Here is a 72089-nt window from a genome sequence, read left to right on the forward strand (position 1 = left end):
CTATGAACATGATCTTGATTATGAATCTTTTGCTTTTGCATCTTCTATATGGATCTGCTTCACCTATGGTACCTCAGAGATATTTTTCTCATAGAAAACCATTTCTCATCCACATGAACCACGTTGTACATGTTGTTGAATTTTGATTGTTTGGATAGTTTTTGGTATGATGGAATTCAAACACCACAACACCCTAACAACCTTATATATGTGTTGGGGTCAGATGAGGTTTTATGGCATTAGTGTGTTTCTTAATGGCACCCCTTTTCACCAACCTGTGCAAGGTAGACTTGTGCATTCCTGATGCTGTTGTTGTTGATCTTATACTTGTCCTCTTCCTTAGTGGAATTGACATTAGTTGTTGAGGATCCAATTGAATTCTTTTTCTTCCAACTTTGTCTGTTCTTTTATGACTCACCTCTATGTTTGTTTACTTTGGAGTTGTTGTGATACATTCTTCCATATTCTATCAACTGTCCACCTTGAAGTCTTCAAATCAATTGAAATTTTTTCAGAGCTCCATGAGGTATTTAGTACTCCCTATAATCATTTCTTTGTACCACCTACTGTAGCTTGTTTGCAACATTAGCTCTACCGTGATTACCCAATACATAGCTCCTCCTCGTTGAATATTAACGCTTCTTGTGGTTGTTGTTGGTCATCATCTGTTTCACTATCTGTCCAGTCATATTATGTTACTTGGACATCTGAGTCATCATCTAACCATTCAACAACTAACTCATCATCTGCATTTACTTATTCTATTTCAGTGAACAATTCATCTTGTTCTTCTGGAGATGCATCTATTGGTAGTCTGTTCAAATCAAAGACCTCTGGTTGTAGTTGTGATTATGGTTTCGCAACTGGTTCTGACAGTGGATCATTGAGATCAAATATTGGCTGATTTGTGGTATGGATTGAGCTGATGTGGATGGTGTTGAGGTTTTATCAGTAGAACTATCTAGGCGGGCCATAGCTAAGTTATGGATGCTAGACATGTTCAAGATGAGAATGCTTCAACACTTTCCTCAAGTGAAGCTACAAAAAAAATGGCACTAAAAATCAATAAATTATGATTTTCATTAGAGTGAATCTACCCCACCCCCACCCCCACCCCCACCCCCACCCCCACCCCCCAAAAAAAAATAAAAATTATTGTTGGTTGGTTGATGTGTTTGATGATCTTGGTGGTGAAATGCTCAAAGTTGAACTGCTCTCAAAGTTGAAATTACACTCCTTGGAATTTTTTTGGGGGAAAATGACTGCCTTTGTATATATAGTCTCCTTTCAGTTGACAAATTTTGTGGATTTTTATGGAGGGAAATATGAATTCCCCTTTGAATTTGAATTTTAGGTGCTTCAATTTTTTGGGTTAATTTTAACCCCTGTTGTGTATAGAGCGCTCTGAAATTTTGGAGGGAAAAAAAATTCGTCCTTTGGTTATATATTTAGTTCGTGTTGTAACTGAAATTGAAAAAAATATGTTCTGAAATTTTGGAGGGAAAAAAACTTCCATATCCCCCAAAAATTTTCGCCAGATTTCAATGTGTGGGTCAACTCTCCTTTTTAATGCCTTTTAATCCAACTTTTGTCCAAGTAATTAGTTCCCTGATTTTCCCCTTATTATTGGCTCTGCATGGGCCGCCACCCTTGGTCTTTGTCAAAAAGCAAATGTAGCAAAATTTGTGGGACAAAGGGAGTACATCATATTTGGTTCGTTTTTTTAGTAAAGGAAAAGAAAGGAAAAGAAAGAAATGGAAGAGAAACGAAAGGAAAAAAATCTTAATTTTCCCATATTTGGTTTAAGTTTTTTCTCTCCTTTCCAAATTCCTCCAATTTTGAGAGCTAAGGAAAATGAAAATTTTGTAAAGAGGCTTTCCTTCCACTTCCTCATTTCTTATCACTTATACAACTTGTTTGGTTCATTTTTAGTAAAAAAAAAAAAGAAGGGAAGAGAAAGGAATGGAAGAGAGAAGAAAGGAAGAGAACACATTATAATTTTCCATGTTTGGTTTAAGTTTTCTCTTTCCTTCAAAATTCCTCCAATTTTGGGAGGAAAGAAAAATGAAAATTTTGTAAAGAGACTTTCCTTTCATTTCCGATCACTTATATTGTTATTTTCCAACCAATCATTCAAAATTAAAATGATTTCTTCTAATTCCTTTCTTTTCCTTCCCAATTTCATCGATCAAACAAACTGATAATGTTTATTTATTTTTTTAAAACAAACATTAAAAATTAAAATATTTCCTTTCAATTTCTTTTTTTTTTTTCTTCCAAATTCTTTCTACCGAACAAACCGTTAAATTTCATCGATAAATATGTGAAAAGTGTCGAATGTCAAAAATAGAACAACTAATAACCACCCACGAGCCATACATAAAATAGCTGTATTAGTTTTTCCAAAACCAGAGCAAGGGAGCCGCGGAGTTGAAAATAGGGAGAGCACCGACTCCCAAACCAATTTCTATGTGCCGCGCTTTCTCTATTTCTTTCCTTCCGCCATCCACCAAATCCCATCTCATCTCTGCTACTTCACTCTCACTTTCTCTCTCCTCTGCTTTTAATCTCTCTCCAAAACTCTGCCATGAGATTAGGAAGAAACAATCACAAACATTCATCTTCTTCGTTAAAATTCGTGATCATAGTATCATTGCTTGCTTTGGCAGGTGCAGCTTTGATTTGCGATCTTTTATGGGCTTCTTCTTCATCTTCTACTTTTTCCGCTCTTCGTTACGTCGCTGATAATTGGCCTCTTCAACAATCTACTCTTAATCTCCCCAATCTTAACCATACTTCTCATCTCAAGGTCTGTTGCTAATCTCGCCCTAATTTCTGACAAATGTTAACATTGTTTGTCTTTTGTTGATTTCTATTGTAAATTTTTGATTTCTTGCTTAACTTGGTGCGCGTAATTGAATTAAGCTGGAAAATGGGTATATTTATTAAGCTAGTATTAGGCTATCTTTCTTTTTTTTTTTTTTTTTTTTTTTTGTAATTGATGAACTTTACTTGAGTTTGGTGGTGTAGGGAGTAAGTTTGATTGTAATGCTTGTTAATTTTGATTGTTTGTTGCGGTTGTTTGGCAATTATCTGAATGTTTGCATCTTGCACCATGGATCAGTGTTACCTAATTCGCTAAACCCTCGCAAATTGTGATTTGAGACAGAAAAAGGGGTTACATTTGGCTAAGTTAATAAAAGTAGGTAGTGGATTATGTTCCCTTACCCGTTTTTGTACCACAAATTAAGTAACTTTGATCTGGTATGTTTATGTAGTATGCTTTGGGTGTGGAATGCTTGAATACATAAGCCATTTATTGTTGGTTATAGTGCTACTAGGACAAGAGTACGATGCGAAAACATTGTTAATTAACTCAACGTTTGCTGTTTAAGTTTAGCTGATCAAGTTTTGAATGACCAATTTTCTTACTTTAGGAGAAGGGTAAAGATGAGAAAAAGAAAGGCACTCCTGGAAGATTTCTATCAGCTACCTTTGCGGACTTGCCAGGACCTGAGCTACAATGGGAGCAGATGCCAACAGCTCCTGTGCCACGTCTAGACGGGGCTGCAATACAAATTAAGAATCTTTTGTACGTCTTTGCTGGATATGCCAATATTAATGCTGTGAGTATCATGTATCAGATCAACAGTAATATTCTACACTCTTGATTGCTATGCTTGCTCATCTAATTGTCCAACTCTTCAACATGATTTGGGTTAGACTTTTCAGTGCTTTTAGCATCTTCTTCTTGTCATAGATGCTATTCTGTTGAGCTTGTCATTATGTTTTCTTTTGGGTCATGAATTCTGATAAGCAAACATGTATCAACAAAATCATGGCTATTGACTGTTCAATACATAGTTATATCTACTGTCTTTTGGCTTGATATCTTCGCTATCATGCCATATGTTTTAGCTCTTATGTTGTAGGAACACTGCTATACTTCTCATTTGATGGTTGCTATGTAGCACAGTTACTTCAATTGATACTCGTCCCCCATGCGGTGGCACTCGTCCTCCATGCGGTGGTACTCGTCCCCTTAACAGAAACAACAGTGTTGCTTCACTTAGTAGTGCGTCGTACCCTTTGTGTTATAATTTATAGACGAGAACGTTATAGCAACATGCCTTGCTGATTGGCATTCTTTTGGATTTGGAACAAGGAATCTCATAATAGTGAGATTAAATGACATTTCAAGCTGTCTTGTAATGGGCTATGCTAACTAGATCAACTTCTTAAGCATGTTAATCAAAAAGTGTTTTTTATTTGTATTTTTGTCTGATTAAGTGGCTTGCGTGGAAACAAAAATACTTCAATTGCATGTTATATATTCTTATCAAATAACATAATGCTTCTTCTATAATATTGTTCTCCATCTAAATCACGGGTGATGAACCTACTCATCTTGCTTTGCATATGTAATCATGGTTTGCAGGTGCATTCCCATGTTGACATCTACAATTTTACGGACAATACTTGGGGAGAAAGTTTTCCTATGCCTAAGGAGATGGCCCATTCTCATTTAGGAATGGTAACAGATGGGAGATATATATATGTAGTCACTGGACAATATGGTCCGCAATGCAGAGGGCCAACAGCTCGTAATTTTGTGTTGGATACTAAAACGAAGCAATGGGAAGACCTCGTTTCTTTGCCCGTTCCTAGGTATGTTTCATATTGATTTTCAGTATTGCTAGTTTTGCAATAGTTGTCTAGTCCCATATATAATATGTTCTCTTGTCCTCAAAGTATGGTTTCTCTCGCCATTTATATAATCCCCCCCCCCTTTCCAAAAATAGGTTAGTAATAAGAATTGAGAAATTCCCCTGGTTTAGGTTAAGGGCAGATTTAGATATGGAAACAATACTGTATCATGAACTGATTCACATTTGATGATCGAGACACAACTTGTTTACTGAGAATAGTTGAGGTTTGAGGATTAAGCCTTTGTCGTCACTTTGCAGTTTAGGTGATACTATTTGCGGATTGTGCGTGATGACTGTTTTTTTAACAGTTGGCAAAACTTATAAGTAATTATCACTATTTTGTTCAGGTACGCACCAGCTACTCAACTTTGGAGAGGAAGGCTGCATGTCATGGGAGGCAGTGGGTTAAACCGGCACACACCTGAATTAGACCACTGGAGTCTGGCAGTGAAGGATGGGAAAGCATTAGAGAAGGAGTGGCGATCTGAAGTACCTATTCCTCGTGGTGGACCTCACAGGTTATTAGACTCATCTTTGTCAAAATTGCTCTTTTGACATAAGCAAGAAAAGAGTGATATCAACTAGTTTCGTTGGTGAAGTCATGATCTAGAATCAAATCCCATCTACGTTATCATTATCTTTATGGATCTGTATGACCCAGATAGAAAATATTATGCCTTGTATTGAAACAGTAGCACTGATATTTGCTGTCAGTCAGCTGTTGGAACTTGGAAATATAGGTCTTATATACGTCATCTAATATAATGGTGTCCATAGATGTCTTCCCTTCATTCGATCCAGTGAACTGTGCACTACAGTTTCAATCCCTATGTATATCTGATTTATTCTCTCTTTTCTCTCAGGGCCTGTGTTGTGGTTGATGACAAATTAATGGTTATTGGCGGTCAAGAGGGTGATTTCATGGCCAAACCTGGGTCACCCATTTTTAAGTGCTCTCGTAGGCATGAGGTAATATGATAAATCTTTTCTGGAACAGTGGATTTTTTGGTTGTGCTTAGTAGCTTTGAATCCTATGTGATATGAGATCATGAATTTTTAAGCCAGCCGCAAGACTTATCACATTGAATCATATTTTTGCCTGTTGCACTGTTCATTTTTCCTAATTTTAGCATTCTCTAACTAGATTTCAATCCCGTGAAATGCACATGATATTAGTCATGTCAAGAAGATGGGAAAAGTAGAGATGAATATAATGGAAATAGTAAAAAAAAGAAAAAGAACTTCTGGATATAAATAAGGTTTAGATATAAATTTACACATTCATTTAAATAATAATATGGGTTAGAAAGATTTTTCCTTTCATGCGTGTAATTAAAATGAAATCGGGATATCGGGAGGGCCGTAATTTTAGCTTGGGAAATTGGATAATTATACATTTTAATCAGTTCTGATAGAATTTAGAAAGGAATCCACTTCAACCATAGGGGGAAGATATATGGTGGAGGCCGGAGGGGAGGAAGACTGCAAGAGAAAGGGGAAGGAATATAATTGAAAGATCGTCTTCTTTTACATTTAGATTGAAAAAGAGAGAAGCATATGCTAATCGTCTTCATAGGACAGTATTGATTTAGTATTGAGAAGCATAAATAATATTCAATACTTGTATATTTTTGTTGACAAATAATACCAAGTTTGGTTGTGGCTCAATGGTTGTTTCATGGAAAAATGAGCTAGAGGTTAGAGATCTGACGCGTGTGGGATTTTCCCCTTTGTGATATGCCATGTGATAATGCCGAGTTATCTTTAAGTATGATGGGCATTGTATCATTGTTAGAGAGAGGGTGTCACTTAGCAGAGTCTCAGAGATAGTATTGATGTAGTAATGGCGACTTCAACTTGTTAAATTGGGTTTATGTTCTTAGTATATCTGAAAACAAAAAAGGTTTTGTCACTTGTGCTGTGACTTCCCAATTTAGAGAGTTGATACATGGCAGCAATATTCTAAGTTGACATTACAATTTCAGTTAACCATAGTTTCTGTCGACAAGATTACTTATCTTATTGTTCAACTTACAATTGAATAGTTCATGTATTTGGACTGCTGTTGCTTGAAAATCATCCAATCCAATAATCTATTGATCAAATTAGAACTCTGCAATACCCAAATTATCACTCTTAATGTATTTAGTTGGATACTCATAGGGGTGGGAATATTTTTACCTATGTTTTCTGGCACATAACTACATAAGCAGATCTTGATGCTGGGCTTCATTCTTGGCCACCCGGCTGAGATATGTTGGACAGACAGGGGCATGCACCAATAAGGAACTGTTTATCCACTTTCCTTTTTGGGTTGTCATTTTTTAGTTTACCCACTTCTATTTCTGTTTTTTGAATGGTTCTACTAATTTTATATTATTATAATTACCTTCTAACTCTACTTCTCTTGGCCCACAACTTTAACTTCAAAACAATATGCAATAAATTAATACTTTATCTTCCCTTTTATGACCCACATACCTATTTTTCCTAAAACTCTGTGCTCAAAGAAGTGGGTAAACTAATAAAAACAAGAGGGAGTGTTAACAAGTTAGATCTTTGAGCTTCAAGTTCCGTTGTTGGAGTTAGGACTTATGAGTTATGACCACTGAGTATCTATGTAAATTTGGAAAACAGCTCAAAGCCTTCATTAGTTACATAAACTCATAAACCTTGGTTAACGGTTAACCTAGTGAGTCAAGTTGTGTATGGTAATCTATGTGAAGTTGTCATCTACTTAAGAGTTGCTGGAACATCACATTGCGGGACGTAGCTGCCTTAACTTGGATTGATATGCATGATGTCCTCAGTAGTAGAGTACCATGCATCTTACTAAACCTTGTTCTGTTGCTCTGTTGTAGTAGTTTGTGATTTGACTAGTCAGAGAAAATGGAAGTGTGTGTTCACAGCACATATTTTAATGTTGTAGGTGGTATATGCTGATGTTCTTATGCTGGATGATGAGATGAAGTGGAAGCATTTGCCTCCCATGCCAAAGCCAGATTCTCACATAGAGTTTGCCTGGACTATAGTTAATCATTCAATTGTCATTGCGGGAGGCACAACTGACAAACATCCTATCACAAAAAAGATGATCCTGAATGGAGAGGTTTTCCGATTTGATCTAGACACAATGGTAATGGTCCTTTTTTTACTGCTTGAGTTGTTGAATTTAGATTTCTTACTGCTCTACACCATTATCGCACTGAAATTTATATTCTATATCTTCTAATATTCTGCGGGCTTGTGTTTGTCCACATTCTTACTCGTTTCATCTTATGGTCTGTTGCAGAAATGGTCAGTGATAGGGAAACTTCCCTACCGTGTCAAAACAACTCTAGTTGGATTTTGGGATGGTTGGTTCTATTTTACTTCTGGTCAGCGAGATAAAGGACCTGATGATCCAGCCCCCAGAAAGGTCATTGGGGAAGTATGGAGAACTAAGTTAAGCTTCTAGTCAAAATTTTGAATGTTAAAATTTAGGTAGGTCATATTCTTCTTGTATTAATCACTGTTAGATGTTCTGTACACGGAGGCTGTGGAGCATTATTGGGCCATTTCTGCAATACAATGTGAAGATGGAGAGGCGGGAAGATGTATACAAAGATGAAAAATCAATTTGTTCAATTGGTTTATGTAAATTGTAAACATATAGGAAACAATGAAAGATGCCTAGCCCTTATTGTTCAAGGGTTCATGTTCTGATAAAACTCTGGAAGTTTGCTGTATACCTTATTATCTTAATTCTGAAGCTGATTTAAGGTATGTTAAACTTGCAGGAAACAAGCTTTAGAACAATTTCATCCAAAATTTCCAGAATTTGTAGATTAGTACTCCGGATAAATCTAAAACCGCTATTTAGAAACAAAGATATGAGGTCTTGTGAACTCATCCAATGAAAGGATGCTGCGCACATAATACGGTATCTATTCATAGAGTTATGAAATCAATAGAGGATACAAGATAGAGCCTAGTAAACATGACATGAGTTGCACAAAGTCATAGTTAAGGCAATTCCAGCTTCAGATACTTGAACACAAACAGATAAGAATAGCACAATCTTATTCTTTGATAAGGTCACCCAACTGAACTTGAAACTTCACAAAATCCTTAGTCTAAAATAGCGGGTCAAGCCCTTAGAGTGGCACGGAAGACGAAAGGGATCCCACCCCAAGAATTTGGAGATGGTAAAATACCCACCTTGTGACTTAAAGGTCCAAGGTGAAAATCATACAAACCTCATCTATGATCTATTTTACAAGCAAAACTGAAACACCTATAGAAACTACGCTCTACAACTGGAAACCCACTTATGAGTTATCCTGTACCAAAGTCTACTCTACTAGCTTGCTACATCTAATCGCATATTGCATTTTTTTTATGTACATAACTCACCAAAGAACATGCCATGTGAGGAGAGACTAATTTTACTTGTTAAAGATTAGCTAAGGATCAAGGAGAAGTTCCACAGCAAAGACGTCAGCGTCAAATTGAAGACCAGATGATTCTGCTGGTTGAAGTGATTCATCCGCCATTCCACCAAATGTATACACTAGACGGCCTGAATGGTCTGAGCATGCTGCATGAAAGGAACGACCTTTGGGTTTATAGCCACATGATTTTAGCCGTCTCCACATCCTTGTAGAAAAAGGGTGCTTTTTTATGGAGTTCACATCAAACAACCAAAAGTCATTTTTTCTTTGCCTTTGGGAGTTTTCACCCCCATATATAAGAACTTTCCCTCCCAGAATCAGGGTAGCTGAATGACCAACTCTTGGAAGATTGTTTCCCCAAGGAGTGCTTGATAAGTCAACTTGAACCCGTACCCACTGGGAATGACCCTCTGTGGCATCAAAAACCCAGACATCATCAAGGACATCATAACCCAATCCCCTTCCACCAAAAAGCAGTGTTCTTGTACCGTCTATACAAGTCAAAGTATGGCCAGAACGCGGCGGTGGTGCTGGGTGGGTAACAATTTCATACCAAGTTCCATGACAAAAGTTCTCCGATATTTCCAAGATCCACAAGTCTCCTAATCTAACACCATCTGGGCCAATCCCTCCATGAATAAGCATTCTTCTGTTCTCCATAGAGCATCCAGCATGGGCCCCGCGTGGTGGTGGTGCCACTGAGCCCACATCAAGTAGCCTCCAAAACAATGTGATACCAAATGTCTCACTGTGCACAATTCTTCCAATCCAGGTATCATTTTGACGGATGCCATGATCATTGATTCCTCCAAATAGTATGAGAAAATCACCCGTTACAACACAAGTATGCACAAAACGTCCACTAGGAAGCCCTGATGTCACTTTTTGCCATTTTAATATGGTTTTGAAATCATAACCAAGGAGCGCAACCCATGTATCATCGAGATGACGCCCTGAATTGAGAAGTTTTGAAGCAGAGCAATGAGAAAAGTTCTTCAGCAAACCAATTTTATCATACCATATGTGATGACTATTACAAGATGTCACACATGAACATTATAAATCCAAAAATAACAAGCTTTTTATATAAATTGCTATAATGAACAATGTCCACACCTTAAACATATTACAACAAGCATCATATTGTTTGAAGAAGTCAGGACTAAACTAGCAGAAAATCCACACTCAACTATGACCATAATCTGAGATATGGATAGATGGGCACAATGAAAAGGTTATTATTCTATGTATAAGAAGATTATGTATGTTTGCTCTTAGACTCGTGAAGATTGAGATAGGCCTCGGGTACTTGCGTCACATTTTTTATGTCAGGATAAGGTAATCACAGGAAGGGGACAGAATAAAGTGGAGTTATATTGCATATTGGTCACACCTGGATATTTTACCAAATCCTGCATGTTTTCAGCCTAACATTAAGAGAACAAGTTTCACTCATATTCATTGTCATTGTCTAAACAGCGTAAATCAGTGGGCAGCAGTCCCATATAGCATACACACATGAATCACTAATTTATTAGTCCTCAGATGACCTAAAATGATCGAAAAGATAAAGGCACTTTCATAATCCATTACTAAAAGTCTGGATTTTAATCAGTAATCAGAAGCTCTTCATAGCGAGAACTTATATAAATACATTCTGACTAGTTATATAAAGAATGTGAGAAAGTGATCCTTTGGACGTCCATAAGATAAGTTATTGCTCAATCTCAAGCCATAAACTAAAGTACAATGAGCAGATAAAAATTTGATAAATTGTAGTGGCATAGCTATAGCCTATAGGCTATGTTACTCAGACCCAAGTACCAAACGTGAGTACATATTTAAATGTTAGACACATCAAGACGCAAAATTCCGAACAGAAGGACACTGTACTGAATTCAGACACAAGTGGAAGGACATGAAATTCATGAAACATCTTAATTTTCGAAGACTTTTCACGTAAAGGTAGGTGAACACACATTTTAGGTTTGCCTTATTTGCTAGTTCTTTATTTATTCTGATATCAAGCCCATATTTGAGTGTGTATTGCATTAGTATGTCTTCTCTTTCCCTCTCTTCTGCATATTTTTGCTCCACCAATATGCAATTCCAGACCATTGCAGTGTTCGGAATAAATACTAAGCGACGAGTAAGGATTCCATACCCCTATCGAAACATCGAGTGTCCAACATGGGTACATGCAGCAAACTGATAATTCAAAACAACACAGCTTAGATGATAAGCCTTTAATTGCTTCAAAGCATACCAACAAGTTCAGCCTCAGCATCCTCATTTAAGTCCACATAACAACATTCTGAGCTAAATATTTTTATAAAAACAGATCCTACAAATAATCAAAACATTACACTAATGCCAATATGCCATTAACATCCAAAACTATAACTAAGACATATCAAGTATAACTAAGTAAATCCAAAAAGACATAAAACTAACAACATAACACATAACAGAACTTAGGTTTAGAATTCATCAAAAAACATGACCAGTGACTCTCAATCATATAAATAGCAATAATGAAATAAAATAACAATCTAAAATATAAAAAATATGAAAATATTTAGAAAAAGATGAGATGGGTATCTGAGAAACTGACCTCCTTCGCATCCTCCACCAAATAAAACCAAGCAATTTGAGACAAAATTGAGAGAGTGAGAAGCTCTAGGGCAAGGAAGCATATTATGAGAAAGTGGGTCAATCAATTTAAGGCATGAAACAGAGCCCAACTGAGTTACCTGATGGTATAACTTCATCCATGGCATATAATTTCCACCATTAAAGTATGAAGATTTAAGGGCATCAACACAAGTGGGTCCCCATTCTCTTCTACAAATAGACTCCCATAAAGTGTCAGATGAAGCTAAAGAATTGAATTTCTTGCAAGTAAGAGCAAAAGAAAGGATTGAATTTATGGGTAAAAGGAGGAGGATTGAGAAGAGATGGTCTTGGATTAAGTTGCAAATTGGGGTTTCGTTGTTGCCAGATTCTTCCATGAATGAATGATGGAAAAAGGCAAATTTTTTTCTTTCTAGTGAATGATTGAGAGCCATTTTCTCTCTCCAAAAGTTGAGGTCAGCTAGAGTAGGAGGAGCCATCATTTCTCATTTCGCATTCCTGGGTTTGGTTTTTTTCAGTTCTTTGGCGTCTTTCACACCTTCGCCACGGACCGCATTCCTGGGTATTGGACTACACTTGTTTGTATTTTTTTTTATATCCCTAAATCTCAGGAATATGAGATTGAAAGAAATATCGCCACTCCACCAACTTAACCTGACTATACTTGTTTGTATATCGATATTGTCTAATCATGTATTTAGCTACACTTGCAAAAGGTGTCAGTTCAGTTTGTAAGTGGTGCTAATATTGATATACGGGATCGAATTTCGGCCTTGTCTTGAGTTCTAGTTATGTCTGGATCGATTCATTAATCATGAGTCATGACTCATGAGGAGGTCAAGGTACCCTCCATGTCGGGTTGATTTTGATCAAGTTCAATTCCGATCAAGATATGACATGGGTCGCTTATCCTTTAGGGTTAGATTTCATCGATATTGTGTCATGCTAGTTATAGTGTAGGAGCAGTTGTGAGCCTTGTGGCAGGAATTTCGAGGAGACCAAGTTTGGGTCAGATTATTATCAAGTTAGGTCGTAGAATATCTGGTCAAATATCTCATAAGTTATTATCGGGTTAGTTTTGCGGAGGTTACATAACATTGATCTATCCACTTTTGAGAACTCCTATTATCGGCTTCAACAATTTTCCATCGTTTCTTGGAGCAAGTCAGTTGTTTGACTGCTCTAGAACCTGTAGTGTTTTCTCCTTGCTAAAATAAAAGTTCATCTTCTCTGATTTCTGTTGTAAAGATGCTTGTATTAATTGAACTTATTGTATGTGTAATTTACTATAAACTTTTTATTAATGATGAATTTTATCTAAACTGTTGTAGTTGACAATAGACATTGATATATAGTTGAATCAGTTGTTTCATCCAGGTAGAGGTGGCCAATAAGGGGTGGTTTGGGCGGGCTGGGCGGGCTAGCCATGACCTAGGATTGGACCACAAGTTCTGTGGGCTGGATGGGATGGTCTGGTTGGCCGAGCCTGGACTTTTACAATTCATGGAATGGGTTTGGTGGGCCATGGTTTGATGCGCTAGACCGGATTAACAATTTTTTTATAAATAAAAATGTTTAAACAAACTAATTAATCATGAGTCGATGAGTAATGTTAATGTTAAATTAATATATACCATTTATTGTATAATTTGGGTCATAACAATTTCTGCTATCATAGTATTAAATAATTTACACTTGGAAAGTAATTTATATAAATAACGATTAGTAGTTTTCATGATCAATAATATTTGTTTTTGTTATCATTATATCTTATTCATTCCAATCTACACTTACATAGTAATTTAAATAAAAACGAATAGAATTTCTAATGGTTTCACAGGTTGGGCGGTTTTTCCAGCAGGCTTCCATGGGCTGGGTTCAAAAAAATCAGCCTGTGACACATGCAACATTTTCACTCATCTGGATCGAGCAGTTCATGGGTGACTCGCATCACGACCCACGAGGCGGGTTTGACTGGATTGGCCCGCACCGTTGGCCACCTCTACATCCTGGTAGTACGTTGATGAGTTACTCTAAGAATATCACCCTATAGGATTCCTTTGACTCTACATAATTTAAGGAATACAACTTTAGAAGATTTCAGTCTTTTGATGACATGTGCTTCTGGCTACAAGAGTTAATGTAATGGAGTAGTGACATCACGTTCCACTTCGTATATTAGAATATAGTTATAATTTTTTATTTGGAACTATTAATTAGAAGTGGGTAAATTACTTATCAGGTAGATCAATTATATTTTTAATTACGTAGTATTATAATAGTTACAGGTGGGTGAACATCAATAGATGCTCATTGTTTGTACCTATTCAATATATACTATGTTTATTTCTCGTGAAGGTATTTTCAAAATATACATTAGTATAATAGTGTTTTAAGAACTTATATTAATCAAACGACCTTACAAAAGTATGTAAAAGTCATCCTTTAAGGTGAATAATCAAAAGACAAGCAAACAAGAAAAGAGCAAGTTTTTTCAAATAGAAATATAAAGAACCAAACTATGCTCAAAAGTTAGATCATACTTTTTTTTTAGAGGGAGAAAATAAAAAGATTAAAGCGTCCATAAAATTCATGGTTATGAACCAATCTTTTTGTTTTATGATAATGATGTAAGAAGAGCTCACTAGTGGAAAAATAAGGAAGGGTTGCACTAAAAAAGGCCCTTAGGGCTGTGTATTTTGATAGCAGCCCTTCACTTTTTAAGTAGGGCTGCGCTTTTCAAACGCATCCCTTCACAACAAAGGGCTGCACTTTTTACCTAAAAACGCAACCCTTCTACAAGTGAAGGGCTGCGCTTTTTACCTAAAAACGCAGCCCTTCTACAAGTGAAGGGCTGCGTTTTTAGGTAAAAAGCGCAACCCTTTTAGACCGAAAAAAATAAAAAAAATGAAATAATATAGTTTGATAAAGCAACAGCAACAACCAAAAGCGTGTAAATGCAATTCCAGAATTGAAATTAATATTTAGATTTTTATTGATTCTGATGAATATCATACAACCAAAATAATGTAATATACAACTGAAATTAAATAATTCCAGAAATCTTAGTGCTGAAATGAAAAAAAAAACGAATGGAAATAGAAAAAAAGGAAAGAAAATAAAAACAGAAGTTAACAAAAATGAACAAAAAATGAAAAAAAATAACCCTAAAATTATAGATCTGAAAATGAACTAATCTGAACATATCTGACATTAACGAAAATGAAAAAAAAATAACCCTAAAAAAATAAACTAATCTAAAAATGAACAAAAAATGAAAAAAATAAACGAAAATGAAAAAAAACCCTAAAGTTATAGATCTGAAGTTGTTGTTGTCGTGCTTGTTGTTGTTGTGTTGCTTAAGCGGAGTTCAACCAACAACAGAGACGGACGAGGAAAATCCCAGCTCTTAAAAATTACAAAATCAACATTTCATCTCAAATTTGATAAATCGCAAAAAATAAACAAAAATTCCAGATATATCCGACCTATACTTCAAGCGCCGATGAACATACACTTAGGGTTTCCAAGATCCGGAAGATTTCCTTTCGAATCTGAACAAATCTGAACATTACGAACAAGAATTGTAGGAGGATGGACCATGAAGGTGCGGAAAAAGGCGAGAGAATCCAGATATTCGACGTTCTTAGAGTTCTTGAACATGTGTATTCTTGAATTCGAAAATTAGAGGAGGAGATGAGAGGAGAAAAGAGTTCGAAGGTTGAAGATGCCCGTGAAGATGAGAATGAACGACGGACGAGATGGGGGTGAGAGAGAAGCAAGCGATTTTTTTTGTGAGGAGATGAAGAAGAGGAGATGAAATGGGAGGAGAGAGAGGGGGTTTCAACTTTTCAACAGCGACATAATAGAATTGGAGGGAGTTTAGCGGGCTAGGGCAAATAAATAAAGAATTTAAGGCCCAATACGGCTGCGCTTTTTGAAAAAGCGCATCCCTACTATGTGAAGGGCTGTGCTTTTCTATTAAAACACAGTCCTACTTTAACGAAGGGTTGCGTTTTATTTAAAAGCGCAACCCTAGTGTATAGAAGGGCTGCGTAATGAAGAAAGTGCAGCCCTTCCAGCGCAGCCCTTCCTTTTTTTCCCCTAGTGGCTAGTAGTACTTTTTTTGCTTTTTCTATTTCTCATGTCAAGTCTCAAGTGTGTGGGGAATTGTGCTGCCCATTTAGTTGCTAGATGGGAGATCGATATGAACTCTGAATATGTATGGTTTGATTCGTTTCCCCAAAGCGTTTTAGCTTTGGCGGAAATTGAATTAATATAATTCTAACCCGATTTTCCCCTAAAAAAAATTGTTTATTTAATATTATATTATTATGAGACAAAATTATACTTCCTCATAAAATCAAGTATATATATGTATCTATAATATTGGATTTACTAGATTTCCCGAGTGATGTACTCAATTCAAGTAGTGCTTGACTCTCTTTTTTTCTTAGGCCTTTATATTGTTTGGACACAAAAGGAACTAAGAAATTTCTATCTTTTTATGTTCAACAGCAAACTATTGAAAGACATAAACTAGAGTTGACTAAAATTATCTCAAACATTTACTACTAATTACAACTAACTATGAAATATCCACAATGATGTATGCAGTTGTATATACTTGTAATCATTTATCTTAGCTCAAATGAATTATTCATTTTTCCCTTAGCTTGAAGGGAAAATTCACTTATTCCTTATCACAAACTTTCCACAGTACTAGCTACAGTCTAAATCAAATTTACTAGCCGTTACACTCATTTGCAAATTTACACATTCTTACTCTATTGTAAAATCCTCACAAATTTTCCTTATTCAACAAGTAAATTTAAATCTACTAGCCGTTATATATACATTTCCAATATTAGAACAACAAGCTAGTTACCTCTCCAAAATCATTGGAGACCTTATAATACACTACATACTTCATAATCATGATATCTTACAAGATTAACTACATCTTATTACAGATTTTAGAGAGTAAGAGAGAATTTAGAGAATAATTTTGAAAGATTAGTAAAATATTCGAGAAGATTAGCAAAGGATGTCAAATTCAATAAGATGTGCAGCATGTAGATATTTGAGAAGGAAGTGTCCCAAAGATTGCATTTTTGGACCCTACTTTCCTTCAATTAATCTTGAGAGATTTGCTTGTGTCCATAAAATCTTTGGAGCCAGCAATATTGCCAAGATGTTAAAGGTATTAATTAGTCACACTGACACAATCTATCTTTGTTTTTCATGCTTAAGATACTATTCTATGTGTACGAATTATCAAATACTATGTCACACTACTCCCAACTTTTCTTACTAATTTCGGTGGATATATAGTATAAACGTTACCAATGATGTCTTGGCCTAATGGTTAAAATTGAGGTGCTGTGAACGAGAGGTCATATGTTTAAATCCCCTCTTCTTTGTACCGCCTTCGTGGTTCATATGGCCGGATAAAAAAATGTATATAGTATAAACGTTACTTTTTGGAAATTTAATTCCCCATCTCCCACAAAAAAGTTATTGATATGATGATATATTGGTGTCTTGATTGCTTTATGGTGTTACCTGTTTCTTCCAATCTTTACTACCCTCTTTTAAAATGACGTGAATTTATGGCATGTTTAATCACCTGTAATTAAGCATGTGCTAAATTGTATTTTATATAAGAGACTATAAATATAAAATATATATTAAGTTAATTTGTTCATTTTCTTTTACTACATGTGAGTAACTTTATACTTTTTTTTTATTGAATTTCATATGATTCTTAGCAAGGTGGTGGTCTAAACAAATTAACCTAGCTACACTGTACTTACTATATACAGCTGTAGCCCGAAGAATGAACCAAGTGCAAACACAAAAAAAAAAAAAAAACTATATACAAAGTGAAACAGTGTAATTTGATGGTTTTAAATTTTCAAAAGTCTTATCACACATTAAGTTATGTTTTGCTCTTAGACGTATATATGCATCTCCCTAAATATTTTTTTTTACACGTAACTAGCATGCTCTATGCTCTCGAAAATATTTCTTTTCTATAGATATACACATATAGATGAAAAGTTATATATCAAAAACAAATGTAGCAATGTATGTACTATCTATTTAGACAGAAACAAGATCATGTATTGACTTGTCTAGAATTTTCTAGATTATATAATTATCCACTTATAACACGATATATATTTTAGAAATATTATATATTTAAGATTATATATTATCAAATATGGTGATCTCTAGGCTTGTAATACTAGTAATATATTTTGTATTCCCCATAATAGAACTGGTGATAATGCATGCAGCAACTTCCGGAGGAAAGGAGGAAGGAGGCAGCAGAGAGCCTGGTACAAGAAGCGAGGTCACGGGTTCGAGACCCAGTGTATGGAAGTGTTGGGACAATAACTCAACTCATAGAACAAATAATGGAAGCTGAATATGAGTTAGCTAAAACGCAAGGTCTCATTGCCTTGTTCCATGCACAATATCTACGTGAACATCAACATAATTATATAGAACCGTTTAACAAAACCTTAACTGCTCAAATTCAGGATGATTTACATTTTGATCATTTCACTGTTGAATCCTACTTATAATACTCCATTAATTAGTTAGCTAATCTGATTCTCTTTGAAATATTGTACTGAGATTTAGCCTTGGAACAGTGAAATAAAGTTGAAAACATATGATCTTGTAAGTTCTATTGACTATCAATCTAAGAATAATAGCAAACAATAATAGAATATCAAATAATAAAGCAGGAAAGAACACACCAGAAATTTTACGTGGAAACCCAAGAACTGGGAGAAAAACCACGAATCTGCACTAGGAATCGATGAATATTCAAGAAAGATTACAAAAGCACTCAAGAACTCTCTCTACAGCTTTTAAGTAGGGTTCCTATTTATACCCTCATTAAAAGATAAAGAAAAACCGGAAAAACGCATTACTCGGCTCGACATCCCGCGGGCGCGGGGCCATAGCCCGCGGGCGGACAGAAACGCTGAAGAAACTCGTCAGTTTCATCAGTTCTTCGTAAAACCGTCATAACTTTCTCGTTTCTCACCGGAATTGGACATATGACCTATCATTGGAAAGCTCTCGGAACAAGCTATCACCTCAAAATCATTTATAGATTGAAAGATATGTCCATTCAAAGTTAGTCTTATGTCCCTAATGATATTTTCCTTCTACGCAACCTCATCTCCACACCCATACACCTCCATGAGCTTCATATACTACCATATACCCAACAGATCTTTCCATTAAAGCAAAAGCTAACAAGCCCCCTAGACCTTAGATAAGATAAATCAAAATGAAAATATTAAATGAATCTAAACAATTATATCGATTGACGCGTGTTTTGAAATGCATTCTAAGATTTATACCATTTCAAGAAATATATATAATGCTTATTCAATTCCCCAACGTGTCATTAGCAAGGTCCAAGACCTTATTAAATTGATAAATCTTACACTATAATCAGTCACTTTAATAAGTCAGACTCTTGGAGTGAGGAAATCGAGAATATGGTAAAGGAATCCTATAATTAGTAGTATATTCTTTTAGAACGAAGTAAGATAAATATGTTTTGCAAGTTGGGGAATTTTAAGAAATCCTACTTTATAAAGAGCAAAGATCGGACACTATTAAAAAGATAATAGGAAGACATTCTATTAATTATGCCAACCTTAATTCTTTTAAACCGTAAGTATATCAGTATATATATGTCGTAAAAACTATGGAATGTCACACACCGACAAGAAAAGGACCCGTATATATCTCACTATCTGCGCCTTGTATATCTTTGGAAGTAGCGAGTTAATTAGTGACGTCTTTGCATATCAAATTATATACTCCTAACAGACTATTATATGGACTATGGAGATCAAGATAAGCAAGGCCGAGTATACCTTACCACCTCGTTTAGTTCTTTTATAAAACAATTAGCTAGTAACTTTTTTGGGAAAAAAAAGGTAGAACTTAGAAGGAACCAACTACCCTAATGCAAAGAAGCATAGATTATTACGAAAAAAAACTTTATCTAACTTGGGGTAGACAATCCGCCGTTAATAAAGACTTGTTGAAGATTGTGGTAATGGAATCCAACTCAATATAATTAATTAATATTAGTAGTGAGTTGTCGATCCGGTGGATATGTGTAGCAATATTCGATTATTAGTATAGCGCTTTGCAAAACAAGGTATAGATTATCCGATTTACTACCACTATTTAAAACCGGAAAATATCATAAACCGGAAAATATTAAAAAAAAATCTAGTGAAAAACACTAGGAAATCTTGTTTTCATTCTAAAACTTGTTAAAAGCACGAATAAATTTCACAAACGAAAATTGAGCAATTTATAAATTATTTTGCCATCTTATTCTTTCCATAAGTAACATAAGTATATTCTTGTCGTAAAAACGTTATAATCGAGATGTTTTTAGGTCATGTTCTTTTGGATCTAATGGAAATCTAGTTCAGTTAGTTTCCTCTCACGGTTTCACTTCAGTTTAGTTCAATTTCATTTAGTTTCATATAGTACAACTCTGTTAAGGTGTTAAACCACGTGTGAGCTTGTCTCACATTGAAGAGAGAGAGAATGACTAATATATAAGCTTAATGGGCTAATTCTCCTATTACCAATATGTTTTAGGATGGAAGTATGGAACCCTACCAACCTTGTATATAACCATTATTTCCTCCGACATGGGCTACATTTAGTTCAATCCATTTCAAAAGAATCGGGACTTATTTTAACAAATATATATACTACCTAGATTTTAGGATATACTCACCAAAGTCCAACCAAGAACCCCCACAAGTGCATGCTAGCCTCGTGAACTATATCTAGTTGACATCTAATTGAGAGAGCTATAGTTTGATATTCCTTCCATTAAATAATGCCCACTTATTCTTCTTTTATATTGGTTCAACTCTCTCTCTATGATGAATTTTAGGTTTTATTATTCAGGGTGAATCATCAATTTGAAACAACAATATTAGGCATTGGAATTTCAATTGACATGTACTTGGCTACTTACATTCAACTTTTCTGCATGATTATAATAACCCTGTTGAGTGAACAAAGTTATTCAGTTAAAAAATTAAGGTCAAATATTGAAGAAAAAAAGAGAAATTAATAAATAAAATGAATAATATATACAAATATATTAAAAGGCGTGCATAAAAAATTTAGAAATTGTGTAGTATAGGGTTTGATCCAAAGACTTCAAGTACATAAACTAAAGTTTTAACCACTAGGCTAAGTTGTATTTAGTGTTATTATTATAAAGTATTATATTAATAAATGAATTTTTTTTTTTACTCGAGGCATAACCCGGACCTAAACCAGTGGTAAAGTAAAACGAGGGAAAGAAGAAAAGCAAAGTGAGAAGTTGGAGCGACTTTTACCGGATTTTGCCACATTTTCCAACTTTCGTCAGTAATAGTAAATTGGAAAGTTTGTATAAAATAATACAAGGTAGTTGATTTCAAAGAGTGCTATATATTTGAAAGATGTTCATTACATTAATGTTTATTAGTGTTTTGATCGTGCAAAACAAAATAGATCGGTCATGTAATTTATCTCTCTTTTGTTTAGGGAAATGTTGATCAAAGGTGTACGTTACACTAGGGGAAAAAAAAGAAAGGGCTGCGCAGGAAGGGCTACGCTTTTCTTAAAAGCGCAGCCCTATCAGTGAAAGGCTGCGCTTTTTTTAAAAAGCGCAGCCCTACATAACAGAAGGCTGCGCTTTTGAAGAAAAGCGCAGCCCAATTAAGTGAAGGGCTGCGCTTTTTAAAAAAGCGCAGCCCTTCTGAGTTAGTAGGGCTGCGTTTGTAAAAAAAAGCGCAGCCTTTTATGGGCTTTTGTTTTTTTTAAAAAAAACTCATTTAGCGCTCAAATACAGCAAACCCATTATATCTCCTCTCTCTTCCTTCTCCAATTATTCAAAACCCTACCTCTCAAAAAAAAAAAAAATATTCAAAACCCTAAGTTCTCTCTCCTCCCTCAACCATTTTCGTTCTCCCTCTCCCTCAGGCCTCAGCCGTCCTCATTTTCCTTCTTTCTCTCCTCTCTTTCGTCGCCCCTTTCGTCAACCAAAAAACTTGCGAGTTTTTTTCGTCAACCAAAAATTAGGTTTTTTTCGTCGCCCCTTTCGTCAACCTAAAAACTTGCGAGTTTTCTCTATAAATCCGCCACATCCATGAACAGAATCAGCAAAAGCTGAAGTGCAGTGAGTATTAATCGGAAATTAAGATTCGCCATTGCCGGAAATCTAGCTAGGTTTGAGGGCGGAGAACAAAGAAGAGGAAGAAATCGGAAATCAGATCTGGTAATTTTAAGAACTTGGACCCTGCGTTCAGAAGCTCGCGAGTTCAGAAGCAGAAGCAAGTGACCCTGCGTTCGTCGTTCGTCGTTCAGAAGCAGAAGCAGGCACCCTTCGCTAATAGATTATAGATCTATTTTTTTTTTATAATTCTGATTAGTGTTTTTCGGTTTTTCTTTTTAGGATATTAATTTCTGTTTTTTGGTTTGTATTAATTTCTTTTTATGTAGTTACTCTGTAATTTTTTGTAGGTTTTTCGGATATTTTTCATTTGTGGATTTTGTTGAATATTTTGATTGCAGTTATTACTTTTCGTTTTTTTGTTGTATTTTTCTGTTTTATTTCGATGTTTATAGAACTATATGCAGATCTATGTTTTTCTCTTCTCTTTCATTTTTCAATCTATCTTGCTTTGGCATTCAAATATAAGCAAAGTTGTGGTAAAATATACTGTGTTATGCTTTCTAGAAAATATTCCTTATATTACTTATGTAAAAAAATGCAAAAAAAAACAAAAAAAAATTTAATTTTTTTTTTGGTCAAAAGGGCTGTGTTTTTAGTTAAAAAGCGCAGCCCTTTACTTGTAGAAGGGCTGCGGTTTTACCTAAAAAGCGCAGCCCTATAAGCTTGAAGGGCTGCGCTTGTTAAGCGCAGCCCTACTTGAAGGGCTGCTATTGAAAGGGCTGCTGTCAAAAAAGCAGCCCTACAGGCCTTTTTCAGCGCAGCCCTTCTTCATTTTTCCACTAGTGTTAATTTACTTACCATGCACAAGAAGAAAGGGGGAAAACCAAATTTTGTGTGAGATAAATAAATAAACCTACAGGTTTATTAAGTTCTTTAAGTTCCTTAAGTTTTCTCCATGTTCTTATCAGTGAGGTGTTTGGACAGAATTTTCAAAGTAGATTATGATTTTTAACTTTCAGATATGCTTGGATTGAAGGTAATATATTGACTATTGAGAGGTAATAAAAGTCGAATAATTAAGGAGCATTAAGATGGTTAGAGTTGATTATGAAGAGAATGAAGTAGTGGCAAAGAGGATAAGTTTGTGTTCCGAATTGGGATTGGGGAACTGCTACGCTTATTATGGGGGCAACCGTTCCCCATCATCCCCCTAGGGTAATTGTTACCCTCTTTTGGAGGGTAATAGCATCTTCTTCGCTCCTTTCTCATCACAACAATACTATATTATTCTCATTAGTCATTTCCATAATCTCAATTCACCTTTATTTTTTCTTTATTAAGGTGGTTTGACTCCAATTCAAGCATGCTTTGAAAGAAAAAGAGGGAAAAAAAAATTAATTGTATGAAAGCAAGACTTTTATCCCTGATACATACTTCCTCCGTGTTTTTATTGTTGCTACATAGAGAAAGTTGGGGGTTTTTAAGAAAGGTAGAGAGAGAAAGTAGGGGACCACCACTTTTTGAATAAAAAACCATTTGTTAAGGAAAAAGTATGAGTATTTTAAAAGAGAAGGTGGGGACCACCAACTTTTTAATAGTATTTTAAGATTTTTATGATGAAAAGGAATCCATTTATGGTATGTAGCATCTATTATGACATTTCCATTTAAGGGAAATGTAGCATCTATAAAAAAAAACGGAGGAAGTACATAGTAAGTCATATTTCGATATGCACATACTTCATATACCAGTCCCTAATAATAACTATATTTGTTAATAATGAAGCTAACATAGTTGATTGGAGCCCATCACCCTTATGACAAGAGTTTGATTTTTACCCCTTTGTAAAGTAAAATACCCAAATTCTCCCTACTTGCAAGGAATCTTCATCCTAGCTATATACTCCTTCTGGTCTTTATTAGTTTATCTCTATTCCTTTTTGGGATGTCCCTTATTAGTTTACCCCTTTTCTGTTTTTATTTTTGGAATGACACCACTAACTTTTCATCACATATATATTCAATTTTAATATAAAATAATAGTTTCTCTTTTTCTTTAAATGACCCACAACATTATTTCTCCTAAACCTCTATGTAAAAGAAAGGGGTAAACTAATAAAGACCGTAGGGAGTATAAGATAAAAGTAAAAACTTAATAATAATTATACAACTTTAAAGAATCAATCTTTCTAGTGGATCCATCAAAAGTTTTATCCAATAATGTATACTTCTTCCGTTTCATAATAAGTGAAACACTTCTCTCTTTTATGTGAGAGCTTTTTTACCAAAAATGTTTCACTTATTATAGAACGGAGGAAGTATATGACAACTTAAGGTGGTTTTTTTTCATAATTTAGTGTTTTGCAAGGACTAAAACCAAATTGACCATTCTAGATTAAAGAATATTTAAAAAGAAAATGAAAAAAAAATAGTGGCCCTTGTATCATGTACCAAATTAGACCTATATTAAACTTACCATCAATGATCAAAATTGTGTTTAGCCAATGTCCATACCACTAATGTAAAGATTAAGGTTAATATATATGTCCTCATTATTTCAATTATATGGAAATGATCTTGCAATTGGGGACCATATATAAATATAATGCAGTGCAGCCCTAGACAATAGAGCAAATTGGTGCTGATCATTAAATTTCGTTGTCCATAAATCACTTTCACCATTATTTATTTTTCCTTCTAGCTTGTGGTCACGCTACTGTCACTTAAAACAAAGGCATAAAAAACTATGCATAATGAAAACGAAGACAACCAAACATCATTTACCCCTTGATAGTAACCTCCTTCCTAAAATTCTTGTAATTGGACAACCAAACATCAACTAGAGTATAATATAATTCATGGATAAAAATACCAATAATGTATTTGTCCAGTCATTTTTTCTCAACAAATTAGGGTGGTCCACAAACCATACTATTTGTCAAAGGTTTATTTGTTTTGCAAATTTTTAGTACTTATAGTTTATCTTTTAAAATTGAAAAGTTGAACGTTTCATTCTTATATGTTATATCCAGAAAGATGTGATTGTTAAAAATTATAATCTAGAAAAATCTAGACATTCACCATATTCTAAGAACATACTAGAAATAATTACCTTAAGGATTCTAGATTTATCAAGATGTAATTTTGCAAGAGTGTAACAATAAAAACTAAACTAGAGAAATCTAGAACAAAATAAAATATTATAGGAAGGCAATGTCGGCTCTTGGAAATGCACCGACAACAACACAATATAAATATGTAATGGATGCACTTCATTTGGTAATGAAAAAAAAGGCATTCCATACATTTGCCCACTGTCACACTATTCTAAAACCTTCAAACATATATCATTAGCCTACAATTTTTACACAAGTTCTACTAAACATTTCCAACAATTGGTATCAAGAGCCACTATAATCCAAAGCCTTCAACAATTTAAACACAAAATAATCCAACTCCCTTAAGAAAAAAAAAAACCAAACACCACATAAATTAAAATGACTTCCCCAAACACTTCAACCTCAAACACATTTAACTACCCTCAAGTAAATTGAGTACCCACATTTAAGGGAGAAAAATATCAACAATGGTCTATCCAAATGAAATCCATATTTATCTCACAAGATTTGTGGGAATTAGTGCAAAATGGTTATGAACAACCAAATGATTTAATCCAAGAAGCTACTTGGGATGAAACACGCCGCAAGCAATATAAACAAAATCGGATAAGGGATAATTATGCCCTATCCTTAATATATCGGGGAGTAGATGAAACAATCTTCCCTACTATTATGACTGCTACAACGGCCAAGGAGGCTTGGAGTATCCTGGAGACAAAATATAAGGGCTCCGAAAAGGTAATACTCTTCAAAATCCAATCTTTATGGAGAGACTTTGATAATTTATTAATGGTGGAAAATGAAACAATTCAAGAATTTTTTAGTCGAGTAACAAATATTATAAATCAAATCCGAACTAATGGAGATAAAATTGAAGATGTCCAAATTGTTCAAAAATATTAAGAAGTCTCCCCAAAAATTATGATCATATAGTGGCTGCTATAGAAGAGTCTAATAAAGATTTATCTAATTTAAGTTTAACTGAATTAATAGGCTCTCTTCTAGCACATGAAGATAGAATGCGGAGATTTATAGAGCAGCCACTAGAACAAGCTTTTCAAACAAAATTAAAATTCTCTAATAATGGAGAAAATAAAAGTAAAAATGGCTACGGTAAAGGAGGTACTTCATATAAGCGTAGCAGGGGGAGAGGAAGTTATAAAAATCAAGAAACTCGAGAAAATAATCAATCTGGCTCCTATTGCAATTTATGTAAGAAAAATGGCCATAATACACAAGATTGCCGGTATAAGTGTAAAAGATGCAAAAAGCACACTCATTTTGAAAAAAGATTGTTGGTTCCGGCAAAAGGAAGAGGCCAATTTTACGGAAAATAAGGAGCCTAGAGATCAATTATTTTATACATGTTTAAATGCTCACCAAGAGTCAAATGATATATGGTATATTGATAGTGGTTGTTCAAACCACATGACTGGCAATAAAATTCATTTGTCAGTCTGGACGAAAACATAAAAACACAAATTACTCTTGGTGATGGAAGCAACCAAGAGGTTGTTGGCAAGGGGACAATAGCCGTTAGAACAAAAAACGGCTCGTCTAAATTTATTTCTGATGTATTTCTATGTCCCCGGGCTTGCACAAAATTTATTAAGTGTAGGCCAACTAATCAAAGAGGCTATATGGTGAAATTTGATGCTAATAAATGTCTCATATTTGATAAGAAAAAGGGCACTAATTACTACTACTCAAATGGCTCCTAATAAAATATTTCCATTAAGAATGCAATTGAAGAATAATGTTGCCTAGAGTTCTATAGTGGATGAGTCCACATTGTGGCATTTAAGATTCGGGCATCTAAATTTTAACAGTTTAAAACTGTTAAAACAAAAAGAAATGGTGATAGGGCTTCCACCTATAACTAATGAAAGAAAAATATGTGAGGGTTGTATATATGGCAAAATGCATAGATTGCCATTCCCTACTTCATCCTGGAGGGCCAGAGCTCCATTAGAGCTTGTTCATGCAGATATATGGGGCCCTACCAGAAATCCATCTCTTGGCGGAAAAAGATATTTTCTATTATTTGTCGATGATTTCACTCGCATGATGTGGGTTTATATTTTGGAGCAAAAATCAGAAGCGTTTTCCCACTTCATGCAATTTAAAGCCCTCACACAAAAACAAAGTGGGCATTCAATAAAAATTCTTAGAACAGATCGTGGGGGAGAATTTACAAGTAAAGAATTTAACAGCTTCTGTAAGGAGCATGGAATCAAAAGAGAATTAACTGTCAGGCGCACACCTCAGCAAAATGGTGTTGCGGAGAGGAAAAATCGAACCATTGCTGAGATGGCCCAAAGCATGATGCAAGGCAAAAACTTGCCCAAATGTTTTTGGGCGGAAGCCGTACATACGGCTATCTACATTCTCAATCGATCTCCCACGAAGGTCGTCATGGGTATGACACCCTATGAAGCTTGGCATAAAAGAAAGAAAGTATTCGGGTGCATCGCATATGCCCACATCCCGAAAGAAAATCGGGAAAAACTCGATGGAAAAGGAGAAAAATGTATCTTCATCGGATACAGTGACGAGTCTAAAGGATATCGTCTCTATCAGCCCGAATCTAAGAAGCTAATAATCTCAAGAGATGTCATCTTCGACGAAGGAGCACAATGGATGTGGACGGAGAAGGAATCTCAACGAATGAAGGAGTTTTTCTTCAACCAAGTTCAAGTGAAGATGAAGGTCTGACTCATCCAACAATGCAACCATCATCCAGCCCATCATCACCGAGATCTCCAACAACATCCTCGAGATCGGTGAGTCCAACATCAGGATCAAGCTCTCAAAGCTCAACTCCAATAGTGCGACGTTCACAAAGAGATCGGCGACCACCAAGCTACTTGGAGGATTTTCATGCAATCAAGCTATCATGGCTCTCTTCACAAGCGAACCACAAAGCTTTGAAGAAGCAACACGAGAAGAGAAATGGATCGAGGCCATGAATGAAGAAATCAAGATGATCGAGAAAAACAACACATGGGAGCTTGTTGAGAAACCTGAAGAAAAAGAAGTCATCGGTCTCAAATGGGTCTACAAGGTCAAGTATAACGAAGATGGCTCCATCCAGAAATACAAGGCTCGTCTCGTTGCGAAAGGTTACTCCCAACAACCAGGGATTGACTTTAACGAGACATATGCTCCTGTTGTCCGCATGGAGACTATCAGGTCAGTCCTTGCTCTTGCTGCTCAACTTAAATTACAGTCTTTCAATTAGATGTCAAGCCAGCATTTTTAAATGGGGAGCTTAAAGAAGAAGTGTATGTTGAGCAACCGCAAGGATATCTCATCGAAGGCAAAGAAGACAAAGTATACGCCTTCGTAAAGCCCTTTATGGGCTTAAGCAAGCACCCAGGGCCTGGAATAGCAAAATAGATGGCTACCTACTTCAAAATGGGTTTATAAAAAGCCCAAGTGAGCCATCACTATATATCAAGGCCCAAGGATCACAAGATTTTCTCATATTGTGTCTTTATGTAGATGATCTAATCTACACAGGCACTAATTCAAAAATGATTAAGGAATTTAAGAAGGCAATGATGTCGGAATATGAAATGACCGACCTTGGTGCCATGAAGTACTTCCTTGGCATGCAAGTCAAGCAAAGCCCAGGAAGAATATTTCTCTCACAGGAGAAATATGCAGACGACCTACTTAAGAAATTCAACATGAGTGAATGCAAGCCATTGGCTACACCAATGGCACTTAATGAAAGGCTATCTAAGAACGATGGCAAAGAGAAGGTCGATGCCTCAATATATAGAAGTTTGGTCGGCTCTCTCATCTCCTACACATACTAGGCCCGACATAATACATGCTGTCAGCATAGTATCCAGATTCATGAGTGAGCCAAGTAAAGCTCACTTAGCAGCAGCAAAAAGGATTCTCAGGTACGTCAAGGGAACAAAAGGTTATGGAATTCTGTACGAAACAGAGGAGAATCACAAGCTTACAGGATACACAGACAGCGATTGGGCCGGAAGCATTGACGATCGAAAGAGCACAAGTGGCTACGTCTTCCAGCTGGGAACCAAGGCCATATCTTGGTCATCAAAGAAGCAAGCAACAGTAGCCCTGTCATCAGCAGAAGCAGAGTACGTAGCAGCAACAAGTGCAGCATGTGAAGCAGTATGGCTTAGAAGAATTCTCGATGATCTACACCAAACATCAGAAGAACCAACAACAATCTACTGCGACAACATGTCTACAATAGCCATGACAAAGAACCCAGTCTTTCACAGCCGCACGAAGCACATTGAGATACGACATCATTTCATCCGAAAGTTTGTCGACAAACAAGAGATTGAGCTACAATTCTGCAAGACGGGGGAGCAGCTCGCTGACATATTCACTAAAGCAATTCCTACAGAGAAGTTCATCCAGTTCAGAAGACAACTTGGAGTTCAAGATTTTTCAGATTAGGGGGAGTGTTAAAAATTATAATTTAGAAAAATCTAGACATTCACCATATCCTAAGAACATACTAGAAATAATTACCTTAAGGATTCTAGATTTATCAAGATGTAATTTTGCAAGAGTGTAACAATAAAAAACTAAACTAGAGAAATCTAGAACAAAATAAAATATTATAGGAAGGCAATGTCGGCTCTTGGAAATGCACCGACAACAACACAATATAAATATGTAATGGATGCACTTCATTTGGTAATGAAAAAAAAGGCATTCCATACATTTGCCCACTGTCACACTATTCTAAAACCTTCAAACATATACCATTAGCCTACAATTTTTACACAAGTTCTGCTAAACATTTCCAACAGTGATTATATGCCTTCAAAATAAAAAATTGTAACTTTAATACTTTTTCTGTTTTGTTTTTAATTTATACATTTTTCTTTGATTCTTTTGTTTTTTTACCTACATAGTCCTTACTTCTATATTTGGTAACATTTTCCAACTATTTTCCCTTCTTTTTCTACCCATGTGGTCTACTTTTTTATATTAAAACTTATTTTGAAGTTTCTCTCTCATCTTTTCAGTCTCTCACTCTAACTTTCAAACTTCGTCCTTAATTCTATCCCAACAAGATAAAATGAGTAAATTAAAAAGAAATCGAGAAAATATGAGATTTTTTTTTATGATATTGATATATTTGTCTTCTGATTAAGTATTGTAACTTCTTAGTTTTTAATTGAACAAGTCGGTGGAATGTTCATAAAGCTGTTGGAAAGAATTCCAAGTATAAAAATTTGCTTCATAACAAATATAGGTTATTACATTTGTTGCATGACAATGCATATATGTTGACCCCCTTGAAGTTGGAATCATGTTCATGTTAACTTAGCTACGTATAAGCTACGTAATATTAATTAATACAAATTTTTCCGATATTAAAAATAATTATTGGAATCATGCCAACTTGGAACTTAATCCATAATTTGTGTGAACAAAAATTACAATTATTCCAACTTGCGCAAAACTATTTTCATATGCCTAAAATCACTATCTCAGACTCCCAAACATCAACATTATCTCCAAATTTCAATGACCATAACAAAATCCTAATGGGAATGTATCAACAAAAACTCAATCTCCAAAAACACACCTTTCTTTAAACTAACTTGAATTTAATATAATCATGAGCCACAAAGTCAACATCAAAAGGCTTGAGCCACACAAGTTAACGTGCAAATTCGTGCAACAAATATAATACATAAAGTATATGATATATGTACCTTCTATTTGATTACACTATTGCTAATCTGCATAACCTTCAGTAGTCAAATGACTTGACTCAAAGACCTGCAATATTATGCTAAATCATAATACTATCATTTTCAGAACTCAGAAGTGCACCAAACTTCCATCTTGTACACCGATATTGACTAAATAACAAGATGCCAGCGACATTATACATATCCTAAAATCTAAATCTCAAGCTTGTCAAATACTTGCCACTTCAAAATTCGGCCATGCCTTATATCAGATACTCGTAGTGACGTGAATTTTGGCTAACTCGAGTTTAACGATCCGAACTTCATAAATGACATGGCACAACGCTATCGAGATTCAGGACTCCGAAATTCCACCAAAAATGACATGGCAGGAACATGTTATTTTGAAAATACCACTGTAAATGCATAATTGAATTGAATAATTCTAAATTCGATCCTAGTTAAGAATGCAATGCATAACCGTATAACAAGAATTAAAGAGGCATCCTCACTTACAAAAGAGCAAAATTTTCATTCTCAGAATTTGATACAGGCATCATAATTCGTAAACCTCCGGAACTTATCAAGTAGGATAATACGAATGCAGTTTCATCTAATAACTATGCAACTAACTTATTCTATTGAACAAATAACTACCCTGTATAATAATAAGGATTACAGAGAAAAATGTTTATCAGCTACTGTGAAGCTTTATGCAAGTTCGTTCAAACTGCCACAACCTTAATAGATGCAACAATGCAAACTCGCCCAAAATACATTATTGAGGGGGTTTGGTTGCAAGATGAGAATGTCTCACACTGGCAATCGAGCTTTCATTTCTGAAAATTGTTTACCTTACCTTTGTTTATTAATTGCTGGAGAGCAGATTTGGCTTCCTCCAGAGTCTCAACAGCATTCCCTTCTTCAAACGATATCCTTTGTATGTTAAACTGCAAGAAGAATGATAGCTTCAATAACAGCATGAAGTGAAACACTAAACCTGTCAAAGATCGACCCAAACCCAGCAAAAAAGGTGGGTTCGGCCAAAATCTGTGACTTGAACCAGATCTGACACGAAGCCAAACAACCTGCTCTTTGAAAATTCAATTCAGACCCAACCTATTTTGATCTGACCCACCCATAATCAATGCATTTTACGTAAAGTGAATAATACCTTCTGCTAATCATGAGATTTGACATGGTTTTTATGGGACTTGAGCATCATTTACAGGGTGGATTTGGCCATGAATAGAATAACTATGTTTATTATGACTTTGTTAATTGGAATGTATATATTGTACTTCCTCCATTCTAAAATAAGTGCAACACTTGCCATTTCTAGAAGTTTCAAAGTAAATGCAACATTACTTTATTTAGTAGTTGGCATTGAGTTCTCTCCATCTCCTCTTCTTGTTTCTTGTGCTTCCCCTCCAATGTTGCAATTATTTTAGAACGGAGGAAGTATGTTTTACCAAGATAATCCATATACCGCATTTGGAAATGCAATGTTTTATAATCCCTTAACCTGTTGAGCTTAACCAGACCAAAGGCTCTGGGTCTCGAACCAGCATTGTGTTGTTCAACCCAGCATGGAAGTGGCCTGACCTATACTAAATACCCATTATCGTCTAACGAGAACCCGAACAACTCATTTGAAAGGTCTATAAGCACACTGTACAATGGCATAATGGAATGGGGGATGATACCTCCTCTCGGACACAAGCCAAAAAGGAATGAATCTCAAGAGGCATTTTCTTATGTTCTTGAATCTTGACATACACAGACCGACAGACATTTGCGGTTTTTCATGGCAAGATAGGCTATCATGAACCATACTGGAACAAGGGGTAATTCAAACATTCAAAACAAACAAACAGCCAAAAAAAATAGATTGCAGTCAAGTTGAAAAAAATCGATTTACCTGTGCCCCTTGACGAACTCGGACATCAGTTCCTCTGCTGTCGATAGAAATGAGTGCAGCATCGTCTACGTCGATTTCAGTGGATAAAAGCTTTTTCAAGGGCTTTGAGAAGATAGCGTTTAGTGCCTGCATAACACATCAATCAATCCATGTTGGATATGCTTTTTGTAAGACAAGATGAGTGTTTTTTTTAGCATTTACATTACATGATAGTATGAGTTACCTTCAAATACTGTTCACCTCCTTCAAGAGCAATCTTATCTGGTTTTAAGTTTTCATATTCTCTGACATCAACCCAAGCGACTGTGCCGAAGCCACCAATGAAATAGATATCACTGGTAAATAGAAAAGAATTAGCAACAACATATAGGTGAGGTCTAAGACAAGAAATCCACAAGCATCGAGGGATCGAAACCCCTGGAGTTCACAACATGTAAAGTCGTTACATTGCATTTTCCTTTGCACAAAAAGCTGCAAGGCTATTCTACATTAAAAGAAAACTCCCACATATTTATTCTCTCCTTCCTTATCAAGGAAAGGGAAGCGGAACTTCTGCTAAAGGGAGAAGGAAGGAGATTAAGACAGGCTTTTAACTTGGAATGATGACAGACTTTATCGTGATAACCTGCAAATCGGATTTTGGGGGGAGAACCAAAGAACCCCCATGCTTGAAGGCTAAGCAATGTCTACCCATCAACCACTATGGATGCTGATTAAATCACATTTGTGGCCAGTAGCCATCAACACATCGCAACTCCATAAAATATCAGCAAACCAGTGTCGTCCACAACCCACCCGTACCCAATCACAAAGAAACAATTCAAACATCAAAAAAGAAAACCCAAAACAGCAAACAAAGAGAAAACTTGATACAGGACACCAAAAATCCTTTAGTTAATATCAGCACCAGAAGCTATCACATTTCGAGAACAAAGTTTCGTTCCAATAAAATAAAAAGATTTTAACGCACATATAGAGAATGATGAAAGAAAGCTTTTTCCAAACAATTATTTTCTTCAGAAATATTTTGCATTCATCAGCTGACTTTAAAAAGAGCAAAATTTAAGAAGATATTACCTTATGTTTTGCATCCGAAAGTAATAGAAGTTTCCCCACTGTTGAGAAGGACCCTGCTGATGTTTCCTTATGTACTGTTTATGAGCCCACTCCTGAAAGACGGATAATAAATACGGTTATCTGGGAATCGTTATAACATAGGATAGTCACTTATTGCAACTACTAATAACCCAAAAAATGCTTTAAGAAACAGCAAAAGAAGAAGGAGCAACTCTAAAGATCATGTCAAAGAAAAAAAAATCCCACATCTTCAAAAACGAGCAACTACATATAAGTATTAATACATCACAAAAAGACAAATAACGAGATAGTTTTGGAGAATCCTGTTGGTACAACTCTTAGGCTAAAAGGTGCATCAAAAATCCCTAACTATTAACACATAGAACAAATTAAGCAAGTTGAAAGTAATCAATCACCTGTTCATCTTCAGAAAGGGGGAAGACATCGCCAAAGATCGTCACTCTTGCATTGGATAAGCCACTCCATCCAGGTATCTATGAATCCTAACGGTCAATAGAACATATAAATGGAAAACTTACACTAGTACATGTGAAAAAAGACAATAAGAGGAGGACAAACCTGTACAACAAGTGTACATCGAGGATCAGCCAACAAATTTCTTGTGTGAATAGCCAATGGTGAAAAAGAAAAAATAGGATCTGCATCCAGAGACAAGACATGTCATGAATTAGAAGTTAGAACATGGCACTTTCAAGAATCTCACACTAGTTTTCGTCCATTCTTGCTCAGTACCATCTTGTTTTCATCCCATTTTTAGGAGAGTGAAAGGTGGACAGCAAATTCTCCAGGAAATGATGGCTAATACGTCTTCAAAAATCGATAAAGTAACACCAAAATAGAACAAACAAAATAAAGGACCAATCATCCCACTTGATACAGTTATAATCACTGCTACACATTTTAATGTTGTAACAGTCTAACAGATCATCCAAGGGGTTACGTACGTGCTAAACAGACAATAAGAAACTAATCTGTGCTGAAATTTAATACTTATTTCATATTTTTTTTCTCTAAAGACGACTAGTAAACTACACACAAGATATGGTATGCAATACACAGTCACTTACGTCCCATGGCATCAGGGGCAAAATCTACCAGTGAGCCAAATGGATATCCTTGCCTTCGGTGGTGCATACGGGACATGACGGTGCACAAATGAGCAAACCTGGCCTAAAAGGAGGAACAGAATATTAGTCAATAGGTACCTGTTTTAATTTTGTAAAAGATAAGATATCAAATATTTACCTGTTCCATCAGATTGCGAACTGCCAATGCTGGACTTGGTAGTCCATGGGCTGAGGTCGCACTCTGAACTCCACCAGAGATTGGTGTTCTGAATAGTCCTGCTCTGGTGCCTCCTCCAGATCCACTCCCTGATCCCGCTGGTGTTGATACCATTCTTGGGGAGTCATCGAAGCTTATCTTAGGACTTTGGGTTGAATTAGTATTAGCCTTCAGAATGTGAAAGAAGCCATCACAACAAAGCCGAAGCAGCCATTTCATAAACCCGTTCAAAGGCTAAATCAGAAAAGCAAACGTTCTACATCTAATCAGGCATACCTTAGCCAGAAAAGACATATATGTGTACTCGGAAGAACATTCAAGAAAAAATAAGTTCAGCCTAAGCCAGGTGAACCACAATCCAGAGCATTGTTCATATAGGCGAAGGTGTCACGATACTACAGTCCGACTTCCATATAATATGAGAGTCTATATTCACCCAAAAACATCAACACCTTCCCCCAGGCTCGCGAAGAACAAAGAGAACAACAAAGTTCACCCTAAGCCAGGTGAACCACAATCCAGAGCATTGTCAATATAAGCCAAGGCGTCAAAGTACAAAGACCAGTGTTACCTAGGTAAACTGTGATCCCGAAAAAAAAATTATTATATGCAAGTGGTATACTTTTGGGCCAAGTTGACAAATTACTAGCGAATTGTGTTCCCGTTACCAAATTTGTGCTAAGAATTCGGTAACACTGATAAAGACTACTGTCTGACTTCTATATAATATGAAATAGTATTCACCAGAAACATCAATACCTTCCCACTCCTCTCCCCCTGCAGCTCGCAAGGAACAAAGAGAACATATTATCAGACCATCATCGTTGGATATACCTATAGCCCTCAATTTGTTAAAACAACCACCATGCTGTCATGCAACAGAATGGACTAGATTACAGTACCCAATAAAATAATCATCAAACTATTTTCTACTTACTACAACAAATCGCACCCTGTTGTTGTATTACACAGTAGCCAAAGACATAAGCAGCATAGCAACATTTTGCCCTTTAATTAAACAAAACAATACAAAATCACTAAGAAGGCAAATTCATAAGTTCTAGTATAAGGATCACATTTGCCCAAGAAAAACACTATATTAGCCTGCTCAAAATTAAGCTCTCCAGAGCAGAAAATACAATATTACAAAAACCTGGCAAAATCCACCTTCCATCATATTGAAAAATGCCCAAAGTACAAAAGTGTACAATGAATCAATCATTTGCTCATTCAAACATTATAAAACTGCATTACCCCTAAAATATCAGAACTTTGAACCAAACAAACACACAAACCTCTCATAAATTTTCTTTAATAATATCAAATTAATCACATTACATACTTTCTACCTTTTGTGGGATAGGGCAGTACATGAAAAGTGAAAAGCATAAATTAAAAAAAGAAAGGAAAGACATTAATTCATACCTGAGCAACAGTAAGAATATCATCAGAGACTACACCAACCCCATCATCAGAATCTGGGTTCTTCTCACTTTCACCTGACACCTCCTTTGATAAAGCCATAATCTTTGATGACCCACATATCCCAACTCTCTCAGATGTTAACACCCATGAACAAAGATTCAAACTTTCATTGATTTTCAAACACCCACTTCGTTTATTCCATGATTTGATCGAAAATTGAGGCACATGACAACCTAAATTGATGTTTTTTTCTGGGATTTTTGAGAGAAAAGCAGAGCTTGAAAGAGTTTCCATGGCAGAATTTGATAAAAAGAAAATCAGAAACTAGAGTAGAGTTGGAATAAATTTAGATGCAAATTGAAAATACTGCTAGAAATTTGAATTGGAACCCATCTTATTATTATTCTGTGATACTCATAAAAGTTGTGAAGAATGAAAGAGTGCTTTTTTTTTTTTTTTTTGCCTGATATGGAAAAGAGAGATTGTGTTGGTGGAAAGGCCCATAGAAAACGGGTAGGGATGTTGTAGAGTGGCGAGAAATGACCCGTATATGATGGATTATTCGGGTCCTCATTTGTTGCTTTTTATTTGGGCTCTATATTTTTACTTGGATTTGTAATCAAATAATCAATCTGAGATCGGCTTATAGCCCAGTTTCTTCAGCCTTGAACAAGATGAACCAACTAATATTGGGTTTTCTTCTTTCTTACCTTTATGAAATTAGTTTCTGATTTTTCTTTCTAGATTGAAAACTAGTTATTGATTAATTCCAATAACCCGTGGATACTTATTGCATTAAAAAGAGGTGTTGACCCTAGAATAATTTATCTAGGGGGTGGCCTATCCGGGCCTCGGACCACCCCATGATCCAAAATAATTACTAGCCTTATATGCACGCGATGCGTGCGTCAATTTAAAATAGCGTCTTATATTCACTTAAAATGCAAAGTTGAAATGGAAAACGATTTCTTAAATTGTTTATTTTCTTTTGTAATTTTTATATTCCATTAGATCATTAGGGGTAATTCAGTACTTTTAAACGGGGACACCATCTTCCTCCCCCTCCCTTATAATATATGGTTGGATTCTAGTGAGAACCCTCTTATTGTAAGAACCACTAAAAATACCGACCCGACCCAAAATATCGAAAAGGCAAAAATGAGTCGACTCAGATTATACCGACCCAAAACAACCGTGAGAACCACTAAAAATGAGCAAAAACTTCCTAAAATGAGTAGAATACATTAAGTTATCAAAAACGTAAAATGAACAAAAATGTAAAAGAAGAAAAACGTAAAATAAACATAAAAAAGTTCAATGAGAAAAAAAGTAAAATGAGTAAAACGTAAAATGAGCAAAAACGTTGATAAATGAGCATAAAATTGTTAAATGAGCAAAACCATAAAATAAGTGAAACAAAAAATGAGCAAAAATATTATGAAATGATCAAAATCTTCGTAAAATGAGGGAAGATGAGTGGTTCTCACCATAATGCCACATGTACATACCAATCTGGCAATCTCCATAGATTTTGTAATATATCCCTACAATCACATGGATTGCAATTGCTAACTTTGATCCATGATTAGAGGATTTTAAGGAAACAAATCACATTAATATGATTCGAATTTTACTAAATTTCAATAAGTTTCTCACATTTTTCCATATTTTGATTTTTTGTTTTAAATTATTAAAGGGTATTTTAGTCACTTCAAAAAAGGACACCACACCTCCTCCCTTGGCTTATATAATAGAGATAAGTAACCTATCTGGTATAGTAATGCAAATAGGTATGGTGGAACATGTGGTTTTCAAATAAATTAATCAATAAGATCGGCCAATCCTATATAGAAATCCTAGATTCGCCAATAAATTCATGTGACACTCCATTTTTTTTTTCCAATGGTTATCACACCAAGGTATCCTTATACATTCTAACAAATAAGCAATTTCATCTCTATTATATAATCCAAGGGAGGATGTGTGGTGTCCCCATTTAAAATGACCAAAATACCCTTTAATATATTAAAATAACATTTTTTTATAATAAATTTAAAACTAAGAATCAATGCAACTTGTCATATGGAATAGGTCAAAAAATAGAATATGCAATCACCATTAATAACTTGACTAGATTACACAATCAATTCACGAAATTAATTAGAATCTTCAATTTAAAAAAAGTTAGTGATATATACTGACAATATAATACTTCGTATTTACGAAGTTCAAACAATATGGTTTATTAACATTTACAATCGTGAAAGAACCATACTAAAGTCGCTGGCAAAGAATTATTAAATCTCGACCAAATTATTCTAACAGATATAAATCGGTCACCTTTCGTTCAAAAAGATAATAACATCTACAAAAAAACCTCAATAATTTAAATCACTACCAAAATAATTTTAGATTAAAAAAATGTATGCCTATACGTACATAAGATTGTCGACGCACGCATCGCGTGCATATATGGCTAGTATCATTAATATTTGAACCCACAACCTTAAATTGAAAAGATATAATCGACAAATTGATCGACATATTAATAATGTTCATTTATCTATGAGAAAATGTAATAAATCACTAGATTTATTTTAAATCAATAATATTTTTAATTTTTTCCTTTGAAAAAATCTTTAATTGAATGGCACAACTTTCTTTTTCCATGAAATTGTTCCATACAACTTTACAAAATTTTAATCTAAAATTAAAAAAATATAACACCCTAAAAAAAATAATCGGTTCTTCCTCTTCATATGAGGCTAACAAGAGGACTTATATAAGGGGAGGTAGGCTTGGTGGTTAGGTTTCATAGGAGAAGACCATTGATTGGATGTAACTGTATACAAGTATACAACCATCGTATATCCAAGGAGAAAGTATAGTCCCATACCCGGTATGGCGGTATGAGACAACTTTTCCCATATCAGTTATTTGATATGATTAAATGTAGCTCAGATATGATTTAATAGCGAACTGATATGATTTGATGTAGCCCAGATATGATTTAAGATTTCAACTAACAAGCTCCCCAAAAAAAAATATGAATTTTTTTTTTTATATAATTTTTTAACACTACTTTTGTCATAAAAATTACATAAATGGTATGGTATTGGCACATACCCGGTATGGGAATATCATTGCTCTATATCCAAGTTGGTAAATGTGTTGAGTTGTTGACTAGTGCTTAATATAGCATATCTATACTAATATATTAAAAGGCGTTCCTAAACGTGGAACGGAAACATAAGTTTGATCCCATGACTTCAAGGTTATATATTAAAGTCTTAACCACTAGACCAAGTGATATTTGGTGCTATTATCTTAAAGTATAATATTAATAAATGAAAATTCTCCTTACCCGAGACATAGCCCGAGCCTACTAACTAGTTAGCTTTATGAAGCTTGTAGCATGTGGCCCTGTAGGGTCTGGTAGTGAAATCTGAACCATATGAAGTTTCACTATACATATAGTTAACTAATTAAGTACTTCTCTTGCATGAAGTATTTAAGCATTAATATCTATATAATAGTACGAACATATCACATATGCTGTGGATGTGATCATTGATCAATAGTTCTTAGGATATGCTCAATGATGCAAACAGATACTTATGCTTAGACAAACCTTCAAAAAAAAAACAATGGGCGGAATTTGTGGATGACTAATAGACACGCCACATATTTCAATAATATAACAAGCAGTGTCGCTTGAGCCAAAACATGCATTGCACAACGCACAAACTGCAAAAAAGTCTCAGCTCAACAATCAAAAATTCAACATGGTATAAATTAAGTTGTAATTTACTTTGCTTGGACAACTTACGTTGGCCATTATCAATTTAATTTCTCCAAATCAACAAGGTAATTGCACTTTCAACCAAGGGAATAATTTATACCAAATATAAGAAAATTTTAAGTCTCAATTTTATTTTCTATTTTTACACGGCTAAATGTTTTTATATCTCTATTATATAAGCCAAGGGAGGAGGTGTGGTGTCTCCATTTGAAATGACTAAAATACCCTCTAATAAATTAAAACGTTTTTCTTATCATAAATTTAAAAATGAGAATCAATGCAACTTGTCATATAGAATAAGTCAAAAATAGAATATGCAATCACCATTAATAACTTGACTAGATTGACACTATCAATTCACGAAATTAATTAAAAATCTTTAATTAAAAAAAGTTAGTGATATATCCTGACAATATAATACTTCGTATTTACAATATTCAAACAATATAGTTTATTAATATTACAATCGTTAAAGACCTATGCTAAAAATCTCGACCAAATTTATCTAACAGTTAAAAATCGGCCACCTTTAGTTCAAAAAGATAATAACATCTAAAAAAACCTAAATAATTTAAATCACTACCAAAATAATTTTAGATTAAAAAAATATATGCCTAATAATCGTACATAAGATTGTCGACGCACGCATCGCGTGCATATGCGGCTAGTATAAGTATAGTGAAAGTATTGACCGTCTGACCAAATACTTACTGTCAGACGGGCTGACTCAAATGAAAAAAAATATTAATAAATCCTAACTTCTTTCGTTCAGCCGTGAGATTTTATCAACAAGGTAATAACTTTTCGTAATATGTTGTCTAGTGAAAATGGACATTATGGCATGATTAGTTGTGTAAAAAAACACTTCTAAGTAGTTGAGGATTAAAATAACAATTTTAATGAAACTAGGGTAGTAGAATGATATTACTTGATAAAAAGTGGTAGAGATCAAAAAGTTTATCTATGTCTTTATAATTACATATAATTATAAGAGTTTATTAGGTTTCACTTTGAAATAGTAAACATTAGAATGGTAATGGATCGTAATTAATAACTCACATTTTCTTTAAAAGTTAGATGACACATAGAAGATACACATTGACAAAATTGCCGCCGTTTGTAATACTCCCATATGAATTTGGTAACAATCTTAAAACTTAAATAATATATGAATTCTTGTTTATTGAGAGTTAAAAGGTACTAGCAACAAAAACCAACCCTTGTTGAGAAAAAAATCAACATTAAGAAAATGAACTCCAAATTGTGTGGTGTTAACTTAAACCATACTTAATTAATTACAAAATATCTAACATTGTATAATGTTCTCCAAATTACACTTCTAGTTATCAAATATAATAGTCTTAGATTCCCAAAAAATATCTCATCTAACATGTGGATTGGAGCAAATTACTCCAGCTTGCACACATTTTTCTTTGTTAGTGGGATTTTAAAAGTTAATCAATCTTCAGTAGGGTACAAACAATTCTTAACCATACAATTATTCATAAATAAACTTAATTAAATTATTGATTAGGTCCGTCAGTTCTTCATAATCCTATAGTTTAATCACTCCAAAAAGTCATTGGTTATAATTGAAGTTGTTAGTACTAATCTATTATTAAGTATTCTTCTTTTACAGCTTAGGCATGCTCTAATGCAATGCATGTCTGGTAAATTTAATTTCAAAAAAAATACTGTTGTTGACCTTCCTTTATTTCTTTCTCGTTGCATAATATTGTTTAGAACCATGATGATTTCATGTGCTTCATATTTTTTTTCTATTTGTCTTAGGAATCTTAGGCTTTACATCACCTTCGTAAGCTGTTTGCAAAATACAATAATAGTGCTTGTTATACTTGTTGTGTTCACTAACTTGATCATGATAAATATCTATTATGTTGGATAGTTTTGCTTTGCAAAAATAAAAAATTCAAAAAATAACTTTCATATTTTTATATGCTTTTATATATGAGAACGTATTGTGTCGGACTCGTCCGACCATAATCTTTGGTCGGACGACTTTCATGTGGTTCTAATTTTTTTTCAGTTAGTCTTAATTTTCTTTCAGGTAGTCTTCATTTTTTTTCAGGTAGTCTTCATTTTGTTTTCAGTTAGTCTTTTTTTTTCAGTTGGTTTTTGTACTTCAGTTAGACTTACTTTGGGTTTCAGTTGGTCTTTATTCTTTTTCAGGTAGTCTTCATTTTTTTTCAGGTAGTCTTCATTTTTTTCAGGCAGTCTTCATTTTCTTTCAGGTAGTCCATTATTTCTTTCAGTTGGCCCATTATTTCTTTCAGTTGGTCCATTTTTTGTTTCAGTTGGTCCATTATTTGTTTCAGTTGGTATACATATTACGAAACAAAGTCCAACTGAAAGAAAACAAAGTCCAACTGAAAGAAAACAAAGTCCAACTGAAAAAAAACAATAACAAATTGAAAGAAAACAATAACCAACTGAAACAAAAAAAAAAACAACTCAAAATACCTGGAATCATCTTCTCTTCCCCTCTTAACTCCAGTAGTAGTAGTACTTCTAGTAGAAGTAGTTCGCTTTACCTGCGCCTCTCTCTCTCCTATCTATCTCTATCTCCTGTTTATCCTCAGGCTCACCCGCTCCCCCTTCTCCACCCCAACAACAATGGCCATGCTTCTTCGAAGCGCCAATCACTAGTAGAAAAAACCTCAATTGCTCTGTTTTTAAGGCCGCAAATGCTCCGTATTGCACGCGTAGCAGATGCCATACGAGCAGTTGAGACTCTTACAAATGCTCCGGTTGGAACCGAAGCATTTGGAAACACAAATGCTCCGGTTTTCCTTAAAAACCGGAGCATTTGTGCTACCAAATGCTCCGGTTTTTAAGGAAAATCGGAGCATTTGAGGCCCAAAAAAATACAAAAAAAAAAAATTTTTTTTATTGTTTTTTTACACTAAATTAATACATAATCAATTATATATAGGTAAAAAGTTATATTTCTAATATTTTTGTTCTTGAATACAAGAAATACTACAAATAAACAACAATTGGAAATTATAAGAAATACAAGTATGAGTTCAAAAAAACACAATCACAAAAAAATTTTGTAGTTAAGCAACATTTGGAACATATCAATATACACATCTGACAACACCAGCTTCCAGAGAACCTTCATTTTCCCTTAAAAGATGGTTAAATAATATGAAAATTGCTAATGTTTCACCATAGCACATCCCGATCTGCATGTAATGCTTACCGATGGCCAACCCTTTCAGTTGGTAACAGATGCAAGGTATTCATCAAATCGTAGCTCATACAGTACACTATGTGCCTCAAGTTCTAGAGGGATGGTGCCTTCAAAGTTATTGTCAAAAAGAAGTCTGAAACAATAAATAGATTCTGGTCAATTTAAAGTTGAATCTGCAAACTTAGCAGTATAAAATTTGCATGGCAGCACTCACAATTGTTTCAGTGAACCAATCCTCGCAATCTCTGGTGGAATTGCTCCAGTCAAATAATTGCCACTCAAATCCAGCACCTCGAGCTTCGTAAGACGTCCAATCTCTACTGGAATGGCCCCTGAGAAGCGGTTTGCATGGAGCATGCTGCTCAATGAAACAAACAGAATTACACAAACTTGCAATAGAAACAGTATAGTAAAAAGAAACCAGCTCGATCTTTATTTTCTCAAGTTTTAATGACATCAGGAATTTATCTGCAATGTTTTATCTTGTTGAAATTAACAAAATCACATAAAAAGAGGATCATGGAAGCTATTCAGGTATCAGATGAACCACAACAGAATTAAAATATTTACAGAGCTCGTAAATTGTCAAGGTACCCCAGCTCAGGCGCCAGCGATCCTCCCAGAGACAGTCCACTCAGGTTTCTGCAAAGTCATTTAATAAGAATGTTTCTTCCCTAGTTAATTAATGCATCAATGAGGTTACTGATAAAGCTTTAAATGGTTACTATAATGTCTTAATGGGATTCTGAAAAGCTGCAGTTACGCACTATCAATTAAGCGCGGGACGTGTCAAAGAGAAGACGAGCTGTTTAAAATAATCTATAATAATAACCTGTTTAAGAAGTGGTACCTTGACTAGTTGCTTGTGCTGGAGGCGCTGCTGATGGCGGCAGTGGAGGCGGAGTCAAATTCGGCACATTTCCAAAGAAGGAATTGAGTTCATATCGCATGAAGCAACTCGCTCGGTTCAACCATCATTACCCCTGAAGCCGTATAACCAGGTTGAATACAACACGTTGGAAAAAACAGAAAGCGAACCTTGAATACACTCTAAACATCGTATCCTAGACAAATCAGGAGTACACTGCACAAACCCATATTCTCTATTGATATTTGAACCTTAAAGAAATAAAGAAGGGAAATGGGGCTAGAAATGAAGAAACTCAATTATCCTAGAGCTGATGAAGTTATAATCAGATTCCACCACAAATTACCAATAAGTTCGCACTTTACACATCAACTATCACCAATACCAGTGCAAGGAGTATTGAAGGGAGAACTGAATATAATTTTAGATGTGATATCCCTGCCAACACGTCTGAAGACTAAAACTACTTGACTCTGCAGGTTAATAACATAGGCAGATTTTTGTAAGATATCTAGATAATAACAAAGCCTTTGAACACTAGGTGTCCTCTGAAATCTCATGCAATAAAAGTTGAGCAAGCCCACGGTATATGAGTAACATAGGGAGAAAATGTATTAAATTCACATATATTATCGATATAGATATAGCTGATCAGAAAAATGCAATTTATAAGATTGTTAGTTGACAAAGGGAAGCTCTAAAGAATCTTTAATAACATGAGGCTCAATAACACTGGAAGGAATGAAACATGAGATGATAGAAATTACCATTTCCACATAGATTAGCCATTGCTCAAGCAACCATTCAAAGAGTTTGTGGATCTTCTGCATCATCAGCTGTTATTGACAAGAGACTGATTCCACCTTCGGCTACTATAAGTTCTTGATTGGCTTCTGCAAGTCCCAATAAGAGACGACACAAGAATAAGAGTAAAACTACATATAGACAGCCACCTCTGCAAGTTCTTAACTTTATCTGAACTCTGGCTCTAGCCTTAACATCTCTCAACTTATTAGTCATTAGATCTCATTTTAGTAGATAACTGAATTTCGGCAGCTCATATTGTCTTTGGACTTACCTTATCAGAACTTATTAGTGCTAAATATAAACTAGTTCACCTTATTTTTCTCAAGATAAGGGAAAATAAGATGAGGAGAATACAACCTAAGATTTAAACTTTAAATTCACACATCACTCAAGTCCAAACAAAAACAAAGACATTATTACACTCATAAGCTTAGAGTCCTAGACATAACAAGATGAGATTCTACTGCATTAAATGAGGCCCCTGAATTCAGAGAAACACATAAATCAAACTCTATAGAAAATAGAAACTAATGCAACAAGGGAATGCAAACCTTATTCCATCCCCAACCATAAAGCTTTCCATCAGAAGTCACTGCCATGGTATGTCTCCAACCACCTGATATCTAAAAAATTAAGTCCGAAAAAAAAACGATTTGTGAGTTAACTTCTAGATGCACTTCCAAGTAGTAAAATATCAAAATATATGGCATGGTCATCTTCTCAATGATACTCCCATCTAAAGAGGGGAGGTTCTTATGCAAACACTATAAGCTATGTAAAGTTGTTCCAACAAGAAATCAGCATGAAGAAATCACATATATTATATTAGGATGTCCAAAAAAGTTGTTGCCTTTCAAATATACTCCTACTAAAAATTGGATGATTGATTAAAGATTACACTCACATTATTTAGATCGCATGAGAAAATTTGAGAGAAAAATATTCTGGACTATATCCAAAGAAGCTAAGACCATATAAATAAAATAATGTAATCGCCTAGGAAGCAAAAGGGTGTAAAGACCTGCAACTCTATGCTAGATACTGCCAGAGTAAGTATTGAACTTGAATGCTTTAATGAAGCAGATCTTACATCAACACAACTAAATTCAGATACTTCCAAATCCAGAAAAATAAGCAAAAGAGAATAAAAAAAAACCCTAAAAGTCGACAAATAAGAAAAAAATGAAAAAGGCGAGATAATACGATGAGGCAGCTTTCAAAGTAGATCACCTTCACTTAAACCATCAAAACTCACACACCCAATTTTCACTTAAACCATCAAAATTCAAATCCAAATTTTACAGATCCAAATATTCAACTAAACCATCAAAATGCACACATCCAATTTTCAACTAATTATATAAACCATCAAAAAGAAAGAGAAATAAAGAGTACCTCATAATCATTGTTCAATAGATGACAGATATATTGGCAATGGTCGTAATCTGGAGAAATAAAAAAGACCTCATATTCAAAATTCAACAAATTAATATAAACCATCAAATCTTTATGAATTTTGCGAACATATCGAAAAAGATGAAAAATCGAAGAAAAATAGCGATATTCTAACAATCAATCGCAGCACAGATAGCCATCACCATAAAAAATATCAAACAAAAAGAGGCAAAATCGACAAGCCATAATTAGGTTTATAGGGTTCCATAGTTCGAACAAAATCAATCAAAAATCGAAAAGAAAATAAAAATTCGAGTCGCTTACTTGTATTAGTGAAGATTGGGGTAAAATGCGAGTGAAAATGGGACTAAAAACCCTCGAAATGGCAGATTGAGTCGAAATCAGAGCTTCTGCGAACGAATTTAAGGTTTTAGCATGAAAACAATGGTGATGATAAGGAGAAGGACAAGGAGAGAGAAGGAGATTGAGTCGAAATGGGGGGTTGTATTGGTGTTGTCGGCATGCTCGACGAGGAAGAGGTGAGAGAGTTGGAAGACATTTAAGGGGGAAGAGGGAGGAAGGAGGAGGGAGGTTGAGTGAGAAGAGACGTAAAAGAGGAGAGCGAAAGAGGGGTTAGTAACTTAGTATGGATTCTAATGAACAAATATGGGAAAGACCAAAGAGGATAGAGAAAAAAAGGTTTAGGTAAAAGTAGTCAAATGCTCGGGCTGTTTTAACAAACCCAAGCATTTCTGAATTTTAAATCTTCATTTTTTTGGAAGGTTAACAAATGCTCGGGTTGTTTAAACAACCAAAGCATTTGTAATGTAGTATTTGAGGTTTTTTCTACTAGTGAATTTTCGCGCGCCGTCACCTTCTCTCTCTACTCCTATCTCTCCATTAAGACCTATCAAGTGTACGTTCCCTTTGTGTTACTTTTAAAACTAAATGCTACACTACAAATACTTGCTTATATTCTCACAATTTTCCCTCCAAATTCTCCCCTAAAGTTGCTGCGTCAAAGTTTGTGGTTCTTGCTTCTTCTGGAGAAGCCACTGAAACTGAAGAAATTCAGCAACCTGAGATCCAGGTATTCCCTTTTTTCTTTTCCAACTATTTGTTCCATCCAAGTTTGTCGAAAATAAAATTGTATAGTAATGGGCTCAGCCCGTCTGACGAGAATATTGGGTCAGACGGTCTGACCCAATACTTTCACTTTATATATTTCATCTTTTAGAGAAAGATTGATTGATGGTTATTTAATGTAATTAAGATATTATATGTTTAGAGGATTCATTAATACTCGAAATTATTTGCAGTAGTATGTTTAATGATTCTAATAATTTGTAATCTTTTGATAAAGATTCCTTGTTATTAGATAGTTTGTTGTTGTGCATATGGTGGTTAATAGATTATACGCATCTTGTCCACAAGGAAGGAAAGTGGTGCGTGAACTTCGCCAATCACCTGCTGGGTTACTCACGTCCAACAGCTAATGGAGCAACTAATTTCCAGTTGCAACAATCGTGGAGGTAGGGTGTTAGATCATGGGTCATGATGCCTAAAAACTAGCGTGAAGAAACTGGGAAAATCAGTTGAAGAACTTCAATTACAGCACTTTATATAAGGAGATTTCATTGTTCGAATATACCTACTACTTTCAAGCATTCCCAAAGCAACAATTCCCACCTTTTAATAGTACATTATAATGAATTACCATTCCCACCATTCCCACCATTTATGACCTCTTACCAAACGGGTGGTAAGGGTAATGGTAAGACCATGAGCTTATTTACTATTAAAATATATAGTATAAGATGAGATTGTAACATATGGCTATTCAGTATGCCAACTAGTACAAAATAAAAACTCTTGTCTAGATGTAAATAAATTAAAGTCAATGGACACCAACAATAAAAGGATAACTTATTAAAAGTGTGCGTTTGATTTTATATCAATGATATTAATGTGTGAATTTTTTTTATTTTATAATCCAAAATTTAAAATTTGACACATATTTGTACTTTTAATGGACTAAGCAACAAACAATATTATTTGCATTGTACATGGCCTGCTTGGTAACTGACCCGACACTAAATCAATATAAAAGGGAACTTTTCGGGAGAATAGGGCACACAACGTAGGATTGACATGTCATCAAATTTTATTTTAATCTTTTACAAAAAAAATAGAGTTCTACATAGATTTAAATACGTATAACGAGTTCCAGATAAGCTAAAATTAGAGTTTAATTCTGCATGAACAACCTAAATTATTATATTATATAAATTGTGTATAATTTTTGCTACGTAATTTGGAGTATTATAATTTTTGTTCCATTGGATACTACTTGGAATATGCTCTGAAATAAGATCCATTTACAATATAGTTCTACAATTTATGAAATAGAGAGCGCCACAAAGGATTGTCATATCATTAATTTTTATTCTAAATATTTTTAAAATTAAAGTTGTAAATAGATTCAAATACACATAATAAGTTCTATATAAGCTAAAATTAGAGTTTGATTTTTCACGAACAACCTAAATTATTATATTATGTAAATTGTGTATAACTTTTGCTACATAATTTGGAATATTATATTTTTTGTTCCATTGGATAGTGCTCGAAATATGCTCCGAAATAAGATCCATTTACAATATAGTTCTACAACATATGAAATAGAAAGCGCCACATATGATTATCATGTCATTAATTTTTATTTTGAATATTTTAAAAAATAAAGTCTTAAATATATTGAAATAAATAAAAAGAGGTGTAAATAACGAAAATTAGAGTTTCATTTTGAATAAATAACCTAAATATTATATAGATTGAAAAAATAGCGATATGATGAAAAATTTAGAGTTTCTTTTTGAAGAAATAGCGATATGATGAAAAAATTAGAGTATGATTTTACAAAAACAATATTATAGAGAGCTCCACCTAAGCATGACATGTCATTCTTTTTAATTTTTTTTTTTAAAAAATAGTGTTTAACATAGATATAAATACAAATAAGGTGTTTTTAATAAGTGAAGATTACACTCTGATTTTGAATAAACAACCTAAATTATTCAACTATGTAAATTGAATATAGCTTTTGCTACATAATTTGCAATATTATATTTTTTTTACCATCGGGAGTGTTTGAAATATGCTTCGAAATAAGTTTCATATACAATATAATTTTACAACTTATGAAAATATATTTATTTAGATGAACAATAACGTATTATTTATTATTTATTTTAAATACTTATAATATTAACTATAAAAATAGCGTATTATATGTAACAATAGCAATTATGCTTTTCAAAATCATACTTTTAAAAACTGAGTTATATAAATATAAAAAAATACAAACATATAGTTTTGAACCTATAGCATACTATGATGACATTACATGAAGAATCAAATGAAAGTTTGTCAACGACATTGCAGAGGTATTATGTAATTAACTAATTATTTTATTCCTAGAATATTTGTTGTATAAATAATTATTTATGTTTTTTTTCATATACTTATATATCATATCTTATTCTTTTCTCAATGAACTTAATTATACTAAAACTAATTGGAAAATCAAGGTTCAAAAACAATAATCTATGCAATGCACGGGCTTTATATGAATATTTTTAGATTTTATACTATGAAATTAAAATTAAAACATGTTTGTACCTTAAAAGCATTAATAAAGGGCCCAATATAATATTAATTGCACTGGGTTTCCTTAACAATTGAACTGCCCCTAGTGTTTAGTAATTGTTCAGTTATGTATTCTTTAAAATGAATTATAATTCGTTCACTCCTTCAGTCATTAATGAAAACTGAGTAATATAAATAGACCTCACATTGAAGTATGCCTCTCACTTTTAAGAACTAAGAGAGTCAGAGCTAACTTATTATATAAAAAAAACTCAAAAAAAATTGTGTGCGTGTATTGGTACACTAGTTTTTGTAAAGATTCTTATCAATAAAAAATCATACTAACATCTACATATAGATAAAATTGCATACAACATGTACATTTAAATTAAAATCTATCATACATATGAAATTGAATCAAATGCAATCCCCTCCAGTTAAATTATGATTATTATACATGAGATATGGCACTTATGCATGCCCTCTATAATCATATCGCTACTTCTTTTTAGGGAAAAAGCAAAAGAGCTTATATTAAATCAAGTTGTGCCAAAGTAGAAATGCTTTGGGGAAAAGAGGCCAACCAAACAATCTCAGTGTTACAAGCACAACATCAACGAGTTAACCAGTGGGCGACAACATTGCCCGCTCATCTAACATGAAATAAACAAAAACATCCAAACTCTCGCCTAGCAAAAAGATATCATTAAAAATTCTAAACAGAGGAGCCACACCCTCTTGTATTCGCTTCACTGCATTAATCACCATAATAACATCGCCTTCCAGCACTAGTCTCCCAAACCCGAGCCTTTGCGCCACTTCAACAGCATATAGCGCAGCCATTGCTTCAGCAGTGGTAGCGTCCCACCTTGCGGCCACTCGTTTAACACCCAACAATTTGATGTCGCCTTCATTGTCGCGAATCACCACCACTAATCCCACTTCACCATTAGGACTAATATGAGGATCAAAGTTTGCCTTGAACATACCCACAGGGGGACGAGCCCACGAAGCCATTGACCCGCAGCTGCCACCTGATCCACGAAACACACTCCCCGCATACTCACAATAATCCTCTACCAGCTTCGAGAAACGCGCAGCCACCATAGGAGCATCGGAAGTTTCATGCTCAAAATCAGCTTATTTCGGCAATACCACCCCGTCCACATGAGTGAGCAAATAGTTCGAAGCTCATCCTTGGTAGTCTGCTTTGCGAGCCATTCAAATCTCTCAGAGAATGAAGATCTTGGGGAATCTATAATAAGAGGAGCAAAAGCACTAACCTGCCATATGGCCTGTGTAAAAGAGCATTCGAATAAAGCATGATTATTGATAGACACGTTCGGATCACCGCAAATCGAACATATAGCATCCTCACATATATGACGTGAAAATAACCTCTCCTTCACCGCTAAGGTTCCCTTGCAAGTTCGCCACAAGAAGTGGCTTAATTTCGGAGGTCCATTAACCTGCCATACCCTGTGCCACAGCTCCGTTTTTCTCTCACCATGATGTAGCCGCCATGTGCGAACATGGCCCAAGCGACCTAACCAATAACATGATATGACCGGACCCAGAACAGTCCATTGCGAGATGGCCACCAGTAGCGATGATCATCGGGCAAAAAACGAGATAGAGGGATACCCAACACAAGTTCCTACTCTTCTTCAACAAAGGTCTGTTGTACCAAAGCAATATTCCACCATCCCCTTTCATCATCAATTAAATCACATACCTTCAAGGCTAGGTTATTATCCACGCTCGGAGTTGGAACATTGTAAGCTCCATCCCCAAGGATTCACGCATCCTCCCACACGCAAATACTTTTCCCTGATCCGACGCACCACTTGAGCCCCTCCAAAAGCAAAGATTTCGAACCCCACACACTCCGCCATGTAAAATTCGAATTATACCCTCTTCTAGCATCAAGAAATTTCAAAGACTTAAAATATCGTGCTTGCAACAATCTATAAAGAAGAGACGAGTCCCCCATACATAAACGCCATGCTTGCTTTGCAAGAAGAGCTTGGTTAAAGCAATGTAAGTCCCGGAAGCCAAGACCGCCCATAGACTTAGGGTAACACATAACATCCCAACTATGCCAATGCATCTTTCTTTCCGTACCAGTTGACGACCCCCACCAAAACTGAGGCAAAAAATTAAAGAATGGATCTCATCAATCAAGCCACTAGGAAGGCTAAACACACTCATCATGTATGGCAAAGATCTATGACAATCTCTCTGTCAACAAGAAGTAAACCAAGTTTTGTTGATGGATAATTAACCAGATCTGCAAGAACTTCAATAGATTTCAAATTGTAAAACAGATGCAACGATAATTTGGTAATATATTAGATCTTAAACTCTCTTGAATCTTTAATTAGTAGAAGTGTATTATACTTAAGAACATCAAGAGAAATTTGGGTTGATCCTTAGGAGAGATTTAGTTAATCATCTAGACCTTAGTTGTTTTCTGTATAATAGCAATTAGGAGACTTAACTCAAGGCAATGAGGAAGGAATTTCATGTTTCTTTACTAAAATCAAGTTACTATAGGATCAACTTGTTGGTTTAGATCCTCTTCCTTCTTGTGTGTGTACTGGATGTAATTGTACACTCACAGAAAAATTGTTGAAATCACAACAAACTCAAAGGTTGATTCAATTCTTGATGAAAGTAAATGAAAAATATGCTCTTACTAAGAGCAACATTCTCATGATGCATTCTCTTCCTTCAATGCATTCTCTTCCTTCAATTTCTAAAGCTTACAATCTCTTATTGCAATAAGAGACTCATAAGGAATTGAGTAGTTTAAAAACTCAGTTCAAAGGTGATGATTTAGCTTTCTCAGCAAATAAGCAATATGATATGAGAGCTTATAAGCAAGCAGGTCATAACAGCAGCACTGGAGTACCACAAAGAAGTTATGGAAGGAATAACTTATACTGTGAGCATTGTAAAATGAAAAATCATACAATTGATAAGTGTTGAAGTCACATGGCTATCCTAAGAACAAAGGGAAAAGAATTGCTGGTGCTTTCACATAAGATCACAATGACAATGAGCAAGAAAGTGGTATTATGCATGCTACATTCACTACAGAACAACACAAGCAGTTAACAGAGTAGTATAGAGAAATTTCAAAACTCAGACCAAGGCAATCAAGCTACCAGTTCACTTGGCTTAGCTGTAAGTTCTCAATTGGAAGGTAATTTTTGTCTCTTATCTAATTATCAAGGCCTTTGGATATAAGATAGTGGAGCAAGTGATCATTTGTGTTTAGACTTGTTTATGTTTGAATCTTATGTTTTTATGAGTAATTCATGTCATGTGATTACTATACCTGATGGAAGTAAGTTGCAAGTCAAACATAAAGGTATTGCCAAGCTAGGAAACATGATTGCTCTTAAAAATGTGCTTCATGTCCTAGGATTTTAGTTCGATTTGATATTAGTATCCAAATAGTGTCAAGATTCTGGTTGTTATGTCACTTTTTTAACAATGAATGTCTTCTTCAAGACCTTTCCATGAACAAGCAAACTTTGCTTAATTGGTAAGCTGGATAAAGGTATCTATATCTTGGATAGTTCATTCCTTCATCCTACTGGTTCTACTTCTACAACTACATCAAATAATCCAACTTGTCTTTCAGCAATAATATAAGCATAGTTATGTCATCTCAAACTTGGCCATGTATCATTTGGCAGGCTCAATAATGTACAAGGTGTTGACATTCAAGGTTGTTTAGCAATATGTTTTTGCAACATTTGTCCATAAGCTAAGCAAACCAGGTTACTATTTCCTACTGTTAGTATTGTAAAAACTAATAAGCCATTTGAGTTGATACATATAGATGTTTGGGACCCTTACTTGACATGTGATTCATCTTGTAACAATTAATTTATCACCATTGTAGATGATTTTACCAGGATGACTTAGATCCAATTATCAAAAAGTAAGAGTGATTCTTTTTCAACTATGGTTCATTATTAATAGCATGTTGCAACACAGTTTCAAAGTCATGTCAAGATTATAAGATCAGATAATGCACCTGACCTAACAGAAGGTAGAATGAAGCAGCTACTTCTTGAAAAGGGTATATTGCATCAAAAGAGCTGTAGCAAAATGGCATTGTAGAAAGGAAACACAAACATCTCCTTAAAACTGCCAGAGTCCTGTTTATTCAGTCTAAATTACGTAGCAAGTACTGGAGTGATTGTGTCCTTACAACTGCATATCTGTTTAACATAATTCCATTAAAAAAAACATTCGATTTCTCATCCCCTATGATAAGCTTTCCAATAAGCCACCTGATTTATCACATTTAAGAGTTTTTTGTTCTTTGTGTTATATTTCTACATTTCCTGTAACAGAAACAAGTTTACTCACAGGGCACATCCTTGTGTTTTAATAGGTTATCCTACAAACCATAAAGCCTATAAAGTACGATTTTTTCACCAAATACCCCGGAGTTTTCGGTTTATTCACGAGGTTCTGATAAGAGGTTTTTAGTGTGTCGTTCAGGCACTAAGAACCGCTTTCCAAACAATATTTATAATCCTAAAAAGCAACTACTAAGGAAATAGTAAGGGCAAGTCAAGGGTCGATCCACAGGGAAAATGGGATTGATTAGAGTCTATCTAGTCTAGACTACCTAATTGAAAGGTATTTGGGGGTTTGAAATATGTTTGGTAACAATTAAGACTATCTAACAGCTAGAACAAGCAAATATCACGAGTTTAAATATCAAAATAAAAGACACTAGAGTTAAGGTTACTAGTATGAATAAGAATGGATAATGATTGTTAATGCGATTATGGAGCGACGAAGACGATTATGCAAGGTTTAGTTCTCCTCTAAAATACTCGAGTCCTCTCTCGAATGGTCCTCAAGAGTAATCACTCAATCAATCAACTAAATCCTCTCTCGAATGGTCTTTAGTTAATTGATTAAGCGATTCAATAAGTTCGGAAAACCCCTAATGAAGGATCCCCTTAATTTCAATCCAATATCTTGGTATAGAAATTAAGTTGATTCTTGGGGATGATAAAACAGTTCAAAATCCGATTTAAGAACGTTTGAAATCAAAATACCAAAGTATAAATGTGATCAATATCTATCCTAAGGTCTCAAAACACCAAGATCAATGCATAAACTTCTCCTACATCACAATCACATCAACATCATATTTAAAACCTAATTCATACTTTCACCCTAACCCTAGATTATGAAACTACTCACTAATCATGGAGTTAAAACAATTAACAATGAATCTATGACTAATCTAAGGCTAAACATGATTAAGAAATGATTAAACTAATGAAAGCGCAATATAAACTAAGAGAATGAAGATCTAAATAATATAAGAACATAAACAAACACCAAGAGAATGAAATAAAACTAAAACTTTGAATTGAATTGAATGAAAAGTACCTTGAATGTAAATCGAATCACAAACTTGATCCTAATCTCAATTACCAATGAAAACTAAGTGTTTTCTCTCTAATACAAAACCCTAAAATATTGTGTGAAAACTAGAATAAAGCGTAAGTCTTCGAAATAAAACAAAAACTCGTTTAATGAAGCCACGAGCTCCATTTTCCGGAAACGACTGGTGCGGCCGCACCAAATAGAGGTGCAGGCGCACCAAAAACAGGTGCGGGCGCACCTAACCCTTCTGCCTCAAACTGGACAGTTCAACTTAAAACGATCATAACTTCTTCATTTTATATCCAAATCAAGCTTATGACCAGTCGTTGGAAAGATATCGAAACGAGCTTTCACCTCCAACTGGAATTACCTTCATCCGATTTATGGTTTGAAAGTTATGTCCATTTAAGTTCTCCGTTCAAGATTTCATTGTGCAATGTGCTCCTTTGTGCGAGCGGACATGGGGAATGGTGCAAGCGCACCATTTATCAATGTGTGCTTTGTTTTCATTGCTACCTTTTCCAACTTTACAAATCGTAGCCATCTTAGTAGTTTCACCTATATCAAGAACATGGCAAAACAAGGTGAAAGCAAATGTACTAGAAATTCGGTCAAAAATGACTAAAAATCTAGCAAAATATCACTATGATGAAGTATATGATCAAGTGAATGAAATAGAAGGGGAAAGGGAGAATAAAGAGGGAAGAAAGGGGAGAAAGAGGATCAAAATGAGCTAAAAGGAGTCCATAAAGTACGTTTGAAACACACTTATCAAACTCCCCCAACTTAGCGTTTTGCTTGTCCTCAAGTAAACCAAGAGTGAGAATGAAGGAAGAAGAAGAAAAAGAGAATAAAAAGAAAAGGGAAACATGCAACAAACTAATATGCTCTAAATGCAAGGTTACAAACATGACATGCAAGCTAAATGAGTTCATAGCAAGATTTAGGAGACCAACCAAACACAAGAGGGATGATGATTAGGAAGCACAAGAGTGACTCTACAGGCTCAATCCACCGATCAACCGAGTCTTTTTGAGAGAAGGCTTTCCAAGAGTGATTTCTCACTCTTTTCCACTTCCAAGACCCAAGTTTGACTCCTCCCTAGGGATGCTCAACCATAATTGCTCGCCTCTACCACATTTTGATGACCATTATCATGACTTGCACAAAATCTCCCCGCACTACTAAATCGACCAAGTCCAATCTAGAAGTCAAAAGGGACTTTGTTAAGGTTGTAACGAGGATGGTTAAGGGTGTGGATGATAGTTTAGGAATGTGGTGCAAAAAGGGTAAGTGGAGTACAAACTAGGGGTAAATACTCCCCCAAGCTAGTCCTAACACCAATCTCAATTCAAGAACTCACACATAACCTTGATTTCCACTTTGACTCTTTCACCTTTTGAACTCTTTCACTTTTTGAATATTTTTCATTTTCTCATCAAATTGCGCTTTCTTTCTTTTCTTTCAATAGAAATTCAAATGAAACACTAAGAGCTTTCTTTCTTTCTTTTATTTCTTTTGAAATTTTTTGTTAGCTTTTGCAAATACTTGCATATTAACTAACTTTCAACCAAGACTCAATATCAAAACAACTCAACTCAACACAAACTAGACATGCACTCCACTTTGGGGAAAGTTTGGCCATGACTTATTATGAGGGTTAAGCAAAATAGGATAGAAGAGCTCAAATGGGTTGAGAAGCGGATAATTATGCCGGTATATAAGCTTTTGGCTTTGTAGCTCCGATCCTATTTCTAGCAAAAAGAAACGCCCTAAATCATTCTTCTAAAGGCTCGTCTTATGCAATCTTGGGGAGCTAAAATGCAAGTCACAAGTTAGGCGATCAATGGTGAGGGTTGGGAATGAGTCTTACGAGGTTCTTGGCCCTCCTTCGGGATTCGTCGCACAAGGGGCAAGGCAATCCATTCATCCAACTCGCCTAATTTCAAAGAGACTCTACCAAAAGTTATCGTTCTCAAGAGTCACTTAAAGTCACAACAGGGCTTCCAAAACCATCAAGTCTAATGTAGGGAAGGTCTTCCAATCAAGTTATGAAACTTTTAGCCACAAATCATGCATGCAACCAAGCTATCCTAAATGCAGGGAAAAAAATATTTTTTGTGTTTTTTTTATGCAAACCTAACATGCAAAAGTACTAAAAAGAACCTAAATGCAAAAGGGAGAAAAAAATGTTGAGATGGAGAGAACACATGCTAACTAACTCCCACAAGCTTAATACAAACTCCGTCCTCGGAGTGTACAAGCAAAGAGAAAGTAAGGGATGAGGTAACGGAAGAAAAAACAAGCAAAAATCCTAACCAAGTAAGATAAGGAGAAGGGTCTCAACATACCTGGCAAAAAGAGCTCTTTTAGGATAATTAGCTAGACCTTATCCTAAATAATTTGACAAAGATCTCAATAGTTTGTCATAAGCATTAGCACACATTTCACAATGGATCAAATAGGTATGATATAGATAAAGAGCATGCACAAATTTCAATGCGTCTATATGCTTACCAAGTAATGAGTGCCGGAAATAATGAAATTTCCAAGAGAATCCTGGAAAGTATGAAGAACAAACATTAAGATTCAAATAAAAAGAAGAAAACAATGAGTTCTCCTTTTGATGATCCTTGCAAATTTTAAGCTCGGTCATATCCTCGATGACTTTCATTTGGGTCTTGTGAAGGTTTAAAGAGGTCAAAGGCTCTTCCAATGGTGAAACTTTGAGGCGAGGGAATAAGATGGGAAAGGAAGGAACTAAGTCGATTTTCCTTGAAAAAGGAATATGAAGAGAACGAGTAGAAACAAAAGTCTCATCAACTACTTTTTCAACATCATTAGACTTTATAGTGTAAGCTTTCTCAACAAATGATTCCTCTACTCTGGGATTCTCATCCATATCCCACTCATCATCTTCATTAGTTATGGTCATACAAGAGTGATTTTGATTATTAATAATTTGACCCAATGTTTCAATTGATATTTTGCTAGATTCGACAATTTGTCCATCATAGAATCACATCTCTTTAACAATGCCATATTTTCTTCAAGTGAATTAAGAATTTCAAATAAACATGGCGTTCACAGCTAGAACATCTTCTAAATTTGAGAAAGTGGTATTTCCATGTCCCACTCATAAGTATCTCTAGACAACCACCCAAAGAAACTCCATGCTTCATCAAAGTGTTGGGATCGAAATTCACCATTAAACATAGACTCCACAATTTCTCTTGTATGCATATTCAAACCATCATATATCACCTCACACATCTCCCAAATCTCAAGTCTATACTTAGTTAGAAGAGTGTTCTCAAATCTCTGATAATAATTCCAAAATGGTTCATCCTCATATTGAGGAAAAAAAAAGTTCGTCATTTTTTGGAATTCTCTTTAAAAAAAAGTTAAAAAAAAAATTATGTACAAAACCCTAGACTCATATAAACAGCACTTACCACATAAAATAAAGACAAGAAAAAAAACCAAAAAGGAAAAGTTAAAAAAAAAAATCAATTAAGCAATTTCAAACTTAAGAAAACTTCAATCAATAGCATATTTCCCCGGCAACGGCGCCATTTTGATAAGAGGTTTTTAGTGTGTCGTTAAGGCACTAAGAACCGCTTTCCAAACAATATTTGTAGTCCTAACAAGCAATTACTAAGAGAATAGTAAGGGCAAGTCAAGGGTCGATCCACAGGGAAAAGGATTGGTTAAAGTCTATCAAGTCTAGAATCCTAATTGAAGAGTTTGGGGGTTTGAAAGAAGGTTTTGTAACAACTAAGACTAACTAATAACAAGAACAAGCAATAACACGAGTTTAAATATCAGATAAAAGACACTAGAGTTAAGGTTACTAGTATGAATAAGAATGGATGATGATTGTTAATGCGATTTGAGCACGAAGACGATTATGCAAGGTTTAGTTCTCCTCTAAAATACTCGAGTCCTCTCTCGAATGGTCCTCAAGAGTAATCCTTAATCTACAACTAAATCCTCTCTCGAATGGTCTTTAGTTAATTGATTAAGAGATTCAATAAGTTTGGAAAACCCCTAATGAAGGATCCCCTTAATTTCCATCCAATATCTTGGTATGAAATTAAGTTGATTCTTGGGGATGATAAAAGAGTTCAAAATCCGATTTAAGAACATTTGAAATCAAAATACCAAAGTATAAATGTGATCAATATCTATCCTAAGGTCTCAAAACACCAAGATCAATGCATAAACTTCTCATACATCACAATCACATCAACAACATTTTTAAAACCCTAATTCATACTTTCACCCTAACCCTAGATATGAAACTACTCACTAATCATGGAGTTTAAGCAATTAAACATAAAATCTATGACTAATCTAAGGTTAAACATGATTAAGTAATGATTAAACTAATGAAAAGCAATTATAAACTAAGAGAATGAAGATCTTAAATATATAAGAACATAAACAAACACCAAGAGAATGAAATAAAAACTAAAACTTTGAATTGAATTGAATAAAAAGTACCTTGAATGTAAATCGAATCACAAACTTTGATCTCTAATCTCAATTACCAATGAAAACTCAAGTGTTTTCTCTCTAATACAAAACCCTAAAATATTGTGTGAAAACTAGAATGAAAGCGTAAGTCTTCGAAATAAAACAAAAACTCGTTTAATGAAGCCACGAGCTCCATTTTCCGGAAACGACTAGTGCGGGCGCACCAAGATGAGGTGCGGGCGCACCAAATAGAGGTGCGGGCGCACCTAACCCTTCTGCCTCAAACTGGACAGTTCAACTTAAAACGATCATAACTTCTTCATTTTATATCCAAATCAAGCTTATGACCAGTCGTTGGAAAGATATCGAAACGAGCTTTCACCTCCAACTAGAATTACCTTCATCCGATTTATGGTTTGAAAGTTATGTCCATTTGAAGTTCTCCGTTCAAGATTTCATTGTGCAAATGTGCTCCTTTGTGCGAGCGGACATGGGGAATGGTGCAAGCGCACCATTTATCAATGTGTGCTTTGTTTTCATTGCTACCTTTTCCAACTTTACAAATCGTAGCCATCTTAGTAGTTTCACCTATATCAAGAACATGGCAAAACAAGGTGAAAGCAAATGTACTAGAAATTCGGTCAAAAATGACTAAAAATCTAGCAAAATATCACTATGATCAAGTATGATCAAGTGAATGAAATAGAAGGGGAAAGGGAGAATAAAGAGGGAAGAAAGGGGAGAAAGAGGATCAAAATGAGCTAAAAAGAGTCCATAAAGTACGTTTGAAACACACTTATCAGGTTCCCTCGTACTTTTCAAAATATATGAGGTACCCCTCAGTCTCACAATAATACACCCAAATTCCCATAATGACTAACGATGTTAACCAGCATTAGTCATTAATCCTAATTGCTTTTTATCCTATTTAATCCCTAATCCTGATCTTAATATTAACTCCTACATCTAACCCCTAAACCTTAACCCTAACCCTAACCCTAACCCATTCTCGCTCCTACCACCAACTCCCACCTCCCCACCACCCCTGCCCCCCCAACCCCAGAACCTCACCCCCCGCATCCCCTCCCCTACCCTCCCACCTCCCCACCACCCCTTCCCCCAACCCTAGCACCCTACCCCCTCACAACCCCCATTGGATTACCCCCGCACCTCCGTTGAATTTTGCTCCCTTCCCCTCAACCCTCAGCGATTTTCGTTCCCCTCCCCCGACCAAGGTGGTTAACTTGTGTTGCTTTCTTCTCTCTCTCCTCTATACACGTTACGAAAATCGGTTCTGTTTTTAAAACGCAACCACCTATTGTGGGCTGCGAAAATCGGTTCAACCACCTGTTGTGGCTTATGAAAGTTAGCGATGTGGGGAGAGGGTTGCGGAAGTCGATAGGGGTAGGGGAAGGTTGTGGAAATTGACAGGGGTGGGGGTGCGAGGGTTGGTGGGAGCGTTAGGGAGGGGTGGTGTATCGATGGTTAAGGTTAGGGTTATGGGTAGGGTTAGGGTTAGTGGTTAATTAGGGTTGAAAATAACAAAATAAGGGTTAATGACTAACAGCGGTTAACGGAGTTAACCGTCGTTAGTCATTAAGGGTATTTGAATGTATTTTTATGAAACTGAGGGGTACCCCGTGTATTTTGAGAAGTGTGAGGGTACCTCGTGAATAAACCGAAAACTCGTGGGTATTTGGTGAAAAAACCGTATAAAATACTCGATTTAGCAACAAGGAAGGTTGTTATTTCTAGAGACATCATTTTTCATTAGAGTCGCTTCCCTTTTCACCACTCTTCTTCCCCTCATACTACTTATACTACCAATTTCTTTCTCCCTCACACAACAAATATTTCCATCCCTTCTCCTCCTTCATCATCACCTCATACACCTGATTCTCCCACTTGTTCTGATTCTTCTCTAGTCATACCTTCATCTTCTACTTCTGATCTCCTATTTCATCACCTTTCCCACATATTTCTCCTCCATTCAGAAAATCCACAAGACTTACCAAACTTCCTTCTCATCTTAATAATTTTATGTGTTTCTACGACTACATCTCATCGGTGTAAATTAGTTTCTTTTGACTCTCTTCTTCCTACACACAAAGCTTTCGTAGCTACTCATACTGACATAGTTGAACCTACTCACTATGCTGAAGTTGCTAAGGATTTCAAGTGGGTAGAGCTATGGACAAGGAAATTTCAACCTTGACTAACACTAGCACTTAGGAGTTTACAGTTTTACCTAAGGGAAAGAAAGCCATAGGTTGTGAGTGGGTTTACAAGGTTAAAAATCATGATGATGGAACAATTGAAAGGTATAAAGCCAAATTAGTAGCTAAGGGCTTTACACAGAAATATGGGCTAGATTATCAAGATACTTTCTCACCTGTTGTAAAGATGTCAACTGTGACATGCTTAATTTCTTTAGCTGCTAGCAAACAGTGGAATTTGTTTCAATTGGATGTCAACAATGCCTTTTTACATTGGAAAATACACGAGGAGGTGTATATGAAAGTCCCTAAGGGAGTCATAGCTCCGCCTGGTCATGTTTGTAGACTTAAGAAGTCTTTATATCAATCAGCAATACATATTACAAGAATCTCATTTTTTATGAGAGGACAAAACACATAGAAGTGGATTGTCACTTCACAAGGGACAAAGTTCTTGATGGTATTCTACAACTCAGTTATATTTCTACTACTCATCAACTAGTTGGCATTTTTACCAAAATTCTTCCTAGTGCTCAATATTATTATTTCTACACTATCTTCCAAACTCGGTATGATTCAAATCCTCCCAGGGTGAAGGGTGGTTTTGGTTTACACTCGGCAAAGCCCATATCCAGTCATCAAGTTAGTTACAAGGCAGTTAGAGTTAGTTAGCTCCAAGCATAACAATATGAAGTTAGTTGTTTAGCTTCTAGCAGAAGTTTCATTAATTTATTTTCTCTTCCTGTAATAATGAGTTGTAATTCTTCTTTGTACAAATAGATCATCTACTGTAATGATTCAATTCATTCAATAACAAACACATAGAAATATTCTCCTCTCTATTTCTCTCTCTACATTTCTTCATTTCTTAAGTTGAGTTCATACTAAAATGATGAACTCTAACAACAGTTTTGTTTATGCATAACATATAGAGATAAGAATGTAAGAGGACGTAATTTGATACGTGGGTGTAGATTGAAGATGATATAGGAAGGGAAGAAACGAGATGCGACCCCTAGGGCAGTCTACCCACACTACCCCTTCCCTCATCCCTATAAGAATCAGATTTGAGATGTCAAAATATGTGAGGTAAAAGAGTTACCCACCAACTTAAACCCACATAATTTGCTTAAACTTGCATCAGTTTTTTTTTTTAACAAGGTAAGTTGAAATCCTTTACCTATAAAAGAAAATTGGGAGATTTATCTTGCAAGAGGCGGATGAGACTCAATCACATAACTTTTAGAATTGAAAGTAATGCCAACATCACTAAATTATCACCCGTTACTCAAACTTATACCCAATCAGTCAAAATCTCACTCCTTATCAAAGTAGATGGGGCTCCTGTCTCTCACAAAACTGGAACAGAATTATTTCAAAAGTTTGGTTGTTGTCGATTCTAAATTCCTAATGAATAAAGGGTGGGGTTCATCGAGAGATAAAGAACACATTACGGCCACTAATTTGTCTAACAATTTTTAATCAACTTCTTTTAATGGTCTATTATATACGTCTCAAAACATGCACAATACATTTTCCCAAGACAACTGCTTTCACAATCACACAAAGCAGACAAAACTTTCAACGCTCCACCTCATGCAATTTTCACTTCAACATTATCAAGCACCATCTAAGTACTAGCAGTAGCACTAATACATTTTTATATTATAACATTTGAAATTTATTTAGCATCAATTTATAGTTGTGACTTGTGAGGAATGAGGATACTATGTTACTTACTCAATTACTCGTGTCAACTACATTAACTACCCCCACTTCTTGTTTTGTTATGTAGTGCTGATCTGTGCTTTCTCTAACACACAAATAATATATTTTAAGTAAGTTATTACTGTTACTCTATTATTTAAGCATTTGAATTTATTATTTTCACTTAGTCTATTACATTACTTAAAAGATTAAGTACAACTTTAGATAGTGGTAGAAATTTCACCTCAAATATAATTATAAATAATTCATGCTATTCTTGGACTTATAGATCTATCTTACGTTTTTCCTTATAACAAGAGAATGTGCCTTGTTAAAAGATTAAGTACAACTTTATACTCCATAGTGGTAGAAATTTCATCTCAAATGGTCAAATATAATACTTCTTTTGTTTCGTTTTAAATACAACAAAGGGGTATTATTGGTATAGTTTGTCTTGTAAGAAACCGTCTACTTTTAAATTAAAATTAGATAATAGTATGTTCAATATTAAAAAGAGAATTAGCCCAATAGTAATTAGGTTAATTTCTTTCGATGACTAATTTAATTCATTTAATGACTATGTCTACTTTTATATTAAAATTAGACCGTCTCTTTTAATAATTTTTGTTATTTGTAAGATATAAAATATTCATTTATTGCATTTAAAATGAAACAGATAAAGTAATGATTTTAATAATTCATGCTATTCTTGGACGTATGGATTTTCTTATCATTTTTTTTAAATAACAAGAGATCGGACGTTGGAGCAACTTCAACGGACCATTTGAGGTCCCAGCTTGCAAATATGAGAAAGTTAGGAGTGTTCTTAGCTCTTATCCGTCTCCCCTTTATTAAGAGGTTGGCCTCCAAAGTTAGAGCGGATTTACTAAACCACTAGTTTTGTCTCACCATATGTAAAGAATAAAATAAATGAAAGACATACAAGTACAACATTAACCTAATTCTTCTATAACTTCTTATAAACTTCATCAATTAAATCTACTATTTCTGCGCATATATTTGGACATTCATTATTTTTGATTGAAATCATGTACAGTATTTTGTATAATTTCTCACATTTTAGATATCATCAAGAGAGATCAACAGAGTAAAGAATATTAAACCGTAGTAAAAGCAGTAACTAATATCACAAAATAATGATGATCTCAAAATTATCATGATCTTTTCTAGTTCATAGATACATTTCCAAATAACAAATAAAGCAACAAAATAAGGCATCTAAGTTCTTAAACCTATCAAATTTACCATTCCACAATGTATTTAACTCTTAACTGAAATTTGTAATGTAAACCACATACAAATCCCAATAATCCTAATCATCTTTTTTTTTTTTTTTACTAGGAGTGGAATAATACTAACTTTCACCTTTTTTTTTTTTTTTTTTGTTTGAGAGGGTGTGAAATTACAATTAGCACTCAGCCCAACCTTCCTCGTGATCCTCACGTGATCTTCTGCGTTTAATAACACGCGCTAGTTTTGCTTCGGTTGCCAAGATCAGCTTAGCTGGCACACCCGAGATCTGCTCCACCCTCCTAAGATCTTGACACGTGGACGCAGACTGGGTCCCACCTCCACCACTACCACGGAGACAAAACCTAACCGCCACCCAAAACGACGTCGCTAGGAGAACACGGAAGGGTAAAACCGTAATTCTATCCAAACAACCACTTAACAACTCAACCGCCATGTTAACAACCTGTCCAATATCTCTTTCTTGAACCACCTCCATCCTCTTACACCAATTTACCAAAACACCCTCCACCTTCAAATCAACCACCACCGTACCTTTCTCCCTCCTTTGACCGTCAACTTTCTCTCTCCTCTTCCTCAACGACGTCGTTTCCACCTCCTCAGCCGCTTCTCCGGTGCTCGAAATGCAGGAAGAGCATGAGGAGAGAGAATCGTCTTCGCCGGAATCTTCTATTTCCTCCGGAGGAGAACAATCGCGGCAAAACAACGTCGCCGGAGGAGGAACTCCGGCACCAGAGAATTGATTTCCGTCGATTTTGCGACAATTAGGGCAAATCAAAGAGCGAACATGTCGAGCGACGAGGAAATTAGCACAGTGAACCTTTGAATCGCATGTGTGGCATAGAAAAGCGTTATCAGATGGACAGTAAAGCGACGCTTCACCATTGCAAAGCTCGCAGTTTCGCTTTAATTCCTCCATGGTTGTAGTTGTTTATAATATGATCGAAAAGTAATAGATGTAGAAGAAGGAATATATATTATATGGGGGTAAAGAAGATGAAGATTTGAGCGAAGTGAGAGAGAGTTTTTGATATTGGGGGAAATGAGAATATATGGTGGGTTTTGGAGATTGGAACGATATGAGCGAAGTATTTGATATGGAGAGAGAGAAAGAATATCTTTAAATTAAGGACACGGGGCGAAGAGGAGAGAGAAAATGAGAGGATGAGTGGTGGAATGAATGAGAGGAAAGAAGAAAGAATCAAAGTGTTGGAAGAAAAATAGAGAATGAGACTCAAATATGTGGATTAGAAGCTTTTTATTATATAAATAAAAATAGAGGGTACTTTTTTGTGTGGCTTTGTCGAACAAACAAGGCTTTCTCCTTGTCCACAAAAACCTCGTTACTCTCGAAACACTCAATTCTCTATAGGGGAGAAGTTTTTACTTTTTCTTTTTAATCTAGATGATTTCAAATTCATTGGCTGGTTTATTTGCCACATTTATTTTTATTTTTTTCTGTTTTGTGGACTACACTTGCATTGAATGGTTGTAAATTGCATGTACTTTGTATTGGTGAATTGGTCATTTCAATAGTTCAAACTTCAAATCATTTTTTTTCTCTTTTATTAATATTTGTATAAAAAGCTTTTGTTGAAATTAATAAAAAAAAAAAATAGAGGTGGTAGTAGTATCTATTTTAGTAACACTAGTACATAAAATACACATAAAAACATTACTATATAAGAAGAATTAGGGTATGTTTTCTTCGGCATAAAATAGTTGAACTGAACTGAATTGAATTGAACTGAACTGAAATGAATAGTAATATGTGAAAGTAAAAGTATTGTCCAGATATGAACCGAACCGAACTAAATTGAACTGAATTAAATTGAACTGAACTGAAAATAAGCTAAGGAGAACATGCCCTTATATAGTATATTTAGGAGCATTATAATTGTATTAAGAAAATATAGTTCATGCATAGGTGGTATGTCCTACAAGGAATCCCATTTTATGTGTTACCAATTGGAAGAAATATTTTGTGACTATATAATTATGCAACTTTTGACACATAAAAGCCATAACTTTGAAAGAAATTCAAACCACCAAAAAGTTTGTTAGGTATATATGGTGCAACTTTGTGATGTAAAATGCTTAATGATTAATGGTGTTAGACTTTCATTAGTCATAAGTAGGGATGGCAACGGATTGTATCTGGACCGGGTCCAGATCTGTTTCCAAACACTGGATCTAGATCCGACCCGGATCCAGCGGGTCTGAAAATGTTGCTATTCTACTTTTTGTTAAGAGAAGGATTAGCATTTGCTGATTTTGCTCATTTGCTGAAAATAGCCTTTGGTGTACCATGAGCATGGTACACCCAGGTCTATTATAAAGATTCTCCTAATACAAATATTAAGATAATCGTATAAAATATTATTATATATGTCTAATTGTATCTTTACAAAATATTTACCTTTATAATATAATTACTATACACATAAAGATAACAATGGATCTATCATTATATTATGAGTGTTAATTGTAACCGGTGAAAAAACATGACACTAAAATGATGTACAATGTACATTAGATAAAGATGTAGGTCTTCCATCAAAGAATACTTTGATGAAAAAATAGATCCAAGTGTGTGACTATAATCCATGCAAATTCATAGCCAAAATTTGACCACCCATAACGCCATAACTTTGAAAGAAATTCAAACTACCCAACAGTTTGTTAGGTATGGTGCAAATTTGTGATGGAAAATGCTGGATCGTAAATTTTTTAAACATATAAATAATACCTGATTAGTATTTGTTTTCGGAATTTTAAAATATATTAAGGAACTCAACATCTCAAATGTACAAATATAATAATGTGGATACTTAAAGCATGATTAAAAGTTGGTTGAGATGGTAATTGTGTCATGATATAATATCAAGATGTTATGGGTTCAAATCTTGTTGCAAGCTAATTTTACTTTTGTTAATTGACATGACTTATGTACATGTTGGACAATTCTATAGTAAGATATTGACTCATTGTATAAAATATTTTTCATTGTTGATATAGGATTCGTATATCGTATATGCATATTTTTTTATTACAACGGTATGATTGATATGAAACTGGATAGTAAATTGATAAAAAAAAAAACCACTCCTAATAATCTGATTACGGTTTTGATTCTCCTAAAAGTTGTATCACTCTTGACTATCTAATAATTCAAAAGAATATTTTTCAAAATTTTAAAGACACCTTTATCCCTAAGGGTAATAGTAAAATCATGAGCTTATACCTATTGAAACATTAAAATAGATATTATAAGATAAGATAAGATAAGATTGTAACATATGGCTACTCATCCTATCAATTCTGGCTGATTTTACGATGTTAAATGTGTGAATATTTTTTATTTTATAATATAAAATCTAAATTTTCAAAAAACTTTGTACCTTTAATAGTTAATATATTAATAAAAGGACCCATATAATTTTAACTGAACAAAATCTCTTTGGTAAATGAACCTCCCCTGGTCTACCTATGATCATTCATGGACTAAGTATTTGTATCATTCACTAACATCGAATTTTCGTGCACACAAATTTTTGGTGGACAATGGCTAACTATGGATAGTCTTATCTTCTCCTTTTAGAAATTGTATATATTGACTAATTGAATTTGAGATTAGCGAGAAATTTGTATTACACCAAACTTACAAATAAGAAAAAGAAATTGATAAATGATATAATGTTTTAGCAACCTCCCATTGTAAACTCTTGCAATATATTCTATATATTCAATACGTATACTTTTTGGACAAATTTTGGACCAATGTCATGCTTTAAGTTTTTTCAGTAACTAAATTTCATATTTTTGTGCCATGCTCACTCTCATTTGAATCAAGATATTGGATATTTTGAACTAAATATTCGTTTAAAGGAAACTTCTTTGCTTTAAAGGTGTTAACTTTGAAAGGATAGGAGTTAGCTGACTTAACTCAAGTGGGTAGAGCGCTCCCCCTTAGCCTTTGAGGTCAGGGGTTTGATCATTACCCCCAGCATTATGCTGGGATTTTTCCATAGCATGCTATGCATGCCTTACCAGCCAATGTGTTGGTGTTTCCTACAGGCTACCAGCCTTGTATGGGTTAGCCTTGGGCTGACTTAATTTCTTAATAAAAAAAAGGTGTTAACTTTGAGCAATGTCTTGTAAATGAACTTGTGATTAGGAGTTCGATTGCTCACTGGAGCGTGGGGAGAGGGTTTGGGAGACAATTTCAACTTAGTTATGAGTTAGGTCTATAATATACAACTTAATGGGACTCGTATGTGTTAGGACATTTTGTTTACAGGAATGTTAGAATAGTATTGTATTTAATATGGAAGGGAGGGAGTAACATTTCGTGATAAAAAAAATTAAAACTTTTGATACAAATATCAATATAATCATATGTGAAGTATTATTATATTCGTCTAAATGTTTTTTTTAAAATGTTTTTTTTATAATATAATTAATATAGAATTTTTTTAACCAGAATAATACAAAGTTTTGCCTGTTCTCTCGCATAATACAAACTTTTGATAATTTTTTTAATAATACAAACTTTTGATCAAAATTCCTCCAGTAGGACAATATCGGTTGTTAACTTGTTGCATGAGGTAACAAGCTGAGGTGGTTCAGGACTTCAGGTGGGTGGGGGGTTGGGGGAGGAGGGAGAAAGAAGAAAGATAATTTTGTAATTTTTTTTTACCTATTTTAAAGGTTACAAGTCAACTTGATCTAATGCAAAAATTTTGATGTAAAATTTATATTATTAATAAATAATCAAAAGTTTGTAGTATTGTGAAAGATTGGGCAAAATTTTGTATTATTATAGTTAAAAAATCCATTATTATAATACCTAGATATAATATAGATCAATCATTATATTACAAGTGTTAATCGTAGACGGTAAAGAAACACGTCTAATAATTAAAATGAAGATGATGTAGAATGTACCGTAAAGAAAAAAATGGAGTACTTCAATCAAATAATACTTTGATGAAAAATGGATCCAAGTGTGTGACTATAATGCATGCAAATTGATAGCCAAAATTTGACCACCCATAAAGCCATAACTTTGAAAGAAATTCAAACCACCCAAAAGTTTGTTAGGTATGGTGCAAGTTTGTGATGGGAAATGCTGGATCGTAAGTTTTTTAAATTACTATTCCACATATTATGACTTGAAAACATATATAGTCAACAGTTCACAAATTTTAGCCGTCGAAAATATCTCGAAACTGTTGGTATATTTTAAAATTTGAGGTTAAGAAGTAATGTTGAATCCTTGGTTTAATTTACAAAGGGACCCTCATTATTCATCATGTATCAAACGACCACAACGTGCTAAAGCTAACTTGACTATGTCATGGTCACTCTTCAAACTGAAGACGCGTCAACTTTTTTGGACACAAGCTTTGGAAGCTTCACTATTACTAGTACTCCATCTCCAATATGGTGCATTCTTATTTGGAAAATTTGTTGGTTTGCCTTCTTCTCTATATATGCCTCCTTTTTATGATGGATGGGACGATGGGTCACTTGGGGGGACTCCACTAACTATACATTATATGATTAGACGTGGTCACTGAATTGGGTTGGACACCGCGTGTTAATAGCTGATCGGTTCAATATGGAGTCATCTTGTTTTTTTATCTATATGAGCCACGAAGACAGTACAAAGTACAAGAAGGGGAGGGGGATTCGAACCTATGACCTATCGTTCACAACACCTCAATCTTAACCAATAGGCCAAGACATCCTTGGTTAATATTGAGTCATCTTGTAATATGTAATAATCGTACCTTATACTATACTATGTGTATTGCTTTTTTTTCACTGTACGTTAACCAAATCTAATTGTTATTACTGTAATTCCTAAGTTGTATGTAATTTGTATATCTGCTCACTTTAATCATTTTTCTTATCTTATAGTATTATTCACCATTTTAAAGATAATATTGCACTATTATTTGATGAACAACTTGTGAAATTTTAAATGCCAATTTGTTAACTAGCATGCATGATCTAACAAGGAGAGAAAGAAGTGAACGTTTAAAGTTATTACTAGTATAGTAATTTGTAACCTAGCTAATTGTTCATATAATTCAAGTGATTCTTTTGTTGACAATGGACATATAAATACACATAAAACATACTAGTAATTAGTAAACTAAATGAAAGTAGAGATTCAAAACTCCAACAAGCTATCTATAGCATGCAATGTGAACATGATCTTGCAAAACTTTGAGTATGGCACAACATTGGAATTGAGAGGCAAGAGGAATTGTAGCCTTTATCGTCCATTCTTGATTAATATACGTGGTCATGGAGCCATGCAAACATGGGATTAGGTTATGAAAGTTGCAAGAAGATTACAATTGGAGGGCCATAAAAGCATGCTAGGCTCTTAACATTTAAGCATGAGTGAGTCTAGTGTTATGTGGATCTAACAAATTAAAGGTAGTCAGAGGAGATTTTTTTATCATATTACGGAGAAAGCAAATGCAGGAAGATTTTTTTCTCAATTTCATGCGATGGATGAAAGCGGATAATAAGAAGAATTTACAAGGATAAACAAATTTGTTTTTTACTTATAAATTATGATACAAAGGGAAAATTGATTGATTATTGTAATCAAGAAAGATATCTATTTAAAGAACAACTTGGTTTCATACTAAGAAAAATATTCGTGTTTGATAT

General features: G+C 34.7%; 6 protein-coding genes across 7 annotated transcripts; 3 read left to right on the top strand and 3 right to left on the bottom strand.

The window, feature by feature from the left end:
- Positions 1-2410: 2410 nt before the first annotated feature.
- Positions 2411-8437, top strand: LOC104908645 (kelch repeat-containing protein At3g27220). Its single transcript, XM_010697776.4, has 7 exons — positions 2411-2809; positions 3438-3626; positions 4439-4668; positions 5057-5227; positions 5573-5678; positions 7639-7845; positions 8002-8437. Exons 1-7 carry the CDS (start codon positions 2588-2590, stop codon positions 8164-8166), a joined length of 1290 nt encoding a protein of 429 aa, XP_010696078.1. The 5' UTR covers positions 2411-2587; the 3' UTR covers positions 8167-8437.
- A 317-nt stretch (positions 8438-8754) lies between these two features.
- On the bottom strand, positions 8755-12336 carry LOC104908646 (F-box/kelch-repeat protein At1g51550). The gene is made up of 2 exons (XM_010697777.3): positions 11757-12336; positions 8755-10095 (listed from the first exon to the last, which is right to left on the bottom strand). The coding sequence occupies exons 1-2, from the start codon at positions 12256-12258 to the stop codon at positions 9155-9157; spliced, it is 1443 nt and encodes a 480-aa protein (XP_010696079.1). The 5' UTR covers positions 12259-12336; the 3' UTR covers positions 8755-9154.
- Positions 12337-16702: 4366 nt separating this feature from the next.
- Positions 16703-18464, top strand: LOC125492045 (LOB domain-containing protein 23-like). Its single transcript, XM_048634145.2, has 2 exons — positions 16703-16979; positions 18079-18464. Exons 1-2 carry the CDS (start codon positions 16824-16826, stop codon positions 18367-18369), a joined length of 447 nt encoding a protein of 148 aa, XP_048490102.1. The 5' UTR covers positions 16703-16823; the 3' UTR covers positions 18370-18464.
- A 9560-nt stretch (positions 18465-28024) lies between these two features.
- On the top strand, positions 28025-28369 carry LOC130589564 (uncharacterized mitochondrial protein AtMg00820-like). Its single transcript, XM_057390858.1, has one exon. It carries the CDS (start codon positions 28025-28027, stop codon positions 28367-28369), a length of 345 nt encoding a protein of 114 aa, XP_057246841.1.
- Positions 28370-31339: 2970 nt separating this feature from the next.
- LOC104908647 (hypothetical protein) lies at positions 31340-37114 on the bottom strand. 2 transcript variants are annotated; one of them, XM_019247089.3, is made up of 9 exons: positions 36556-37114; positions 35092-35364; positions 34914-35016; positions 34405-34484; positions 34242-34319; positions 33826-33917; positions 32972-33083; positions 32749-32874; positions 31340-31777 (listed from the first exon to the last, which is right to left on the bottom strand). In XM_019247089.3, the coding sequence occupies exons 1-9, from the start codon at positions 36847-36849 to the stop codon at positions 31661-31663; spliced, it is 1275 nt and encodes a 424-aa protein (XP_019102634.1). In that variant the 5' UTR covers positions 36850-37114; the 3' UTR covers positions 31340-31660. The 2 variants fall into 2 exon arrangements, with proteins under 2 accessions (XP_019102634.1, XP_010696080.1); XM_010697778.4 differs by having other exon boundaries at positions 35092-35298; positions 36556-37041.
- Positions 37115-65285: 28171 nt separating this feature from the next.
- Positions 65286-66631, bottom strand: LOC104908648 (B-box zinc finger protein 32). Its single transcript, XM_010697779.4, has one exon. It carries the CDS (start codon positions 66313-66315, stop codon positions 65554-65556), a length of 762 nt encoding a protein of 253 aa, XP_010696081.1. The 5' UTR covers positions 66316-66631; the 3' UTR covers positions 65286-65553.
- Between the last annotated feature and the right edge of the window lie 5458 nt (positions 66632-72089).

The sequence above is a fragment of the Beta vulgaris genome, chromosome 7, assembly GCF_026745355.1.
Source record: "Beta vulgaris subsp. vulgaris cultivar EL10 chromosome 7, EL10.2, whole genome shotgun sequence".
Lineage (NCBI taxonomy): Eukaryota > Viridiplantae > Streptophyta > Magnoliopsida > Caryophyllales > Amaranthaceae > Beta > Beta vulgaris.

Coding starts and splice junctions, on each gene's coding strand:
- LOC104908648 (XM_010697779.4), bottom strand. CDS start 66,315: ATGGAGGAATTAAAGCGAAACTGCGAGCTTTGCAATGGTGAAGCGTCG.
- LOC104908646 (XM_010697777.3), bottom strand. CDS start 12,258: ATGATGGCTCCTCCTACTCTAGCTGACCTCAACTTTTGGAGAGAGAAA. Junction 10,096..11,756: donor TGGTGGAGGATGCGAAGGAG/GTCAGTTTCTCA, acceptor TTCTCAATTCAG/GGCGTCATCTCGATGATACA.
- LOC104908645 (XM_010697776.4), top strand. CDS start 2,588: ATGAGATTAGGAAGAAACAATCACAAACATTCATCTTCTTCGTTAAAA. Junction 3,627..4,438: donor GATATGCCAATATTAATGCT/GTGAGTATCATG, acceptor CATGGTTTGCAG/GTGCATTCCCATGTTGACAT. Junction 7,846..8,001: donor GATTTGATCTAGACACAATG/GTAATGGTCCTT, acceptor GGTCTGTTGCAG/AAATGGTCAGTGATAGGGAA.
- LOC125492045 (XM_048634145.2), top strand. CDS start 16,824: ATGTCAAATTCAATAAGATGTGCAGCATGTAGATATTTGAGAAGGAAG. Junction 16,980..18,078: donor ATATTGCCAAGATGTTAAAG/GTATTAATTAGT, acceptor TAATGCATGCAG/CAACTTCCGGAGGAAAGGAG.
- LOC104908647 (XM_019247089.3), bottom strand. CDS start 36,849: ATGGAAACTCTTTCAAGCTCTGCTTTTCTCTCAAAAATCCCAGAAAAA. Junction 33,084..33,825: donor TTTCGGATGCAAAACATAAG/GTAATATCTTCT, acceptor TCTATTTACCAG/TGATATCTATTTCATTGGTG. Junction 31,778..32,748: donor GAGTTCGTCAAGGGGCACAG/GTAAATCGATTT, acceptor TTCTTCTTGCAG/TTTAACATACAAAGGATATC.
- LOC130589564 (XM_057390858.1), top strand. CDS start 28,025: ATGGCTCTCTTCACAAGCGAACCACAAAGCTTTGAAGAAGCAACACGA.